Source organism: Ambystoma mexicanum, chromosome 1q, assembly GCF_040938575.1.
Source record: "Ambystoma mexicanum isolate Mex_15411 chromosome 1q, UKY_AmexF1_1, whole genome shotgun sequence".
Taxonomy (NCBI): Eukaryota; Metazoa; Chordata; class Amphibia; order Caudata; family Ambystomatidae; genus Ambystoma; species Ambystoma mexicanum.
In genome coordinates, this window is record NC_090922.1 from 755,738,760 (window position 1) to 755,810,848 (window position 72,089).

Below are 72,089 nucleotides of genomic sequence, written 5' to 3' on the forward strand. Positions count from 1 at the left end.
GGACAAAACCTGGTGCAAAAATATACAAAAGGCTCTTATGGATAAAATATCATCTCTCCAACACAAAATCAAACTAAAAAAACTCAAACTCTCCACTCCAGCACCAAATACGGCAGAACATAGCCCGCCTAGAGTGTTCCCCAAGTTTGAATTCTCAACCATTACCGTAGAGGAGACCATAACAACTATAAAAGGCCTTAAGCCTTCTCGTTGCCAAGGTGACCTATGTCCTGCCACATTTGTCAAGGATTGTGCAGAAAACTTAGCACCATTTATCACCTCACTCATAAATAACTAATTCAATATAAATAAAGTACCAGATAATTTAAAGGAAGCCTGGGTACTTCCCCTATTGAAAAACCTTCCTTAAACCCAAATGGACCAACAAATTACTGACCTATCACAACTGTGCCGTTCCTTCTAAAGATACTAGACAGGGTTGCATAGGTATAAATTCAAAAATACATAGAAACACACAACTTGCTAGGCCTTCAACAATCAGGCTTGCCCCCAGGCCACGGCACGGAAACGACCCTGGTTAACCTAAAAACCCAAATCCATCAGATAGGAGACAGAGGCGACCTGGCCATCCTTATCCTCTTGGACCTATCGGCGGCATTCGATCTTGTAAATCACAACATCTTATGCCGCCACCTAGCTAACGATGCCCACTTCTCTAACGATGCTATAACATGGGTTAAATCATTCCTTGCAACCCCACTATATGAGAGCCTTCTCATCCAAATCGGCGGCTCGCCCTATGCCAGTCACATGTGGAGTGCCTCAGGGATCATGCATATTCCCTACTATGTACAATGCATTCACAAAACCTCTCTTCGATACACTCGACAATTTGGGTGTCTCTTACACTAACTATGCTAATGACACCCAAATACAAATCCCCATCATAGGTGATTATGACACTGACACTAAAGCATTAAATGCAATTTACCTCATCATTCAAGCTTGGATGGCCCAAAACGAGCTATGTCTTAATGATGAAAGAGCGAGATCCTCATCATAGGTAGCCCAGCACATCTCAAGAGCCTCCCACCCTCCTATCAAACATTTGACATAGATGAAAATGGTATCAAGAAAGCTAAAGAAGTCAAGACACTAGGAGTCTACTTTGACTCTTCACTTACTCTCTCCCACCAAGTCAACGCCATCACTTTGGCCCTATCTTACATAGCCAAGGTTGTTACTGCGTGCAGATCTTATCTTACAGTGGAGAATTGTATTACCTTCACTAGAGCTCTTATCCTCTCTAGGATAGACAACTGTAACACCATCTTCACAGGTTCATCTACTAAAAACATTAAGAAATGCCATATCTTGCAGAAAAACGCTATCAGAATGGCACTTAATATCCCCAAGTCTGAGCACATAACCACTGCCAGACAAAACATCCATTTGCTACCAGTCAGGGACCGCATTAAATTTAAAGTACTCTTGCTCACCCAAATGACAGTCCAACACTGCCCCCAGCTACCTGTCAAGCCTGATTTTGAAAACCCAACCAGCAAGACATACCTGCTCAGCCCACGCAGGCCTACTCACCACTCAGAGATTCAAGAGACAAAAAGATGGAGCTTCCCCATCCTAGCGGCTAACTACTGGAACGACATGTCCATGGAATTAAGGACGGATTCCTCTTTTCTATCCTTTCACAAAAAACTAAAAACTTGGCTTTTCACTCACAATATCAAGCATCAGCCCACCTACTGTTAGGAATCCTGGTTCTGCCCCCGGTCTGATAACCTGCTTTCCCGTATGCAGACCTTATTCTGTACTTATATTATGCCATCCACTGCTTGACTAATGTATGAATTGACATTTAAAACTAATGAACTGACATGTAAAATCTAAGTTGTTTTATGCCTGCTACTATATGCTTCACCAGCATTGTGATCTTGTACTCTATGACCAATCAACTGACTTGTAAAACTAAGCATCACCTGTAACCATATTCTTAAATTCAAGCACCCATGCCTGGGGGTTCAGTGTGCTTTATAAATGTAATAAATAAATACGTAAATAAATAAATATATTTTATGAATAGTTCATGTATTCATAAAATGCGTTGACCGGTGTTTGAAGGGCATGCTTCGTCCTTGCATCAGGGCTGCATCGTCTGCATACAGTAGCGCACATACTTTTTCCCAGTCCTCCTTAGTTATGTCACTCATAAAGTTAGAAAGTACAAGCTGTAGTGAGTTTATATAAAGATTAAAAAGTATAGGGGCTACAACTCACACTTACCTCACACCTTGGGATACTTGAAATGCCTGAGTTGTCTTACCTCGAGTCCCCATCCTCACTCTTAACGATATATTTTAGTGGAATGCAACAAGAGCTTTTAAGATTGCCCCTGGCATTCCCAATGCACATAAAACTTTCCAAAGCTTGTCACAGCTAATGCGGTCAAATTAATCTTCATTCCTGCCACCGCCAAGAGTCAGTGGAGAGATTTCAGGGCAGGAGAGATGCAGTCTCTTGGCTTGAGGCCAAGGATAAGTCTTGCAGTCCTGTTTTCGATTAGTTGCAGGGGGCGAATAGTAGAGTTAGGAAGATTGAGAAGGAGTCTGTTGCAGTAGTCCAGCCTGGAAAGTACCAGGGCTCTGGACACTGTGAGCTCTTGGGGGAAGGTGAGAAAAGGTAGAAAACCTCTGAGGAGTTGAAGCTGGAAGTGGGCCATCTTGGCAAGGCCCATGATGTGAGGAGAGAAGGAGAGAGTGGAGTCAAAGATGCCACCAATGTTTTTTGCCTCACAGGAAGGCAGGGGAAGGGGACCCAATAAGGGTGGCCAGAGTGAGAGAGGAAAAGCGGGAAAAGGAGTCCCAATGGGAAGGATCTCAGTCTTACTGGCTTTAAAACAGAGATCATTGGAGGCGTACCAACCCTGAATCATGGTAGATAATCAGGAATGAGTGAGGAAGGAGAGGGGGCTGAGGGATGCTAGTAAGAGATCTGAGTGTCGTCTGCATAACACTGAAGGTTAGAAGAGAAGGTGGAGATCAGGTGGGCCAAAGCAGCCAGATAGACATTGAAGAACCAGAGTGAGAGGATAGAGGCCTGGGGGACACAACATGAGAGGTGGTGGAGTGAAAGGATCCAAGTTGGACCTGAGAGGGTTGGTCCAGGAGGAAGGAGGTCAGCCACACCAGAGCCTGATCTGTGATTCACAGGTTCTCATGGAGTCGATTGATCAGGAAATATTGATTGACTGTATCGAAAGCAGGGTTAAGGTCAAGGAGTTTGAGTCCAGAGGGAGAGCTGGATTCAGGATTAAAGAGCAGATCTTCAGCGATGTTCAGGGGAGCTTTTTCCATACCTCTGTCTGCTTTGAAGTCAGACTGATGGTCATAGAGACTACCAACAGATTCAGTGTGTAGTGTAAGCTGGGAGATGGTTAGCTTTTTCCAGGAGTTTGCCTCGGAAAGGAGTGAAAGTATTTGGGTGATAGTTGGCTATACGTGAATGATCAGCACAAGGTTTTATTTTAGGAGGGGTTGCAATAGGGAGTGCTTCAGGAGAGAGGGGAAAGGTCCAGTGGTGAAAGAATGAATGCAGAAATCAGCCAAGACTGGTACGAGGGTGGAAACTTGGTCCTTAATAGTTCTGGTGGAGCAGGAGAGCACCTGTTTGGATGACACTTTCATAGATCTGACTTGTCTGTAACATTGTCATGTATTTTCAGAGAGAAGGAGAAAGGAAGAGGAGAAGGAGAAAGGCCAAATGGCCTGGGAGAGGTAGATGGAGAGAGAGGGGGGAGTATAGCAAGGACAGGGTATCCTGAATTTTAGTGGTGGAATGAGATGCTAATGACCTACAGAGGTCCTGGGAGGGTACAGGAGAGGTGGAGACTGCAGTAGGAATGGCTCTTTGCAGATTTATAAGATAGATTTCAGCCATGTTGTTAGAGGCCCAAGAGACACTGGCACAAATATGGACCCTCTTCTTGGAGAAAACAAAGAAGATGTCAGAAGGAAATCTCAAACTTTCTGCCCTAAACACCAGCTCAACCAAGGTATCAGTGTATTTCTTGCCCATACAGTCAGAGCTGACCTCTATTAAATTAGGTGGGCAATTACCAAATTGGTATCCTCTTCTTCAGAACTATCCATGGTGCCAATGTAGGTACCCATGTTTAGATTAAAATCTCCACCTATTCAAGGTTTATGTTAATTAAGAGATCTGCAGACTCTCTTGTGGTGTGCATTATATTTACTAACTCTGGTAAGGGAATACCATCAACTTTTAATGAATTATACAAGTATGCATATGCAACTGAGTGCCCTTTTCTAGCATAACATCTATAATCAATAGCGTAGGCGAACTAGTAAATACTTGCATATGCTTGAATTTTAAATCACTCAATACATAGGTTACCAATCCACCACGTTTCCTACCCCTTATGCTCTTTAGCACTTTTACACTAAGGCTTGAAAATTATCCAGATAAATCTTGTCCAAGGACCCTGTTCCCAGAAATAACAACATGTCTGACTGATTCAGGAATGCTATACCTTATGGGTCCTTAGCGTTGCTAACAAGCCCTGCAATGTTCCATGAAACAATTCTTATGAACCTTTAACATTTGTTGTTTATATTAGGGCTTAGATGGGGGATGTGTGCTATGCAACCATAGACCACATCCCTTGCCCAGGTAATTACTAGAGGGGGAATAGGTCTAGCCAATGCGTCTTCTAGAGCAGCTTTATTTAGTTCCATCACATTCGTTAGAGATTGAGGACCATTAACACTTGAATTCTTCGCCTGCACAGATCTGCCTGGTTGCACACACGAGGTAATGTCATACAATGGTATGTGCCAGGTATCATGTAAGTGACAGATATTATGCTGCGTGTCCTGGTACACTTTTATACCTTTGCATGCCACTGTGTCTTCACAGTTCAACACATCTGCTCGCAAATACTGGTTGATCATCCCAAACCTAAGATTACAGTCACCTCAGGACAGGCATTCAGAAAGAATTTGTATGACAGAAAGAGATAAATCCGTGATCTGCAAAACATTTGATTACTGAGGTCATTGTTCAACAGAAATCATGCCTTTTTTTTATTCCTTGTGGCTAAGAAATTGTCTTTCACACAATCCATGTATATCTGTGTATCCAAATGGTAGCTTTCTAGATTTTGATGGGTCTGGGTTGGGTTCTCTGTTCCCAAATGCTTTCAGAGCATTTCATGCTCAGTGAACCAAGGGAATGGATGTACTTCTAGGCGATCATGCAGAGGGAAATAGCTCACCTGGGTATCTATTGGTAGCCACAAAGGAGATTGTATATTTTTATTTACCTCAACCCATGTTTCCCTGTGTATAAGAACAACTGTGTTGTGATTGTGAAGTGCTTCCAACCTAATGCTACGCTTCTTCCTGGACCAGAGATATTAGAGAGGATCCTATTAATCTGGCTATAGAAATTGTGTGGGAATGCATTAGGCAGAGTGGCCAGGATGTGCAAGACACATATCACTAGGATAGACTCCATGCATCCTCACCAAGATGCAAATTGTGGGGATAACTTGCTGGTCTTTGACTGTATGACATTGGAAATATCGGCAGTTAAACGTTATAGCAGCTACATATGTGGAGGCAAATCACAGTCATGACTAGGTAATGTAATTGCACTTCTGCGGGACTTGAAAGTGTGAACGCATGGTAGGAGACCAGAATATGATCAAAGCCAGGGTCTTTAATTTCTACAACTGGCCTTTTATCCGAAAACCTGTCAATATTTGTCAATTAGAATAATGAGACCAGGAAAGGGAACTGTCACATAAACCATGATATCATCGATACTGGCTGTTAATTTGACCAGGTGATTTTTGATATTGGTGCCTTTTATGTTGGGATCTGCTTTTAGGCCTATAAAGATGAAGATCCATGTCCAATCCATTTAACCACACCCCTCAAATCACCAAGTCAAAGACATTCTTGGCCTATATCCCACAGCTTCCAATAGTCTTTCAACATTATGGAAAGTTGGATCAGGTTTCAGACCATCCCTGTGCTATTTATGATCAAACATCATATCACAAACCACATTTGGTCAGTAGATACCAGGAGGAGCAGCGCAACACTCATTATGGAGGCAAGAGTTTTAGCATATACGTTGCTATCATAATTCCTCAGCAAAAATGTTTTTTACATTTTTCATGTGCCAGGCTTCTTAGCATTCATGTCTCACCTTCCATCTAAGTTCCAGTCTCAAGTGCGGTGTGACTTAGGGTTGGGGAATTAAGTGGTGATCACTCTGGATCTGGCCAGATCCCACTGTATGCACTAGCCAAACTTGCCAATGGCGCTTGCCACATGCAGTGCTTCGACCTTGAGCCAGCAAGCTAGCTTGCATCATTGTCCACCCCCACTGCTGTTCAGCTTTGTGAGGCACAAATATCTTTCGTGCTGCATTGGTACCGATAAACGTTCAGGTGATGGTGCATGGTCCAATTTAAAAAGTAAATAGGTCTAGTTCATGTTTTGTGGTGCACTTAATATCAAACAATACATTTAGTAGTCCTGCTTGCATTTCGAAGGCGGCAAGACCACTATACCCAGCCTCAGCCCCATTCTACAAACTGCTGGTACCATGTGCTGCAATACACAACAGAGCTCAGACTAACTTTACACTAAATCATTAAATATGTTTTTGTTATAGTCACTTTGGACCCAACATGTATTATAGGCTGTGTCAATATGTACGTCTTCACTCCGCCCAACCCTATTAGAGACCATTAAAATAGATATTTATTTTCCTTTTCCTGATTTTATTCTGAAATTACAGAGCTTCCTGAGGGTTGACACACCTTTCTGGGCCCTAGAGATGGCGTATCTTGAGGGAGGTTGGTTTTGTTTGCATTTACCATGCTTGTCTTCTCACATCTTTGAATAGTTTCCTTTTGAACAATGTTTCCGCTGTGTGGTCTTGAAATGTTGAAACCATTATACCTTTCCAATCAATGCTTTTCAGCTTTAGGGGCATTCCTAGAATCGTGTACCTAGTTGAGAATCATAGATTATCCTATATGACATATATTGGAGGAAAACTCTCCTCTTTCAGTTTCCCGGAGAGCCCTACAACATCTCCCTCAAAGATGGTTTTCTGATTTTCCCGCTGAAAAGGTTGTATACTAATTGATCTTTTCACAATTGACCTCGGGAGAATTGACCTCGCGAAAATTGACCTAATTTAGAAGGTCAATTAGGACATATATGTGGGTGGAACCCCCCGCAACTCCCCACCCAATCCAAACCCCCCTGCAACCTCCCACCCAAACCCCTTATATTATTTATAATCCAAAACCAACCCAATACATATGTAAAATAACTAAAATAATGTGAGGTCAATTGTGCAGAAGGTCAATTAGGACCACTATAATTAGGTCAATTGTGCAAAAGGCCAATTGTAAAAGGTCAATTTGGGTAATACCACTGAGGAATCAGATATACCACTGAGGAATAGGTTATTGGCTCTGATCTTGCACTCCAAGGTCATATTATTTTGCAATGTCTTAGTGGAGTAATCTTCATGTCTGTGAATGAGTTCCACTATACAGCTACCCTAGATAAAAATGAAAATGGACAGGGCTCACATGTTTATATTTGCTTGCAAATATGCCTCTTACTTTCAATACTATTCTCACCTCCTGTCTCTTCATTTAGAAATAGACAACCTGTAGAGGTAGACATGTCAGTTGGAGGCCTCATCACGAGTCTGGCAGTAACCCTTAAATGTGGCGGAAGCGCTATTACCACCACATTTAAGGGTCCGCCAGATCATGGCTTTGGCGGATTTCCTCCCAGCTCTGAGCTGGTGGGAAATCTGCTGCAAAATTACCGATTTTTGGCACAATTACCACCGGCCGGACATCCGCCGGCAGTAATAGCGCAAATTTTCCCCATTGGGCCCAATGGGCAATGAGGAATTCCTGAATGGGCCCAATGGGGAATGGGCAATAACCCTTCCGCCAAACCCGTGATCCGGCGCTAATAGCGCCGGGGGTTTGGCGGTAGGGCTATTAGCGCCGGCGCTAACAGCGCCGGTATTACCGCCCAACTCGTGATGAGGCCCAATATCTGTTAGTGGGACACAATTCCTGTTTTTTATATGTTTTTTATTTGTCTTTTATCATGTTTATCATGTTGATGTACAAAGTATGTATATATTGTATTTTTTCACTGTACCTTGTATCTCTGTCCAAATACAGATCTCTATACTGTAGATAACAGTGTCCTTGATGTGTGATGCAGCTGTATAGTGTAACTCGTTCACTGATTATATATACTGGCCCTCACCCACACAGCCCCCTATAAAAGAAAAGAGGAGCACCCTGATCTTCTACAGTATATCGCGCAACCTTCATGTTACATTTGCTAAAGCTTGATTACTCTCCTTCAAGCCTTTTCTTTAGTTTATTAATCCCCTATTTTAGTTTCCGTTAGTGTCATACTATTCTCAGAACCATTCATGGATGATCTTTCCTCATAATTTTCCTGGAGAATAAGCTTTTGGTTAATGAAAAGAAACTGATGGTAGGTTCGGGAAGAGGAATCAGAGTGCCATTGTGGAGTGTGCTGACTTTGGTGTATTCTTTGCCTTTTCCTGAGTCCGGGGATGGATAATCAGGCTTCTTTGTGGTTCTGTTGGACATAATTGGTTTATTTTAAGGCTTGGACGGTGGAGCCGGAAAGGAGCAGTTAGTTCAGGAAGTCATCTCTTTCCCTCCAACTTCTACAGTTAATATCAATCTTAATGAGGTATACATCATTTGTAGAGGTGGGTCATGGAAATCAGTAAGCAGAGCTATAGGCACTGTGCATGCACGGAGCAACCCACTGATACTGGGCCACTTGATACTGGGTCAGATGCTGCGTGATTCTGTCTTGCTGTCTGAAGCAACCAGTATTTATACAAGCGTGGTCATTCTTCCTGTGGCACTTATAAGATTCTGGGGCCCCATGATGGCTGTATGCAAAGGAGCAGTCGACCTTGCTTTGACAATTGCCAGTTGAGGACATATTTCAACATGAAACATACATATTTTGCCCATTAGATACCTGGATCACGTAGACATTCCTCATATTGTAGTTAGTAAGTGTGATTGAACTAAGGCAACAAACATAAATGCGTGTATGTGTGTTTTGTCTTCAACCATCGTTCAGAATTAGGGTTATCCAGGGTTATCATTCCCATGGAGCTCAGACAGTGATATCCCTGCGGTGTACATTGGTTCTTGTCACCTTCCCACAGGCCTCCAACATTACAGTGAGTTGATAGAGCCCACTCATGTCAGAGGAGTGCATGAACAAGTAATTCCCGCGTCACAGCTGTAGCTTGTGTTCCACGACCAGAAGTCACTAGCATTATACCTCTTTGTTGCCAATTACTGTGAGGGACGTCACCTTGATCAGTACCTCTATGGCAGTGACAGATCTTCAGAAATGGGTTCCGCACAACAACCTCTACTGACACTCACCTGGGCACGGAAGTCTTCCTGCAGAGTTCAACATTGCCCATTAGGGATTATTCGTTGTCGTGAGGAGGATCGTGGTGCTCCCTGGAAGACAGCATATTGAAGCACTGCCCCTGGTAGTCACCCGAAGTGGAAGTATTTTCAACAGAGAATGTTAGACAAGCAGCCATTTTGGCACTGCGTACCTTAGCGTTTATCTGTACAGATTTCTTGTTTAGAGCTTGGCATCCCCGACAGAGACAAACGCTCCACGGACATTACATTTCCAATGCAGCAGTGGAGACCTGGAGAGCTTGCAAGCAGTACAGAAGTGTCAATCACTCTCATCAACACCTCCAGTGTGGGGTTTGGGCAGCATGTAGCTCAGCACGATGATCATTAATGTTTCATCACCATTCTCTTACCAGCTGCCCTCTACATCTAAAGTGTGCACTAATTAAGTAGATAGCCTCCCTGTAAAGTTCCTGACATGCTGCTGTCTCATTGTAACAATTAGTAGAGCAGCAAGTTCCAGAACTGCCAGCCACTTACCATGCATGAAGCTACAATAGTACATGACTCCAGTTATGGGGGCCTACTACGATGGGAGGAAAGGAAAGGAACATATTCCCCGGAGCAAATTGTAAAAGGAAGGTATGGATTCATAGTGCAAAATATAATTAAAGATGTTGACAGCTGCCGCTCCATCTTCAGTGGAGGAGTTGGGCAGCACCCCTCCCTATTAGACAGGCTTACATTGGAACCATCTTTGACAGTAGAGGGAGGAGGCAGAACTAGATGAAGTTTCTTGCAAAGGTTCAGATCAAACTTTCTTTTTATAACTTAACATGTCTTCGCCACAGACGTCAATATATATATTTTTATTCGCATAGAGAGGTTCGCTTAATATTGCAACAGGTTATTCATAACGTGCTTAATACCCAGAGGACCCGGAGAACGAACCTGTGTTGCTAGGCGTCGTCATGTTTCCGAGACGAGTGCATTGCCCCCGAGCTATCCTCCCGAGACAATAGATTGCGTTTTCTTGTTGTGCGCTGTAACTTATAGATCACTGTATGAGTACATTTTATTACTAATTTGTAGAAATATTGAAACAAAACCCAGTAAGAAATAGTGATTAAAAAATGAGTATTAAATAAAGATGCCCTTGCGTTAAGCTCTTGAACGTGTTACTCGTGGCAAATTAGGTGTGTCCAACAGCACACGTCCAATCGAAATGTGCAATTGTGAAAAGGTTATGAACTAAACAACTTTGTTTAAAACATTTCACATATTGGACACGGCTGGGGTATAGCGTAGACATTAACAACATACATCAAACAGTCCTAATTCATGTTAGACTAATGATTAGATATGTCGGTAGAAAATACAGACTGCAGTGCATGTATAGAAACATCACAACACCAAACGTTAATTTTCACAAAAGTGCTTTTAGTAAGTCTTTCTCTGTCTCCTCTAAATGTGGGCACATCTCACAAATGGACTTACCAAATTAGATGCCACCCAGATTTTGCAATGATATCTCGGGTAGAAAACAAATGTGTTATAATCATTCAGATAGTCTGAATGGCATTGAATACGTTTAGAAGCTGCCTGGTTAAAATGGATAGATGATGTTGACTTTAAAACACTAAACGTTCATAAAAATAAAAATCCAAGTGCATAGTGATCTGGGAACTGCTAGGCACAGTGTTTATGTGTGTTTCCCTGATGCTAATGGGGATGTTTATATTTGAATTATTGTGCCGTTAGGCTAAAAGTGTAGTTTACCATATAAAAACCAACCTTATTCGAGGATCTTAAGCAGAGACGTCATTAGTGGTCGCAACTGCGACCCCTGTGGTCTCCCTTGCTGCCCCTATGGTCTCCCTTGCCACCCCTGTGGTCTCCCTTGTTACCTCTAAAAAAAGGAAAACAAACGTTTTTTTATTTTTTTTTTTTTTTATGCAAACTCCTGGGCTGTGGCCATCGCCATGTGGCTCTTTGCTTCTGGAATGGCTGGCGTTCTTGTCAGGCCTCTTAATTTTTTCTTTTTTAAAAATACACGGAAATAACATGGGTCCACAAGTCTAACACGTTTAGCAGTGACCCTAAATAAGAAAGAATAGGAATAACAAATAATGTGTCTTTCTGGAATTTTATACAATAATTGCTATACTCATTAAAGGTTTATTTCCGGCACACTTCCAAGGGTGAGTCACTGATTTAGTCTTTTGTTAAACAGCTCAACTCAGCCTTTCATCCTTCTCCAGTCGATAAATGAGTACCAACACAGGTTGGGTGATATTGTATGTATTCTATTTAAAGCACTTAAGCGTAAGTGCTATATAACAAACATCATTATCATTTGGCAATGGACGCCTGCTGCCATTCAAAGTAATTTGGTAATATGGGCCTATACACACTGATCTTAATGATACATATGGCGATCCATTGTTGTATGAAATGTATATCACATTATAGTGATATCGTAACCATATGTTTCGTACTGTACTTAGGAACTATGCTATATGATACCACTTCCTGTTTTGTCCAAGGGTGAAAGGTTGTGTTCCATCGCTTCCCATGATATCACTTCAGCGTGGGGTAAAATGATATCACTTCCTCTGATGTCATCAGAGGTCAAGGGTCATTTAATGTAACTACCCTGGCATTTTGGTGAAATGGCGTCCCTGATCTTAAGCATTAATTGGTGAAGTAATTACCTGGGTTTATCCTTCACTTTGAAAATTATAGAGATAGGAAATCTGAATATTCTAATGCTGATAACTTTGGACTTGCATGATGGATTTGGAAGACATTTTTCAAACAAAAAGTTTGTCTCAGGCACAATCCACACTGATTATTTTGAGAAAGGTTTATTAAAAACATAAAATGTTATTACTAAAGCAAAAAAAAAAAAAAAAGCTGTTTTCGTCCTGCTGCCAATCATTTTCCCACAGATGACAAAGTCCAAATTTGGTAAAGCCGAAGCACAAAGTTAAGATGCACTCGCTTCAAATATGAGTGCTGCATTTCAAGTGTTCTGTGGCTTTAAATATGGTCACCATAACTCTCGCTTAACATTTTCTTTCACTGAATTTCAAAGGTTTTGTTGCTGCTTTTTTTCACGTTAAATTTGATCACCTTAACTCTCGTTTAACTAAAGTTATTTTCACAGCATATGCAGTTAATTCAAAGCAACAAAGATGTATCATTTTGTTAACACTTTTTTTTCGGTGTAAAACCGTTACTTGTTGAGGCTGCTGTCATGTAAGGACATAGGAAATTAACGGCATTCAAATAATTACAGTTGCTCATATATTACTTTCAAGGACCTTACATTTCTCAATACTGATCAATATTTCCATATAGAGTGAGCGGGGGGCTTGTTTAAATTGCCCACAGGACAAGCCAAACAGCATCTATTGCTAACTACCATCATGTCTTAGTCGCTGGCTCTCAGCCAATCAGGATACTTAGATCACTGGCGTAATCATCTGGTGCATGGCCACATTTCAAGCATTGCAACTGGCTGCTTCGGCCATTGCCCACTCCCCTGTCATCCCTGTGCCTCTCGCCATTCCTCCCACCTGACTGCCCTTCTGGGACCAATTAATCAATTACCTGCCCCGCGGACCGGTCCCCAAGCCTCTGTCCTTTCTCCTTCCCTATCTTGTGCAACCTTATAAATGGAATTCAGCTTCCCAGTGATTGCCCATGTGGCATTTCTAAAATGGGCAGCTTTGCTTTATGTTATTTTTTTCTCTTAGTTTTAATCCCTGTGTGTCAGATTTGATTTCACAAAATGAATGCACTTAGTTCTTCGCATGTCTTGCTCATGTTGCTAATAACAATAACGATGAATTTGGGAGCTGTGCTACGTCATAACCGCCCACCACCATCATTACAGGCCATATCTGTGTTGGCCCTTTTAACATGGGTGGTTGGCCATTACTACCTGGTATGGTCAGTCCAACTCATCATTATTGTTTAATAACAGAAAGAATACCTATGTTCGTAAATGCAATCATATGACTAGTACCAGGCATTTCTCAAAAAGAATTACCGAATGAAAACACAGCTCATTGTATTTACCTGTCAAGACTAAATGTACCTTTGCTATGTGATCCATAGATACGGATTAGCACGCTCAGAATGGGGCGGATGTCGCTTGATTACAAGAGATGGAATGGGTAAGCGAGTGTTGCCGTACTTCCTGTGCATACCATGTAATTATGGCCGTATTCCCACGTAATGGGCTTGCCAAAGTTGCAGATGCTTTAGGTGGCAGACTCCAGGTGCACTCCCGAAAGCGTCTTGTCACACAAGTCATCAGTTCTGAATTTAGACATATAGTAAACAGACTCTTGGAGCTTTACTTTTCTGTACAGCAAACAGATGTGCTTCTTCCAATTTGCCCACGTTTCATACTAGATAAACGGGGTTATCACAAGACTAGCGTTAACCCTTAAATGTAGTGGTAATGCTATTACTGTAACATTTAAGGGTCCGCCAAATCACGGATTTGGCAGGATTTACCCCGAGCTCAGAGCTGTGTGGAAGCATATTTGCTGATTTTTGGTGCTATTACCGCACACTAATACCGCCGACGGTAATAGCACTGAAAATTCCCCATTGGGTTCAATGGGGAATTCCCAAATGGGACAAATGGGGAATGGGGAATTACTGTTCCCGCCAAACCTGTGACCCGGCGCTAATAGCGCAGTGATGGTTTGGCAGTAATGCTATAACGCTAATTACTGCCAAACTCGTGATGAGGCCCAACATTCCTTAATAAAGACGTCATTGGGGAGCCTTTTGGTGGTCCTAGGAGCGCATCCTAATTGGACTTTTCACTTTGATAAGTGATTATGGGGAAACATTATCTAAAAAGAACTTCTGGGCAGGCAATAGGCTACTGGCGGCCAGTACAGTTTCTCGTTGGCTGAAAAAGTCAAAAGCTGTGCTAATGCAAGACACCAAAATAAAATACAACAATTGTATCCTCAAATGCCCAGGATTGACACTTAAATCATATCAAGAAAGTCCTAAAGGAATGCACAGCAGATAATTCTGAAATGCACACAGGCGTCCAGTCAAAGTGCCTTGCACCACTCTCTGCCAATCTCTGAGCAGGAAGTAGTACAAATGGTAGTTGGCAGATCTCTACTTGTTTACTGTTAGAAAGTACATTGCTGCCAAACTTCTGTTGTCATTTGGAAATATCAGGAACATTCATGACTGTGAGCAAGTAGGCATCCAATCCTTTCGCGATCTGCCTTTCACTCACAGTCTGGAGACCAAACCGTATGAGCCCTCTGTCTTTTCGAGGATGCAGGAATTATCGAGGAGTAAGGAATTGTTCCTTGCTGTGGCTGACCACCAATGAGTGTCAGAGACACATGCGCCCTCTTGCCTTGCAGAGGCCATGAATTGCCACCATGTGTTTAACCCCAAACAGCAGGGTGGAAGCACAAAGCTCAGTGGCAGTAAGTGTGTTTGAACTCATCCATCAAGCTGACGGAAGCAGATGTAATAGCAAACCCACGTCACACTTTACCAATGACACAGAATAAACTACAGACTGTGCAAGGGGGTATTTTGATCCACAAGATGAAAAGTATGTGCAATTAAGCCACAATTGTTATTTGAAAGGATTTTTGAAAGCACTAATACATTTTTCAGTATCATTTTATGATGCCAACATATGGCACAGAGCATTACAGATAATGGGCCTCATTACGACTCAGGCGGTAAGGGGTTTACGGCAGCGTAAACAGCGCCGACCCTTACCGCCTGATTCCGAGGTCCCTTAGCACCATGGCGGATTTAACACCTGCTTTTAGCAGGTGTTAAAATCCATGGCGCTAAGGGACCATGTTGTTAATTACGCCACCGTAATTTACGGTGGCGTAATTAACGCCTTCCCCACTCCCATTATGCCCTATGGGGCAAGAATGGGAATGGGGAAGGGTAAATGGGGATTGGGGACTTACCGCCCCGCCGACCTCGGAAGGCGGCGGTAAGTCCGCCAACCACCATGGCGTAAACGTAGTTTACGCCATGGTGGTAAAGGTACGACCAAGGCGGTAACTTACCGCCTGGGTCGTAATGAGGCCCAATCAGTGTTAAAATGTTAAAAGTTCAGAAACTAGGATGTAGTGTGCAACATGAGTAGGAAACATATTCTTCAGTTCAAACTCATTCTAATCTGACTTGCCACAAAATGGGCCTCATTACGAGGTTGGAGGTAGCCATGGTGCTAATAGCCATGGTGCTAATAGCTAATAGCACCATGGCTACCCCCTTACCACATTCTGGGTGCGGGTTCTCGAAATAGGGACTTACCGGGTCATTCCAACCTTGGAGGACCAAGTAAATCCACATTCCGAGAACCATTCCCCATTCCCATTCGAGCCCCCATAGCGCTCAATGGGAATGGGGATAGAGCAAATAACGGGCCTGTTATTAGCATGCTGGTCCTTTCGCGGCTACCACTAAGGGTGCCTGGAAAAACCAGCCACCCTTAGCGGGTCCCGCTAAAGGACCTCGTAATGCGTTAGTGAGGGGTTAACGGCACGGGCACCATTACCGGCACTGTTAACCCCTTACCGCCAACCTCTGAATGAGGCCCTATGAGTGTCCTGCTCGTTAAAATGCTGAGAAACGAAGAAGTTGGAAGTACTTGAGTCTGCTTTGTGTCTATTTTCGAATAGGACTTCTGATGATCAAAATGCGCTGCAGCAGTAACTGCAGCAAAAGCAGTTTGCATCTGTGTGTCGGTTTCAGTGCCAATAACTATATTTCTGTCATCAGATGAAATAACGCTGCCGAGTTAAGTGAGCCCCCAGCAGTGGCCCCGTAATTTGTGTTTGGGTTGCATTATCTTTTGTTGAACACTAGGGGAGTGGGGGGGGTATCCCCTTGTTCAGTTTCCAAGGGCTCCAAGATTTCAAAAGCAAGTCCCACCTCAGTTGGCCTGCCCACATTTTGGTCCAATGCTGATGTACTCAAAATAGTCTCAATGTTTTTTTGCTTTAAGTTTCCGGCAACGATTCGATCTTGTGCCTTTGATCTTCAGTCATGTGTACAATTCTAAGGAATTTTCTTGAACTGCTGTTTATCTTTCATTTCTTAAGGTTTTTAGACTTTTTAGAAGCTTTGCGAGGCTCATCTGTAGATTACTGAATAGGAACAACCAGAGGAGGTTCTGGGGTGGTACACTTGAAGGGGGATAGTATAGAAGTGGTCTGGGTGCCTTTTGACATAGAGCTGACTTCCCTGTTGGTGCCCACAATACCAGAGGTTCCGCCACCACGGGCATCCATCGGCTCTAATTGAACTTTAATGTCACTCAGTATTAAGATATGAGACTGAAGTTCCATTTTCGGGCATCACACTTATATCCAGATTTGTGCCCTCATTAGCCTATTAAAAAGTGAGTGAAACGTTCTGGGAGACCTTCTTTGAAACTGTGACCAGCAATAATGGTTACTTCGTCATAAGAGATGAGCTAGTGGAAGCAAATGATGATCTGTTGCACAGGCGCTACAGGGGTCTTGGAAGGCAGTTTAGAGGAAACACAAATAGCTGTATTGGGAACATTTAATATCAGTGGTTTTGGTAACCACATCTTTGATTCCTCGAGATGTCTGTAGCAGGTTTTGCAACCTACAACTGTAAGCAATAGTTTACACGTTCTCATGCATGGGAGGGGAGAGCAACACTTGAGAACCATGACTCATAGCAGAAAGAGTCGCATTGCTTCAATATCAAGATAATAAAATTAATTCAAAAGAGGTGTCATCTCCTAGGTCACCATCCTGGCCGGCTTCTGGATATCTGTCTTGGGGTCAACCAGCTTGATCGAAAGAGGGATCATAAAACAGATTTGTTGTGTGAGGAGGTACTTAGGAGTATATTAATCGAACAACAAGTTCTATTTGAGGAGATGGTCGTCCTTTATAAGGTCCTTGGGGTGCTCATGGATATCAATGGAAGCAAGACAAGGCATACGTGTTATAAAAGAACAATTATAATTAATGGGTCTACATCACCTACTAGATGGAACATTATACTAATGGCCAACAGAACCATCCCGAGGGTGGTACAGTGTGCAGGATGAACTGAGGATTTAATAGATGTCCTAAAAATAGAGCAGAATTATACGGTGTCACTGATCTTGCCAGAACCTTCATTTCTAATTCTACCTATTAATACCTCCCTGCCCGGGTTCACGTGCAGCAACAAACCTATTCATTGACATGTGCAGTTTTCAAAAGGAAGCTAAGTAGGGCTCAAACACTGATAGCCACACATCTTAAAAGTGAAGAAAAAAAACGGATCTAGTCTCATGTGCCTTAAAAGAAGGCAAGTGAATTGCCTAAAACAGGGGTATATAACCTAACCCTTTTCAGATGTTTTGGATTACAAAGCACATTTGTTATTGCCAGAAAATGCATTGTGACAGGTGACGACAGTCACAGTGGAAACATACAGGGCCTCATTACATGTTAGGCGGTAAACCATTGTGCTATTAGCACCATGGTTGCCGCCGGTACCATACCGGTATCATCATGGAGGAAAGGGGAATTACCACCCCATTCCAAGGTTGGCGGGGCGGTAATTCCCCCTTTCTACATGGCCCTTCCCCATTCCCATTTTTGCCCCATAGGGCATAATGGGAATGGGGAAGGAGCTAATTATGGTACCGCAAATTGCGGTACCGTAATTAGCACCCAGGTCCTTTGCGGGTCCCAACTTTAACAGCTGTTCTACACCAGCCGTTAAGGTCGGGTCCCGCAAAGGGACCTGTAGTAAGGCGGTAAGGGTTAACGGTCACCGGTACCCTTACCGGTGACCGTTAACCCTTACTGCCTTCCATGTAATGAGGCCCACAGAGAGACAGAGGTTCCAGACTCCTGGCCTTTGAGTATTCAAAGGAGGAACACAAGAAGAGGTTTCAAGACCTGTTTTGTGGCTAGCCAGGTCTCAAGAATGACAGAGGCTTCCAAGACAATGGGCCTTATTAGAAATGTGCCAGTCCCAAACAAATGCTGGTAGAAAATGCCAGTAATTCCGGTTTTGGCATTTTTTCTCGACCAACATTTCAAGATTGCCAGTGGGGGCCATGGATCTCCTGGCAGGCCTGACCTGCCGGTAGATCAGGCACCTCCCAGCAAAGAAATGCCTGAATCACCGGCACTGGTGATGCCTAGTTCCGGTGATTCAGGCAATCCCATCCAATGGAGTCCATTTGGGCACCATAGGAATGGGACTTACTGGCGCTCCACTGCTGGTAATGTCCCAGTTACACCAGGCGGTGGAGAGGGTAAGGGCAGTTTACCGGTATCCCACCGGTAACACAGGCAGGAGAACAGCAAATCTTAATAAGGGCCAATGTGCCTTTAGCCTTGTTTGGATTGAGCTTAGCTAAAGGTGCATACATATTTTGAACATGTATGCACCAGTTGGTGGTGCTGTACTGTTCTGTTCTCTATAAATAAATCAATTGGCCAATTTATGTTTCCTGAGCCTTGTGTGACTTATTGTGGCTGTTATGCAAATGCCTTCCTGGTTACAATGTGTGTCCCCCTTAGGTTTATGTAACAATTCAGAACTGATCTGGACTCAGTGGGCATCTTGGAGCATGGTCTCTGAGAGTAAGAATCGGACGGAACCTTGGATGGAGGTATTGGAGGGTCCTTGGTTGGAATTAGGAGTGGGCCATTCAGCAGAGACATTAACCACCTGTGTGCACTGTTGCAGAATATTCTGGTTGTTTGTAATGCAGGCAAACCAACAGGTGAGTCTGCAGGCTGTCTTTATATACCAGTAATCAACGAGAAATCCTATGTAGCAGAGGGTATAAACTGGACAATGAATGTTTTACAATGAATTTCGTTACTTAAGTGAAATGTTGAGGCATGGTCATTTGAAACCAAGCAATGAAATGTTTTTGTTTTATTACACATAAGTACTTGTTTCTTCCAAGTGGGGAATTGTACTCACCTGCATAATGTAACATGGTAGCTCCATGTACAAGTGACTTATGTTCTGTTCTACATCTCATCCACATATAAACCATACTTCTGTATGCGTTCCACATATGTTTGAATATTTCTGCATATTGCTTCCACGTCATTGTCATTAGGTCCTGAAAGGTAATCCACACTTGGTGGATGCTTGCTTCTCTATAAAAAAAAGACACATGGACAACATGACTCCTTGCTGTAGGTTTTCGACAAGGGAAAGCCACGTGTCTGGGGTTGCTGGCCGTGATATTTGTCAGATGTGAATTTCTATCATTTCAGTGCTGGACTGGAGCGATAGGCAAATAGATATTTCTCAATTGGAAAGTCATGTTTAGCTCAACTGTGTTTGCACGTTCTTTGGGGGGCTCCATCCAACAGGTTATTTGACCTTGTGTATTCACAGTAGTAGTTCTCACATGTTTGGGAAATGTTGGAATGCTTGCTATTTCACACTAATCTAATAAAGGTAATTCAGATGTGAGCCGCTTGCTTTCTGGCAATGAAGCCCCACCTCACCGGCCATGTCCTACTAGGCAGTGATCCATATGTGACGCTTCTGGTGGTGCTCTTGTTCTGAGGGAAAGTGACTAGGCATTTGGTCCATGTCCTATATTTATCAACAGGACAAGACAGATATGCCATATGATTGCATCTCCCTGGGTTTTCTCCCTTCCATTGAACCGATGATTTGCCAATCTCCCCCTGGGTAGATGGGATCTCGCATATATTGTAAAGGGCTTTGATGCATGGAGTTGTTTCTGCATATTGGAAGTCGTAATCCACGGAAGTGATGTCATGGCACAGGAATGTGTTGTGTGTCATGCTTCCCCTGAGGTTACTCATAACGGAGAGAAGCAGAGGAGAGCATCTACCAAATTCAAAACATTCCCGTGCCTCAGCCGTAGGCCTCTAAAGCTGGAATAGGACCTGCAGAACGTGCTATCTCTCTAGTTTATAGAGCAGGATCTGCTTGCTAACAGGCACATTGTCTCCCATGTCAGAGAGCAGGTCCATGCCAGGCAGTAGTTTCCTCTGTATCAAAAGCCTACTGCTGGGTGACTTTGCTTTGTGATACCGCTGGTGCCTTAAGTCTGTTAAAGCAACAGGCCAGCAACTACAGAGCTGCCAGAAAGTATGTTTGCTACATAAATGGGGAAAGGGGGCATAAGGGTTTCAGGGACAGTGAAAGGGTGCATTGTAATTCTGTGTGGGAGGGGTTGAGGCAGGGAAGGGTGGTGCCAGTCCAAAGATGTGAGTTAGGGTGGACGGACTCTCAGTATGGTTGTCCTTTTTTGGATGGATGAGAGAAGGTCGCAACCAAGGGAGATGAACGAGTTGATTCTACAATCCGTTTTGCCTTTGGCACCTTAATTCTTCATATCCTGCTCTTGGTACCTATGAGCAATTTTACCAATTAAATTGTATTGCACACAACTCAAGCTTTATTGTCTGTCAGAGAAACCTATTGGTGATACATAAGTCTGTTGATCACAGCTTGACCCATGACATAGTTGTTTGGCTTTTCATCTTGTTATGTCCATATTCCATAAAGTTCCATAAAGTTTGATCCCTGACATATGTGTTTGTTTTTCATGTTGAATGATGGCATGTGTTGGATGTGTGGTTGTATTTTGCACATAAAAGTTGTTTACATCATCAGGGAAACTTGATTATTCCTTGTTTTAGCACTTGGGTGTGTGCATATATGTTTTTATGACACAATTTACATTTTTTGCACTGATTTAAAAAATGCATTTGAAGTGTATGTATGTGATTCCCTCTGTGTTATCCACTGCATGTTGTATTTGTTCTACCCTGTCGATGATCACATTGAATTACACTATATTATTACACAGCATGCAGTAACTGCCGTGCAGTTATGGTTAAGTTGCTCAACCCATAGGAATAGCACTTTTTGGATGTCTTATAACTTTGCCCCACCGGACGGATCCTCACTGAACCTTAGACAAAATGTATAGGGCCCCCTTGGATTGATTCTGCAAAGTTTAGCGACGTTTCATCCAGTCGGGTCAAAGTTACAGGCGGTCCTACAATGTGTGGTTTTCCTAATAGAAGTAGTGGAAAAAAATGTGCTCACCCCTACAGCCCAAACTACTGGACAGATTGTCACCAAATTTGTGCCAGGATCAGCACATGGTCACGAAAGTAGTAGGGCCATGTAATACAGTTCTCTATGTTGCAGAGATTTTGATATGATTAATTAGGCTTGGTTTGGTAAGTTTTTCTGGGCTTCCTTCACAAGTTGAGACTGAATATTTGCCAGCTGTCTCATTTGGTGTGACATTGTTTTTGTAGGAGTAGTTTTGGGCTATGTCATAAAAGCACATGTTTTCCAAAGCATTTCCTCAGTTTGGGTAATATGCATCAATTAAAATGCTTTTTTAAAATGTCCTGGTGGTTGCGCTCATTTGTGGCTATCGTTTCTGTCTCTTGGTAGGATTTCAGTACTCTTTTCCGGAAAGAAGCTGGATAAAGGTTTAGTCAGACAATTGCTGAGATATTGCAACTGCAGTGGAATGGAATTGTCTGCAATGTATTGTATGTCTATGTTTGCATTCCACAAGAGGGCAATGATTGCATTGTAATCATTGAAGTACTTGGATGCTTCGTCCGTTTTAATGTTTTATGTGTTTTTAGGGGATTTGACTTTTACGCTGTGTCTAAAAGACATTAAGCTATTTGCTTGTTTTTTTTTTCAAGCTGGTCTAGGGAAACCAGAGCGACATTTGATATAGTGTTTAGCTTTGTTTGTATATCTACGCCAGCAGTATTTGCCACACTTATGTTTTTGGAAGTGCAAGATTTGTGTATGTAGGTCACTATGTGTGATTTCTGAAGGGATGTCATAGGTAATGTATTTTTCTATACACTGTAAAACAGTGGTGTTACTGTCATGGGCAAATTTGGGAGCATCTTTAATCCATAAAAGCATTTGGATGTGTGGTGCTCGTCTCGATTGATATTCGTTTCAGCAAAAGAAGTGTTGCATTCTCCGAGTGGAGGGGCATTTTTATTGCAGAAAAAGTACAGCATAGTAATGAAGCAATGGTGAAAGTACCTTGATACAATGACAGAGTCATGAGAACAGAGTTGTCCTGGTGTGTGTATATCTATTCCCTTTTAATTTTGGTTTGCAATGCGTAAGAAGTCGTGCAAATCATCCCATGTGTACTCTGCACGACTTAAAGTAACAAACAATGTGGGTGAACCTAGGTTCCTTAGCATACAACAATATGAGCGTGATGTCGGAACCTGTTTTCTTTTGTACCACACATGTTTGCCAAGAGATGTGTTATACTTGAATGCAACACTTCATCTTTGTCTTTTATCAATTGAAGCAGTTGGGTAGCGGACTTGTTTAACAATCTAGAGCCTGATTTTAATTTGTGAGCAACTCCATAACATAGAGTTGCTAGTTCACTTTCGAACAGGAAGTGAAAAATGTATTCTGCATTTAGCTGAATCTGGGGTCTTCAGAATACATTTGTAAAGAGCGGTATTCTGGTTCACTAATTTGTGTAGACCTTTCATCATATCTTTGCTTCTACACTTCTTTCCCATATGCTCATTGGGAATCCTTTGGCTTGACGCATTTGATATGTTTCTAATGCATCCTCATTGGTGTCTTTGGAGTGCAGCGGGTGAATGGTATACTGGTCTAAAATGTTGGCTGCAGTAACAGGATCTACACGTTCAAATTTGCCATTTGCTTGTGAATCTTGAATTATTTGGGTGGTTTCTCTTAGGTTTTCCCCTATGTTTATATATTTGTAGTTTTCATTTTTTTCCCTTTTACATATTGTAGGGCTTGTCTAACTTTGTTTAAGCTGACTAGTTGTTGCCAAATTGTTTTGTCTTTTTTTGGCACACCATTTACTATTACAATCAAAGATTGATCTATTAATCATTGTACTCCTAGAGTTTAAGATCTAATGGCAATGTATACTACTTTGCTAGGGATGCCTTTTAGTAACTCAGATTGAGGTCATTTGGAGGATTTTGGTTGAAGGCGTATTATAGCTTGAAATGGGTCTACTGTTTGAATTATAATGCAATTTTGCAAACAACATCATGATTTCATTATGTATAGTTGGGGGTTGGGCTTCCCTTTGTGGGTCTTCAGCATGTGCATAGTTAAATTCAGGTGTTGCTATTAGAGGTTTTATCATGACGCATTTATTATTTTGGGAAGTTTTCTTCCAACCAATCAAGTATGTTTTCCAGTTCTGTGAACAAAAATAATAGTGCTTTTTTTCTTATAAGGAATGTTAGTGAGAACTTTTTTTTCCATAAGCACCCTGCGTTTGTGAATATGGATGCAGAGTTCTACTGAGGTGTTGATATAAGGTGTACAGTTATGGTTTCTGATTGGTGAATTCCGTTATGTTGTGTGCTAAATGAAAACATTATTTGTAACTTTTGAAATAATCATTTTTATGAAAAAGTATATTTGAGTGTCGTACATATAAGTAATGATCATATGTATATCTGCTTGTTGGTTGGTAGGTAGAACCTTTTCTGCTCTCCCCTGTGATTCTGGGCTTTATGAATGCTGCCTGATGTTTGTGGACTACTGCATGGTCCACAGACTCCATATCTGCCACATTGGCGGGGGGTATACTATAAGGAACTTGTAGGTGATTAGGGGCGCTGTGGTAAAAACCTATGAAATTCACAGAAAAAAAAAAACTTTGTTAAAAGGAGGTTATGGTTAAATTGCACTAATATAAACCTATGAAATTCAGTTAAAAAACTTTGTTAAAGTGATGTTATGTTTATCTTTGATGTCCTGGGTGTTAGTTATAGCAGTGCATAGTGGTGATGCGAATTATGGTTGCTTAGCTTATCATATCTGGTAAAATATCAGTGGTTTTTCGCATTACTTGTAACCATAACGTCCCTTTAACAAAGTTTTTTCACTGAATATAATTATAAATAATTCCTATACTGGTTGTTCTTCATGAGGCAACATTGTGTTGTGTTGATCACAGCTAGCCATCTACAATTCTAAATCACAGGGTTGTTGTTGTTTTTTAATACTTTGGACCACTATCTGATGTCCAATCAACTGTAGGATAACTATTTATGTGCAGTACTTTACATTAACAATCCAGACATGGTGACCTTTTATTTCACTTACCTATTCTAACTTATCCAAGTGAAATATTAGAAAATATATATGTACATATGGTTTTACCCTGTACAGCGATACAGAAGCCATTTCCATTGCATGTTGTGCTTTATTACACACAGCACTAAATCTCTGTGTTTTCTTGGCATTGGGTTACCATATTTCATTCAGCAATTAAGGCAAGGGCATACCCTGTTCCAGTGAAAGGTGAAGCACTTTGCAGAGGACACTAATAGTAGCAGGTGCATTTAAACATGAGACTCTACATGTTAGAAGTGGATGAGCCAGGTGCGACTCGGGCAGCTCATGCCAAGTCGCTGGTTCAAGTTTGACTCAAGCTTCAATCTACTTGCTAAATAAAACATGGGCAGGGATACACTTGCTTGCATTAACATACATTTCAGGCAGAAAATATCTTGCTTAGAGCGCTGCTGCCATAGCTTAAATGAAGTGCTGATCCTTCTAAACAGCATGGTGATGCTGGTAGAATCACCTGTAACTCAACGTGATCCATGAGCATCCTGGAAGGTTCAGCCTTTAAGGTAGACATTGATGGGATAGGCCTGGTTCATTCTGATTGTTTTACATTAGTACCAGTGAAGATGCTGCCAGCCAAACAAGCTTTTGATACAATAATTAAAAGTGTATTTTATTAATGAGTGAAAGAAACAGCCGGGTACTTTCAGCGTAAAAGCAAAGTGAACCCTCAAAACACTGAATGCCAAAGAATCAAGGCTGACATTAGAAAATGCAATATGTGAGTTTCTTTCAGCCAAGGACAAATGGTGATTCTCAGAGCAAATTTCACAAAGGACTCCCACACGTATAGCCTGGCTGGCATCTCAGATGTTTATAGTGTGACCTGAAGGGTGTCGAAAACCATGTTTCCCCACACCTGCTGTCTCTGAGGGCAATTTTGAGCAGGGATATGTTTTAGCCAGGGCATGACAGGAAAATGGGGATGAGGATATCTGGGTTCTCAAGGCCCCAGGTTTTACGACCAGCAGGCACAACTTCAAACAACCAACTTCAAACAACAGAAGAGACCAATAGGACTATGTTCACAGACTGGCCGAGTGAGACAAATGCCCTGCAGGAAAGGAAACTCATCTTTGCACATATGAAGATTCCCTTTGTTTAAATGGACTGTCTCAATTGTTGCATTTTCCCATAAACTGTAATGTAATTGTAATGTGAGCTAAAAGGTGTTCCTAGCAGTTCTCAACATGTCCCGGATTTTAGGATTTGGTAGACTGGTTGGGAGTAAAATAGGGAATGTGGGTGATAAATTACATGCTCCTAACTATCATGCTTTTTTATAAACATGCAATTTCCCATGATTATCTGAACCGTAAAAATATATATATTATAGCCGTTACAAGAACATTCTGAAGTTTTGAAACAAAACTATTTTTTTTGCCAAAAAGTTGACTTGAACAAAAAAGGGGATTTCATATGGAAGTTGCCATATGTCTGTTTCAGACTTTTAAAGCATTCCTTAGAGAGGGGCTGTAGTTGGGAGGAGAGAGAAGTGTAACTGTACAATCCCATGTGCGAGAACTCTTGCAGAGAACTGCTCTAGATCATAAACTTGAATGTGTCATCACTAGTATATTAAGTGGATGCACTATGAGGAAGGGACAGAGCTGCTTAAATGTACCATCTGACAGCCACAAGGAAAAATCAAAAGGAGATTATGCTGTAATTGCCTCTCGGTGGAGCTGTCTATTGCTGCTGTCTCTTGCTGGGGAGGCCTACAATCTGATTAGATTCTTTGGTGAAGAGCTGGGGATCATCCGTAAGAGTGGAGTAACCAGACCTCTACCCTTTCCTCCAAGAGAGTCCTGAAATGCAGCTGGCTTTCCTGAACTTTAAACAGAGGATTTCTATTTAAGGAGAACTGAGCCCTGGGAGACCAAATGGTGGGCGAATATGCGTGCCTTAAATCCTTTGCTTTTATAGTGTTGGGGGGTGCAAAGCTGTGCAGATCCTTAGCTAATTGTATGAAAATATTGGTTTAATGAATTCCCCTTGGCAGAACAAAACAGGTTTCTTTTTGTTCAAATTCTAAATTAATAATTCTCATTCCTGGTGTGCATTGAAAACTATAGTCTGTAATTTAATTGGATTATCCTGTTTGTCCTGTTGACCCTAACTTCTTTAAGAAAAGGTGTGTCTTTGTCCCTAAACTAAAAAATATATTTTTTGTACAATCCAGCTTCCCCAACACAGGCCTTGAAGTGGAGGGGGTCTGAAACCGCCAAGTTCCTTAAATCAACCCAATTATTCTGTCTGACTTCCCCAACGCAGGCTGAAAGTGTTGGGGAAGGGGGGCGGTTATGAAAAAAACACTGCTAAAGCATCCTGTGTTTATTTAGTGCTAGCCTTTTAATGTGCCGAAAATCGAAATTGCACAGCACTACACCTGTAATTGATTTTGTTCACTGAACAGCCCTAATTATTTCTTGAAGTGAAATTGAGATAACATACTGTTATTTGTGTTTTTCCTAATTAATTTGTGTGATTTATTTGTGCAACAAGAAGTTAATTGTGAGACACAAAGAAGGTGGTGTGTAGTTTAGTGTGATTTGTATTACTTCCAATTTAAATAAATACATATATTTTTCCTGTACACCGGCCTGGTTCTTGGCTCATTGGTAACTCAGAGGGAGGGATCCAAGGAGCATGATGTGAGGCTGAGATAGTGCTTAATAAAAGAACCGACATTAACCATTTATTGTGTGACACTTAGCTTGGGGAGGAAAGGAACTTGCTGTGTTAAAGGGGTGCCTCTCAATAAACCATCACAAATGTCAACTGCTAAATTAGCAGAATGGGATCACATTCCGGTTTCACAACATAACAAAAGTGTGTGATCCTGGTCAAATATTGTAATGTTACTGTGCCTTTTCTGAAAAAAATGGAAGTCCCTAAAAGCGACTTAGTTCACAGTCTCTGCGAGAGCTCATTTAAATAAATGGACGTGTAGGAGAATAGATGGGTGAAGGCATTCATTCCAAGGCAGGTGACGCCCGCCGAAAATCTGTGAGTTTTGAGTTATGCGTTCCAAAACTGAGATTATAACCAGGGGCTCTAATTCCAAGGTCAGCCATTTAGACACTCAATTAAATCAAGTCGCATATGAATTTACATGACTCTGGTGGGAACCCTGCCAAAGTTATCGTGCAATGGTAAAGACACATTGGTGAGGGCTTACCCTGAAAGGTTTTCAATTTTATTCTGACAATGCCTTCCTAAAGTTGACAAAAAGACCAAAGCATGTCTCTTTCAAAGCATTTTCTAAGGCCTGTAGTTTGACTCTTTTCCCCAAAAACAACCCTAGAGACAAGCTCTAGAACTCAAAGCTAAAGGTCTTTGTGCAGGAGTTCATGGGTGACTTGGCCAATAATAGCCGTAACCGCCCTGAGCCACAGTGCCCTGCACCAGGTTTCCACAAATACGTGTATAACTGAGAGAACCCGGAGAAGCAGCATTTTCAGACAACCTCCTCCAGTGCAGTGATCTGAGTTACATTTCCCAGTCACAACATGATTTTCCAGCCATAAATCAACACTGCTACATTTCAATTAAGCATTGACCTCGCACAGCATTATGCAGTGAATGAGGAAACACAGAGCACCCGGGTTTCCAGGCACAGGTCTATTTGTTGCTAGCAACAGTGGTGAGCAACGCCGGGCCCCTGACAGAAGTTCCATCAGAGCTGCCCACTGCAGTGCGCATCACCTACGAAGCAAGGCTGGTTTACATATTCAGGGCGCATCACTTGAATTGCTTGCTTTTTACTGTAGCTCATTGCGCTGTCTTGCCAATGACCTGCCTGGGAAAATAACAAACACGTCTTGGACATTGGCTAACGTCCGGAGTTTCTGATCTGGCGACGCTGTTACAACAGGCTGCACAATTGGTCCGTAGAATACGTCGGATCAAACGGTGCATGCCTACCTCCTGTGGGGGTGGACCTAACTCTTGGGAAAGCAGACAACGAGATCTTCAGCCAGTAATGTTCCGGATTTGGTTCAATGTTCGTCTGTGTACCTCATAAAAAAGCCTTTCTTCGTATAAAACATTCGGATTCTTGGAATTCTCGAAATGTTTGCATGAACTTCTGCTCAGCTTCTATGACAAAGGGGCAAGTACGTTACAGGATAGCCAACGCGAGCACGGTGGGAAGGGCAGGTTGGCACAACAACCATTGGGCAGATTAGGCCTTAGCGCCCCCACTGCCCACCCCTCCGAAATGTTGCCTTATGTTGACTTGACCTGGCTGACCTACAGAGCCCTGGAAGGACAGGACAGAACAGAACACAGAGGATATATTTATTTTATTTTATGAAAAATGTTTATGTGGCCCGAACATGGCTAACAAGAGGATCAGAAAGCAGAAGATCAGAAAGCAGAAGATACACTGTGTCAGCCCTGTTCTCAAAGACCGGCAATTCCTAATGTAAAGCATTTCATTGTTAGAAACTGGATGCATTTTTATATTTAGGTAGTTGAAATCCTGATTGGGTGTTGTAGGAGAGGGCAGGAGACAGCTCATTGTCACAGCCGTCCTTAAGATTGTGGTTTCCAACGTGAAGGAGAGAGTTAATTGCTTCTACCATTGAATCCTTACCAGAATTGTATCACTATAATATGTGAAGAAGTTAGTCGCCCCCATAAGTACATTTGCCCCTACCCCACTGTCTCTGAAATTATCCCCGCCCAACCTTGAAGGGTTAGGCTCCTCCCACACCCGAAATGTTGGTCTAGTTGCACCTCTGTGTTCCACCCAGGGCATGTTTAAAGTGAATTTGCACTGGCAACCTCCTTATTACACCACTGTCCGTGTACACACTTGATCGGAACTGAAAGCACCCAGAGCTATAAGGCCTATCCAGTAATGAAACCATCATGAACACGGAAGCGCGAGGCAGTAGAGGGGTTATGACTCTGCAGATCATCTTTCCACAGAAGTGGCTCTGCCTTCACGCTTCCGACTGCCGCTTGCTCTCTGCTTCTTCACCCCGCTCCCTGCTGCCTGCTCACATCCTACCATGCACAGTAACCAGCAGCTCGTTTTCCCTTGAGGTCGCCTGTCGCCGCCTCTGCTCGGACCTTCCAGTGACATGTTCATTATTTGTTCCTGTTTTTCTTAGGCTTCCTTGGTTCCACTCCCAGGATGCACTTGTCACAGCCATCCCCATTCCCAGGTGGGCGGGAACTTGTGTTCCTGTCTCTTTGAGTTCACCCTTTCATGGGCTAGGCATTTGTGAGACCTGGCTTTAAAAAAGAAAAACAAATCCCTGAGGGCCCCCCCTTTTTTTACTTTACTCCCTGATCACTAGCCAGGCCTGCTCACTGTTTTTCTCCCTGTTCCCACAACAAAACCTCTCTTCAGTATCCATGTTCTTCATGCAATTCTTTGAAACCGTGACCTGGTCATGGAAAAACACATGTCTGTCTTCAGGTGGTCAAGTATATGAGACAGGCACAATCATTAACGCATTGTATGGAATAAACTTCTAGGAACAAAATACCAGTTAAGGATAGAACTTGTTTTCCATCAGGTCTATACCACCACAACTGACAAGGATCTTGTCAGTTGTTAAATGTAGAACACAGTCGAGGGTTGTCCATAGGGTGGTGAATGTTGCCCCATTAGGGCTATTCAGACCTAAATTGCTGAGGAAATGGAGCAGGGGGAAGGAAGGATAAGGACCAAGAGATGGGTGAGCGGGCGCGCAGGTGGGCGGGGGGTGGTGGGGGTGCAGGTATGACAAACAAGTAAGGCTAAAGAAGTTTCTGGGTTTTGCGATAGCTTCAGTGCATGTAAATCCAGCTATCAAGGACCTACAATGATGACGGCAGAACATACAACGCTATATTCCAATCTGATTTAGTTACTGAACTGCTTACATGAGGCAGCTTGCATAGAGCAGAGTGGTAATTCATAGACGGTACCATGGCTGTACCATGGACCGACACTTGAGGTTTGATGTTACTATTTCTTTGTTTTTTTTTCCTGGGTTTCCCACTGGACAAACACTGGAATAATAATTATGGGGCTGCCAAGTCTAGAGGCCAAGAGTGGCACAGCCAAACATAGGCAGGGTGCATGTAAGTTGACAACACCCCTGAGGGAAGTGCCACTCTGGGGATGGATGACTGAAATTCTAGTTTCTGGTGAAATATTGCCGTTCTTTAGTGTAGAACATTCTGGTGAATTAATTGACCATACAATCATAATTATTTATTTTACTTCATTATGAGTCAGTGATTTAATGATTTAAATAATACAACATTATAAGAAAAACATATGTTAATACAAATACATATCACCCACTGTCCTGGAATGTACATATTATGTTAGCCGTCAAGATATTATACTTGCAGGACCTAATCTCCTCAGTCCAGCGTGGTCCAGTGACGCCTCCTCTGGTGAAAATGCAGAACTTTTCTATCAGCAAAAACGCTTAAACTCTTATGTACAGACATGTCTCTGAGACACAAGAAGACACGTTTTAGTAGATGGCTGCTCCCTTGACTTGCATATTATCCACGGGGCCAAGGATCATCAGTGAGGGAAAAGTCCAGCAATGTACCACACTAACATATCTATGCCATGATTGCGGAGAACGCCTTGTCAGCAGTCCTCGCTAAGAAGTGCAGTGGAAGAAATTAAAGATTGAAGTACAGTAGCCAAAGTTGAATTCGTTTTTATCAATGGGTGACCAGATGCTTGAACTACACCCAACTTCCTGAACAAGACACTGTACAACAAAAATGATGTCCATGCTCATTAACAAGTCTGCAGCGTTATCCTTGTATTGATGCAATTTAGGATTATTTACTCCTCTCTCAAAACATTGCTAAAACACCTATCTTCCACTGACTACAAGTGGGCCTCGGATTCTATGAATATTGATAGCGTCGCTTTTAGTGTTATTCTAATGTTAGCTAAGGCCTTCTTAGCATATCTTCGATGTGATTCCCATTATTAAAAATGTATCTTCTACCAATTGTTGCCACAGTGCTCAGGAAAGTTTAAAGAGCAATGGACAATGTTTACCCGATGCACAACAGTGCACCAGGTCCCATAGAGAGGACTTCATGTACTCGCATGTACACTTGGAGAGTCCCAGGATCATGACTACTTGCGTTTGTATTTGTATTGCTTCAAAAAATATGAGAGGTAATTTTCTAAACCCATGTAAATTGCGCTTAACGTGGAAACATGTCCCCGGTGTGCAATTTCAGTGGTAACCAGCAGTGTCAAATTCAGAGGCTTGCAGTAATGCATGCAGATTTGCATGGTGGAGTGGATCTGGTGGCAGGAGAGGCAATTCCACGTTGTGCCTCTCTTCTGCCATACACATCAATGAACATCTAGTGGAATATAAAAAAAAAACACGTGCACACATTGTATTCATGCCTTGCACACATGTATTTACATTATGGCAGAGGGAAAATGAGCCCCACAGTTTTTCGATCAAACACCTTTATACCGGTCACAAAAATGGTCAGAGCATTCCCATGATCTGGTATTTTATAAGAGACAGGGGATAGCCGACTCTGCTCCAGTTAGTGATGGGGGTCATAAGGTACGTGTAATGGCCACAATACAGATAATCCAATGTATACAGAGGATGGCCATTGAATATTTTAGTAGCATTACAAAGTGATCAGGATCCTTGTCGAGGGATGGTGAGATGGGTAAGAATATGTGAACTATCAAGAGGTGATGATTTTTAAGAACAAATTTAAAGTGGAATGTGTATTTGTTCTTGATGTTGAGAGGTAGGGAATTCCAGAGGTTGGGGAATAAGGGCGAACGGGTAGAAGTGAAAGGCAGGAAAGGGTTGATGATGGTGATTGAGATCAAGTAGGCCATTAGAGAACAACGTTCAATGTAATGTTTTTTTTTTTAACACAATACATTGTGTATGATTTATGATGTTGTTTTTGTATACTATTTTTAGGTTGTATGGAATAATCCTGTTTTTTTCAATAAAATTATATGTTTATATATGCATTACAAATAACTTTTACTCAGCACCTATTTGGTACATGGACTGAGTAGTCCAAATGCAGGAAGGGAGTCTGGAACCCCCCACCAACCTGGATGACTCTGTGCCATCTTCCCCCGTTGGGGTCCCAGCTGCCCCTTCTGCTGCCGAGGAGTCCAACTCCAACCTCCGCCTCTTGGACCTCCCCCCGGCAGCTGCGGCCTGGGACGCGGCAACGGACTCCTCACTCCCCGACGAGATCACAACATAGGAGGGGAGCCGGGCCTTGCGTCTCCGGCTGGCGGTGGGATCCCCGCCGCTGTGCTCCACAGCACCTTCTTTGCCCTCTTCATCAGTTGACGCTGCAGACAGGGAGAAATAAAACACAGGCATCAGGGCACTGTACAATGGACACATACACACATGACAGTTGTACATGAGTGGCATTGGCAAACCTCAGACATGCCATCACAATCCCCAACACACATGTCATTTCAACTCGCACACATGAGCCATAACACAGCCATATCGCAACTGCCAGCACCATCCATATACATACAACAGCATGAGCAGGCAAAGCTGAGCCAGACATCACATGCAACACAGGAAGTGCACTACACATGTACGCACACCACCACACTTGCATGCATGTGTACACCTCTGCCAAGTGTCGCAGTGTTCAGATGGGCATCCATGTCACATCTGCCAATCAGGCTTCCACATCCCGCTGTCACATGCATCCATGTTGCATCACTGTTGCACCCTTGTCAAATACACACAAATGCACATGTACACAGTGCTGATACATGCAGGCGAAAACAACATACAAGCGTGACATCACGAACATGTCTACTTACATACACATTCATCCAAACATGTGTGCCCACACAACTGCATTTGGCATGCAAGCCTACACACACAAGCACCATCCATGTCTCACACATTACAGCCCTCGCATGTGTTAGCCTCACGGCCCTGTCACCCCCACCCATACTCGACCCCATACAAACAGATGTGCAACCTGCACACTACTGAAACATCACCACACGCACAGCTCACAATCATGATGCATGTACACTTACCGCTCGACTCCAGACGGGTCTGCCTCTCAAGGACCTGGACGTGGAGCGCTGGGTATATGCATTCCAGGACCCTCATCTGATCTTCCGACAAGTGGCCCCGGCGCCCCTTAGCATCCGCTGCCTTCAAGAGGCGCCGGGCCTTGTTCAGGGTCCTGGACCTGAAGTCCTCCCAGCGCTTCTTGACATGTTGTAATTCGCGGACTGCCACCCCCTCCGCGTTGATGGCAGTCACGATGTCAGTCCAGATCCGAGTCCGTCCTTCCTTGTCGGCACGGGAACTACCGAAGAGGGCATTATACTGCCCCAGGACTTGCTCCACCAGGACACCAACTTCCCTGGAACTGAAGCTGGTGCCCCTCTGCCTCTCTGGCCGGGGGTTGTCAGTGGTGCCAGATGTTGCAGTGCCTGACATGACAACCCCAGAGGCAGGAGTGGGTGGGCAACCGGGTCCTGGGGCTGGGCTGTGGAGCGATGGAATCCCAGTCGGGAGTCTTCGGTTCCAGCAGGGGTGGTTACAGCAACAGCACCCCTGGCTGATGTGCAGGCAGCAAATGGCAGGGCACGTGGGCAGCAGGCAGTCAGGCAGCAGCAGATGGCAGGTGGGAGCGTGCTCGGGGCTCTGGGGGGCAGTAATTCGGCCTTCTGGGCAGGAGCGTGGTCTTCCGTGTGCTTATGCGTGGCCAGCTTGATACGGAGTGAATTGGCCCGTGAAAATTCTGCACTGCCACCCAGGCTCAGGGTCTGCCAGCGCAGGCTGCGTTGGCACTTGAGGAGCCCTTGGTAGATCTCCAACAGGCCAGGAGGGAAACCATAGAGTGCAAAAAGCGTTGGAATGACATAACGCAGCACTAAGGCTAAGCGTGCCTCTAATTACAACTTGACTCTGGTGACTGGCGGTGGGCCTGCACCAGAGGAGGAAGAGCTCACTCTGCATGAGGCACTCGTTGCGGAGTTCATACCACCTGAATTGGTCGAAGGAGTCGGAGAGATGCTGGACTTTGATGCCCTGTCCAGTGAGTGTTGATGCGTGTTTGTTGAGGACGTGTGTGTTTCACTTGTGGGATGTGTTGTGCATGATTGCCACTACATGTGGCGTGTACATGGTTCTGATGTGTAAATAATGCAGTGCTTCGGTCATGCATGTCTCCTCTGCCTGCATGCAGGGACTCCATGTAGGCATGCTCCCTTGCCCCTCCTCCGCTACTCTGCACCCCAGTTCCACCTTTGCATTGGTGTTCTTCAATCTTGCCAATGTGTACTTTCTTGTTCATGCGTCCTGTGTAGATGCTAACTTCCATCGTGGAATCTGCCAGACATATGCCGTGTGGTACAGCCTTAGTACTTGATGCAGGGTATCTCACTTGTACTGTGCATAGGTCAGATGTCCTGCAGGGACATGAGTGCCCATTCATGCTCCATGTGCATTGCACGCATGCCCCTATGTGTCCTTGACTGGATGATCACTGTAACACAAGTCCTTGGTTACATACATTGCCTGCCATCTCTTCAGCCTTCCCATGTCAACTGTGGCTCAGTCCTGCGTTGCACACATGTTTAGGGTCTGACAATCTGTGTGGCTCACAGGCCTCAGCCTGTTCAATGGCCAATGACTCTGTCCAACTGTTGTTGTGTCTTCTTCACACATGGGCGGAATCCAGAGTTTTCATCATGTGTCCTGCTTACTGTCCCAGCATCATTTGCAGTGTTGTCACTTGAATCACATTAAGCTGTTGATGCCAGTCAACACTGCCTGTCAATACACAGGTGTATGGTCAGCCTTTTGATACCATGCTAGGCATCCCTGCTTTGGTACTGGGGTGGAGGGGTGCTTGGCTTCTGGATATGGTACACATTGAATGCATAATGCACGTGATGTCTGAATTTGACATTGCACTGCCTTCACATTTCCTGGCACACACCATGGAGTCCTTGTACATGTAGGTAGTGAGTGGCGTACACATTTTCTGCACTGCATAGACCCACTTCCATGTAAACTGCCACCTTTCAACAGGTCTGATCACAGAAGCAATTCAAAGTTGACCCAGCATGCATGCCAGGTTATATGTTGTGTGTCACATGTCTGCCTGATGCATTTGCTGTCGTTGTGTGTGTGTGTTGTGTGCTTCTGACATGTCTAGTGACCTTTTTTCTATCTATTTTTCAGGTGATGACGCAATGGAGGCGGAGGATGGTGTTGTCATGCCAGACACAGGGTTGTTACCACTACATCAACCCGGCACTAGTGGGGGTCGTGGGGTGGTAGTTCACGAAAACCCCCCAAGTGCTACAGTCCATCTTGTCTCTGGCTGCCTATGAGTCCAGCCTTGATGACGACTCAGACGTCCATGTTGAGTTGGATGACCATCAAGTCCATGTGTCAGGGGTGAGTGATTCTGATGTGGACACTCCTCTGTCTGCGACACCTGCACTGAGGGATCAGACAGTCTTGGTTCCTCCGCCCGTGGTGGATCGGGACGCAGGGTCACCCTCCACACCAGTCACTGATGTGCCTGGGACATCACGTCGACGGGGGCATGAAGTTGTGCAGCCGCGGGCGGTGCCAACACAGCAAGGACCCCCGGTCCTTGGGTCCCGCAGGGGTCAAGCCCGGCAATGCGGTCGCTGCGCGCAACCTCAGTATACTGAGTGGGAGCAAGACATGACTGCCAATTCAGAACGGCAGGGGGCAGCAATGGAGAACATCAATGAGAGCATGGAGCGTGTGGCCCGATCTGTGCTCCCCCCTACTAGGCAGGTGCTTCTCCAGCAGCAGGCGGCACGGTCCATGGCCCGCTCGCTCAGGCTGGGCATGGCGGCCTCAGACAGGGCACGCCAGGCTGAAATGTCATCTCTGCATCAAGCAATTGCTGCTCACGCAGAGGCGCACATGGATGCCCTGAGGGAGGAGTATGCTTCCCTCAGATCCACTCTGGGTGTCCTTATGATGTTCCAGAGGCAGCAGGCAGAGGAGAGGTTTGCACATCTTGAGCGTACCATCTCGGCTGAGCTACAGGCTTGCTGGGAGGTGCAGCGGTTGTCCAGCCAGGCCCTGCAGGAGGAACTCTGTGTTACACATGCTACCTTGCAAGAGGAAGCACGTGTATCACGTGAGGTTCTGCATGCAGACCTACGTCACATCGCCACACAGAACCAGGCTCACCCGTCCGGCAGACTTGCTGCCGACGAGGGGCAGGCTGCGGCTAGGCGTGGCCAGGCTACTGTGCCACGTCCTCCTTTACAGGAGCCAGACTCGGACGACCATCTATCTCCCACATAGGTCGGGCTGTGCAGGCGTTGAGCCCATGGAGGTTTTTTTTTTGGCTCAGCATCATCGCATGTGGATGTTGAGCAGCACCCTGTACCTCCCCCTTCCTGGATGACTCCCCTCCCCCCCGGGTCGTATGTGGCCATTTTTGATTTTTCTTTTAGTTTAGTTAGTTAAGTTTCTGTTTGATAGTTAGTTTAATTAGGTAATGTAGGTTTTCCATAGTTAGTGTAATTAATGTAAATATAGTTTAAAATTGCTTGTCTATTGTGCTTTCATGATTAATGAGTACATTCATTGCTATGCATTGTGTAGTATGTTTCTTATCTTTACTGTACACGTGCTTGTTGCAATTCATGCTGTAGATAGTGTTCCACACTTTGGATGTGAAAGACGGACTGATGGTGTGATTTATGATGTGACTCTATGACATGGTCAAGTAATGAGATGCCTGAAGAGACACACACAGATGACTTTGAAGCATTAATCATGTGTTTCATGCCCTTTCTCCAGGGGGATGAGCCTCCAGAGCACCTTTGCCAGCAGACATGGCCCATTGGACGACAGAATTCTGGACACGTTTGTTGGTGCCCACATGCACATGTGTGCACAAGCAGAGACACAGGGATTGCAGACCTACTTCCTAGAACTGCTGACGTGTTCCAAGGAACTCCAGGCAAGGTGAGCAGCACAGGGGGGCCACAACACAGCAAAGCTTGCACCAGGCGAGTTGCACATGCAGGCTTAGTCACAGCACTGAGGGTGAGCTTGGATGAATATTGGTGTTGAAGCACACAGTGCAGCTCACATGTGTTGGTCGACTGATGGCTGTTGATTGTAAGGTTGTCTGGGACACCTGCAGGGGCAGTGGCACATACCCTCCGGTACACCAAGGTCCATCGAGGCACTTGTATCAACCATGTAGCCTTCCGAGACATGGAAAGGGGCAGCTCACAGGGACTTACAGCAAGGGACATACTCGGGTGCAGTGCATTTCATTTCCATGTACATTATGATAAATGCACTGCCAACTTTGTTTCGGTCATGGTGGTACACAACTTGCTCTGAAGTCATGGCTTGCTATATGGGTATGTCTGCTTACCCAGGGAACATTCCATGTTGTGTGAATTGTGACACATTGGTGTTCCATTTGCCACGCACCCACCGGCGGCTGACTTACTGCATTGACTGTGTATGACCCATGACAGGGGTAATGTTATATATGGTTACATAGCAACTACACCAGATTGTCTGTTTGTAGAGTAGTTTGTTGCTATGGGGCATGTTTGGTGGTGTGTTTTTGTGTGATTGGCACGTACAGGTTGTTGACTGTGGCTCTCTTTGGAGCATTGCAGTGCTCCTGTAACTTGTAATGCTCACCTGGCTCCCACGGAGGCGCTGGTCTGGTCTGGGTTGCTGTGGCCTCTTCAAGCGTGATGCGCAGAATTCGGACCACCGATTGAACAGGACCTCCAAATCTTGCTTGTCGGGCCCGTAGGAATATCCTTCTGCAGATGAGAAAGGGGATTAACTGTCTGCTGAATAGTGTGCTTGCTCCCCCCTTCCCCCCTTTGTTCTTCTCTGATTCCTCCAAAACCCCCGGTTTAAGCTCACCTTATGGTTTGGAAGGATGAACTCTCTATCCTGCTTCTGGTGCAGGGGCGCGCGTTCGTCCAGTTACATCACTGGTTTTCAGAATGGCGCTGGCACATCCACTTGACTTTTCTGAGCGATACGCCGTAAGTATGAAGATGCAAAAGTTCAAGTGTGAGCCTGCTTTTATGTTGTCTTTTCTGTCCTTTATTTCAGGTGCAGAACAAAGGCGATGCGTTGAGGGGTTAAATTGCCGGTGGTAAAATCAGGTGAGTTAGCGATGAGGGCGACCCCTCTAAATGTCTTTATAATTCCCCAGTAATGTCTTTTCCCCATAGGGGTCAGGGTGCGGTACCTGTCAAAGATGCGGCACCGACCCGAGATGTGGAATGGTTCACCAAGAAAAGCCGGTAAGTAATATGGCTGAAAATTCGGCTTTCCTCTTGTGTTCCCTTGCTCACCTTTTGTCTCTTCTTCTCTCCCCTAGGTGCAGAGATGTGGCGACCGGTGCTGAGAGCCGCGATGGAGCCGGGCGGCATCTCGGGAACAGGTGAGTGAAGCGCGGCGCTGCAGCGAGCAACGCGGTGCTTTTAAATGGAAGTCTTCCTTCAGGAATGCTGGCGTGAAGATTCCGGATGCAGGTAAGAAGGTTGAATAAGTTCTTGGTTTTCACCTTTCTCTTCTCTTATTCCCTTACAGGTGTTCCAGGTTCGAGGCGGGCGTGGCTGGAGTCCAGGTGCAGGAGCAGATACGGTGAGCGTTCAGCTGCTGGGATGCAGAACAACGCAAAGCACGTGTGGCTGTCCGGGCGTGGCTTAAATAGCTTTGGAAGAAGTTCCAGGTGAGTATTCTTCCACAGCCCCACCCCAGTAACAAAATAGTTCCTTCAGAAAAATAGTCCCTCCTAAGCCTCATTTGGCTTGGTTCTTCATGCAGCATGGTCTGCATCAGGTGAGTGTGCAGCATGGTCTGCTTCAGGTAAGTTCACCAAACACTTCCCCTTATGAGCCTGGCACCTATGGCGCCAGGACTGATGTCCAACATGATCCTGGCACCAACGGCGCCAGGACAGAGTCCAAAGAGCCCCTGTAAAGGGCCGCTGGGCTTTTACCCGGGGGCGTGATGCCTGATCCCGGGGGTGCTGGGCCTGGCCTGGTGCTCCAGGGGTAGGCATCATGACAGCACTCCCCCCCAAGGCCCCTCCCAAGGTCTTTTTCCCAGGAGGTTTCGGTTTGTTCGGGAAATTCCGATGGAACCTTTTTACTAGCCGAGGTGCATGTACGTGGTCGCTGGGTTCCCAAGATCTTTCCTGAGGCCCGTACCCCTTCCAATCAATTAGATAGAAAAGTTTTTATTTTGAGATCTTAGAGTCCAAAATGTTCTTCACCACAAATTCAGGCTCCCCATCTATCTGGATTGGTTCTGGTGGCTTTATTAATCTGGTTCCTGGTTGCACTGGTTTCAAAAGCGACACATGAAAAACATGGTGAATCCGCATGTTAGCTGGTAGATCTAGCTTGACTGCCACTGGGTTAATTATAGCTTTGATCAAGTAAGGGCCTAAATACCTTGGATTAAAAGTCCAAGGTCCCTTGAGCGATAAGTGTTTGGTAGCCAACCATACTTGATCCCCTATTTGGTATGGAGGCGCCTCCTTTCGATGCAGATCCGCATTCTTTTTGTATTTCCCTTTCGCATGTTGTAAGTGTGCAGTAGCATCCTTGAAGGCTTGAGTAATCGTAGAATGCAAATGGTCCACTGCGGGCATTTCGAGGCTCAAAGGTGAGTCCAAGTCTGAAGTACGAGGGTGATGTCCATATAGGGTATAAAAGGGGCTCTGACCAGTTCCAGAGTGTATCGAGTTATTGTATGCATATTCACCCACCCATAAATATCCTTCCAATTACCCCCCGATTGGTGCAACATACATCGTAGATATTGTTCAAGGGTCTGGTTCGTTCTCTCAGTTTGACCATCGGTCTGTGGGTGGTGGTTGGTTGAGAGTCTTACGTCGATTTGTGCCAGTTGACAACACTTTTTCCAAAAATGAGACATAAACTGGCTTCCCCGATCGGAGATTAGTATGGACGGGAATCCATGCAGACAGATGATATTTTCGAGGAATTCCTTGGCAAGAACAAAAGCTGAAGGTAATCCTTTCAATGGAATAAAATGGGCCATCTTGGAAAATAAATCCACCACAACCAGAATAGTATTGTATCCATTATAAGAGGGCAGGTCCGTGATAAAATCTAGTGACAAGGTGTGCCAAGGTGCTGGTGGAATGTCTAAGGGTTGAAGAAGACCGGCGGGTTTTGTTTTTTGACCTTTGTTTTGGGCGCAAACTCCACAGGACATCACGAAAGATTTAATATCCTTTCGCCAGGACGGCCACCAGAATTGTCGTTTAATTTTTTCCTCTGTTTTGGCAATGCCAGGATGTCCTTCCATCAGAGTATCGTGATGACGGGAAATAACCAGTTCTTGCAATTCCTTTTCCTACAAAAATAAACGTCCTTGGAAGTAAGGTAAGCCATCGTTGATTGAAAAGGCAGATCCCCTTTTGATGCAATCCTGCAAGGTTGAAGAGTCCAGGAATAGTTTTAACCATGCTTGAATGTCTTCAAGGGTTTGTAAAGTGGTTATCCCCGAGATTCTTTGTTCGGGAATTATCGGCACAGGTTCTGAGTTTGTGTCCATTTCTCCCATTCCAATTTGAGATAGCGCATCCGCTTTGCCATTCTTACAGCCGGGACGGTAGGTGATTACAAAATCGAACTCAGCAAAGAATAAAGCCCATCGGAGCTGTTGTGAAGACTGAGCCTTGGCAGTTTTTAAATATTGTAAATTTCGGTGATCAGTGATCACGGTGATGGTATGCCTGGCGCCAAGAAGATAATGCCGCCAAGCCTTAAAGGCGGACTTAATGGCTAATAATTCCTTATCGGTGATTGCATAATTTATCTCCGGCGGCGAGAACTTTCTGGACCAAAATGCTACGGGGTGCAGTTGGTTGGTTTCGGGGTCTCTCTGAGACAGGACAGCTCCCATGGCTAAGCTGGATGCGTCGGTTTTGACTATATATGGGAGATCAGGACGCGGGTGTTTCAAAATAGGTGCGGACGTAAATTTAGCTTTTAATTCCTGAAAGGCCTGTTCAGCTTCCATTCAGTCCATTCAAAATGTTTATTCTTCCGCAAGAGTGCAGTGATGGGTTGCACCACCCATGAAAATTCTGGGATAAACCTGGGATAAAAATTGGCAAAACCAAGCATGCTTTGGACACCTTTCACCGAACTAGGTGATGGCCATTTGAGGATGGCATCCACTTTCCGTGAGTCCATTGGGACCCCTTTAGGTGTCAGGATGAATCCAAGAAACTCAACCTCGGTGGTATGGAAAACGCATTTTTCCAGCTTTGCAAAATGTTTGTGCGGGCGCAATTTCTCAAGGACGGCCCTGACATGTTTTCTGTGATCAGATTCCGAAGAGGAGTACACCAGAATGTCATCGATATACACGACAACACAGACATCAATGAGTTCCCGAAGGACATCATTCATGAAGAATTGGAAGGCAGCAGGCGCGTTGCACAACCCGAAAGGCATCACCTGGTATTCGAATAGTCCATATTTTGTACGGAAGGCCGTTTTCCATTCGTCGCCTTCTTTTACTCGTACCAGATGATAAGCCCCCCGGAGATCTAACTTGGTGTATATGCAAGTGTCGTTCACCTGGTCAAGGAGTTCAGGGATCAAAGGCAGAGGGTAACGATTTTTAACAGTTATCTGGTTCAATGCACGGTAATCGATACAAGTTCTAAGCTCGCCTTCTTTTTTTGGCACGAAGAACAAAGCCGAGGATGCCGGAGACTTGACGGGCGAATGAAACCATTGGCTAGGTATTGGTCTAAATATTGTCTCAAATGCAGATTCTCCAGCTCAGTAAGGGCATAAATCCTGCTACAAGGGGTTTGTGCACTGGGCACCAGATCGATTTGGCAATCGTACGATCTGTGGGGAGGTAACGTGTTGGCCTGTTCCTTTTGGAAGACGTCCTGAAAGTCTTGGTATTCCGGAGGTAGTTGCATGGAGACAGAGGTTACTGATGCTAGACTGATCTTCAGATTTTCTGGGTAGCAGGTTCGTGCACACTCCGGAAAGGTTATTCTCTTCGCTCGCCAATCAATTCGAGGATTATGTGTCTCTAACCAAGGGATTCCGAGAATAACCTGAAACTGTGGAGCCTTGATTACATCAAACACAACTGCCTCCCGATGGCCGTCCGGACCTACAAGTGTCACCTCAGCTGTGGAATGTGTTACCGGTCCCGAGGCAATTTCGGTTCCATCAACTGTGGTGATGACATCTTTGCTGGTTTTAAGACGCAGGGGAAGGTTAATCCTGGAGACCAATTCACGATCCACGTAGTTTCCTATAGCCCCACTATCGATGTATGCCTTTATTGCATGCAACCGCTTAGGCTGTTCCGGATCTACGAGGACCATTGGCACGGTGAAATGCGAAGTATGAGAGTTAGTTTTCAAGCTCGGCAAGCGGACCCCTACGCTTGTCGGGCGGGGTCGTTTCCCGATAGAGAGGTTTCATGGATTTTATCAGCGGCTCCTACCACCTTCCTGGGCGGCCTTGCCGGGCAATCTCATAGAAAGTGTCCAGAGGATCCACAATAAAGACATAAGTGCATCTGCCGTCTTCTTTCACGTTCCTTTTGCGTTAAAGGTCCTTTAACTCCTCCGATTTGCATTGGCTCAGAGGCTTCAGCCCCCTTGAGGTTAGCGTGGGTCTTGACTAACACCCGGGTCTCAAAATTGGACCGATCAGCTTTTCTGTTTTGCAGTCTGTGATCCAATTGGACCACTAAGTCTATATATTCTGAGCATTCTTGGGGCGGATTTACAACTTGGGCCAGGACATCTTTAAGTTCTCCACGTAGACCTCGATAAAATAACGTGATTCTTTTATTCTCTGGCCACCCAGTTTCCACAATTAGTCTATTAAAGGTTGCAATGTAGGAAAGGAGGTCTTGATTGCCCTGTCGCAGAGATAGAAGTTCGTCATCTAGAGCCTGCCCCTGGGAGTGACGAGCAAATAACCTTTCCATGCTTGCTTGAAATCCTTGAAAATCACGAAGAATCGGGTCATCTTGAGTTACCAGTGGAACTGACCAATCGGCAGCACTGCCGCTGAGATATGACAATACAAAGGCTACCTTGGTCTGGTCATTAGGGAAGGCCCCAGGTCTGCACAGGAAATGCAAACGACACTGATTAATGAATACGGCGAATCGTTCGGGGTCCCCAGCAAAGCGTTCGGGTGGGGCCAGCGGCATGCTTCCAGGTAGATTAATCTGCACCGGGTTACTGGAAAGCACAGGAGCGGGGTTCCCTCCGGAACCGGGTAAAGGGGTTTGTCCAGCTTGACCTTGCAAAAGCTGTCTAGCCAGGTCATCAGCTCTTTCCTTTGTTACAATCACTTCCCTCCTGAGAGCATTAGTCTCCTGACGAGCGGCGTGCACTTCGGCCCGTAATTCCCCCAGTAGTTGGGCCAACTGGTCAGTCTCTGAAGTTTCCATAGCGCCTGGGTGGGAATTTGTAGGAGGGCTTCGCGTTCTGTAACGCTCACCTGGCTCCCACGGAGGCGCTGGTCTGGGCTGGGTTGCTGTGGCCTCTTCAAGCGTGATGCGCAGAATTCGGACCACCGATTGAACAGGACCTCCAAATCTTGCTTGTCGGGCCCGTAGGAATATCCTTCTGCAGATGAGAAAGGGGATTAACTGTCTGCTGACTAGTGTGCTTGCTCCCCCCTGCCCCCCTTCGTTCTTCTCTGATTCCTCCAAAACCCCCGGTTTAAGCTCACCTTATGGTTTGGAAGGATGAACTCTCCATCCTGCTTCTGGTGCAGGGGCGCGCGTTCGTCCAGTTACTTCACTGGTTTTCAGAATGGCGCTGGCACATCCACTTGACTTTTCTGAGCGATACGCCGTAAGTATGAAGATGCAAAAGTTCAAGTGTTAGCCTCCTTTTATGTTGTCTTTTCTGTCCTTTATTTCAGGTGCAGAACAAAGGCGATGCGTTGAGGGGTTAAATTGCCGGTGGTAAAATCAGGTGAGTTAGCGATGAGGGCGACCCCTCTAAATGTCTTTATAATTCCCCAGTAATGTCTTTTGTCCTTTCCCCATAGGGGACGGGGTGCGGTACCTGCCAAAGATGGGGCGCCGACCCGAGATGTGGAATGGTTCATCAAGAAAAGCCGGTAAGTAATATGGCTGAAAATTCGGCTTTCCTCTTGTGTTCCCTTGCTCACCTTTTGTCTCTTCTTCTCTCCCCTAGGTGCAGAGATGTGGCGACCGGTGCTGAGAGCCGCGATGGAGCCGGGCAGCGTCTCGGGAACAGGTGAGTGAAGCGCGGCGCTGCAGCGAGCAACGCGGTGCTTTTAAATGGAAGTCTTCCTTCAGGCATGCTGGCGTGAAGATTCCGGATGCAGGTAAGAAGGTTGAATAAGTTCTTGGTTTTCACCTTTCTCTTCTCTTATTCCCTTACAGGTGTTCCAGGTTCGAGGCGGGCGTGGCTGGAGTCCAGGTGCAGGAGCAGACACGGTGAGCGTTCAGCTGCTGGGATGCAGAACAAAGCAAAGCCCGTGTGGCTGTCTGGGCGTGGCTTAAATAGCTTTGGAAGAAGTTCTAGGTGAGTATTCTTCCACAGCCCCATCCCAGTAACAAAATAGTTCCTTGAGAAAAATAGTCCCTCCTAAGCCTCATTTGGCTTGGTTCTTCATGCAGCATGGTCTGCTTCAGGTAAGTGCACCAAACACTTCCCCTTATGAGCCTGGAGCCTATGGCACCAGGACTGATGTCCAACATGAGCCTGGCGCTAACGGTGCCAGGACAGAGTCCAAAGAGCCCCTATAAAGGGCCGCTGGGCTTTTACCCGGGGGCGTGATGCCTGGTCCCGGGGGTGCTGGGCCTGGCCTGGTGCTCTGGGGGTAGGCATCATGACATAACCGGACCTGAGAGTGCGCAGGTAGGAGGCCAGCACTCAAAACCAGAGCTAAGTGTCTTGTTGTTTTTCTTTCAAACTGCTCTGCATAGGCTTGCTGGGGGGTGCACTAATGCATGGATGTATGTGTAATTCAATTTTGTATGTTTTCTTCCCCCTAATCACCCGGAATCCTATGCAATTTTGAACCCTGTACACTCTACCCGGTGTTCCTGCTTCCCGTACCTATCCAAGCAACGTTCCCTAACCCTCTTTCCCCGCTGGGGTTGCGGATGCCTGTGTAAGCCCCAAACTTGCAGGCGCCAAAACCCTAGAGGGGGTGGTTGGTTTGTGCCACTCTTAAGCCTGGACTACAGAAGGCCATGACAATGATGTCCAAGTTTGTTTGGATTGTGTATGTGTTCATGCAGGTAGTACATTTTCGTGCATTCCCTACTTTCATGTGTCATTCCTCCTCCCCTGTCCTGCCACTCATTCCAGTTATCCAGTGTGCCAACACCTGTCCCAACTGCATATCCCTGAACCTCCTTCCCCACCAGGGTCTCAGGGGCCTGTGTGAGTTTGACCTTGCAGGCACCCGGGACACAGTGGGGGTGGTTGTTTCGTGACATTCCCGCGCCTGTACACGGGACCTGTGACGGTACACATCCGTTCATGGTGCATCATTCTATGTTATGTATTCTATGTTATGTACCACACATGGTTCACATCCTGTTGTGACATTGTTTTACTGTGCTACCTTGGTTGTTGCATCATTGTGGTAGTACTTGGCCTTTGTGAGGTACTGCTACGGCAAGTCATCTACTGGAGGGTGTTCTGGTTCGTTTTTATGCCTTGGATTTTGTGATTTTGGAAATGAGTGTGGATTCTGAGGGTGCAGGCACCTTTTTACACACAAGGTGGGAGATGGTGACGAAGGGTAAAGGTGATCCTGTGGCCAGGTGGAATTGAGGGTTGAAGGCTCCATTACCCAGGTGCAGTTGTTCAGTGGGTCATGGCCATTTGTGAGGGGGGGGTTGTTGTTGATAGTTGCCTTGCCCTGCAGTGTGATGGGAACCCTGACATTGTAATGGAGGTAGCCTATGTACATGTTGTGTTCTGCTAATCAATGCCTGTTCATGTGTTGTGTTTACCTTTCAGGTGCGAGGGGATAGTTGTGGTTTGACATGCTGGGGTTTACACATGGTGAATGTTCACATGTGATGTGTAGAGAACTCTGATGGTCACTTGATTGCACATGCATATGTTGAGTGCATGTCCTTGCTGACCCACACACTTGCACTCTGATGCACTACATGTACTACCACCCTTGCATATCCACGTGTACACTGTTTGCCTTCTGGTGCCCACTGTGTCCTTGCAGCACATGTTCTGTGACCAATTATGGATCCTGTACATGCCTAATTTGCTTTTTGATGTGGCCTGTCGCTTAGATGTGATGCTCAGGGTGTGCATCACACACAATGGCTGTTCACTGTGCTGTGCGCTGAGCAGTGTGTTGCAGGAGTAGGACACAGCACACAGAATCTGCAGTGTTGATTTTGCAATGCACAATGTGCATGTAGACAGGCATTCATTGTTATGTTACGTCTACAACTCTAGTAATGCATTTGGAAAGGACTTATTTTTGGTGGGAGGTTGTTGGTCAGTCATTTCATCTGATTCCAGGTCAGGCATCATTGTCTGATGCCACTGTATATTTTGGACATGGCAATGTATACCTTATTGTTACTGTGTTGGTGTATGGGTATTGCTTGCCATGTCATGTTGTGGTTTGGGAGGGTTTGAGTGACATAACAGTGATGGCCATGGCCTGTTTTGCAGGTGTGTGTGATTCACACCTTACATGTCAGGGTCATCCGCTTCTCAAAGCAACTAGCTGGGGGTAGATCTCTCTCCACGGCAGGGCCCTCCCTCTGGAACAGCCTTCCTGCCTCACTGGAACTTGAGGAGAACCATCTCCGGTTCGGGAAGCATCTCAAGACCTTCCTCTTTGCTTCTGCTTTCTCTCTGCCTCTCCCTTGCAGAATTCTTCACTGGAACTGCACTGGATCTGCAACTGGGCCACTCTCACCGACCTCTGTCCCTGGCCCAGCCACTCTCCACTTGCACTGCCTCCCTGGCAACCCCTGCACTGCGGTACTGTCTCTCTATCCCTACAGCCCCCCCTTCCCAGCACCTGTCTGCACTTACCTTTGCAGTTGCCACCAGCTGGCCTATGTATTTGTTTTTGGGTCTACCTACCCTGTACTGCACTCCCCCCCTCCCCTTCCCCTTGCACTTTTCCCTTCCCCCTACCCCTGCACTTGCACAATCTAAATGACACCTGGGCTAGTAGTACCATTGTCTGTCTTCCCTTGTTCCCCCCTCCCTGCCTCATTGCACCTTGAAATACTTGTGTATAGGCCATATCATGTCATGTCATGTGTGTGCCTTTTGGTCACACAGGATAGCTTGTGTTTAAGTAGCTAGGGATGCAGACAATGTGGCACTTCCATGGCAACTATCTCAGGGTGGTAGGGTTGTGACAGTTGATTGTCTCTTTGTCATCATCGATTGTCACCTGGTATGTGCCAGGCCTGTGTGCACTCCGCAGGGGTGGGAGTTTAGGTGAAAAATGTGGCCACAAGCTGGGTCCGGGCTTCCTCACCACGTGCCCTGTCCCCTCCCATGGGCAGCGTCTGTGCCTGTGGTTGGGGATGTGGGGGCACCACCATGTCAACCGGGACGCCCTGCCGTGTTGCAACATTGTGCAGGACACATGCTGCCACAATGTTCCTGCACACTTCTGTTGGTGCATAGAGTAGCTGCCCGCCAGAGCGGTCAAGGGAGCGGAAACGTGACTTGAGAACTCCGAATGTGCGCTCCACTATGGCCCTGGTTGCAATATGGAGTTGTGTCTTACCTGGGGTGGTGGGGATCCGGATTGGCGTCATCATGTGGTTGCTCACAGGTTAGGCACTGTCCTCTGGGGAGGTGTAAATGGTTGTGATTATTCGGGTTTGTTTATTTGTGTGTGCGTGTGTGTGTGTGTCATGCATGCATGTGCAAGGGCATTTGTACTCACCTAGGGGCCATGTGTCGCCATGCTGCCCAGCTTCCAGGGCCCAGCTCAGGGTGGACATTCTGTATATGAAACTGTCATGGGTGGAGCCAGGGTAATTTGCATAGACAGAGGTGATGATTCCCTTTGCATCGCATACCACCTGTACACTGATGGAATGCCAGTGCTTGTGGTTTCGGTAGATGTGCTCAGTGGCCCTAGGTGGACGTAGGGCCACATGGGTGCAATCTATGGCACCGAGCACTTTGGGGAAGTGTGCCACCCTGAAAAAATGCAGGACAACGGCCTGCCTTTCTGCGGGTGTTCTGGGCATGTATATGTGCCTGCGGACTGAGAGGCACGCTGTCATGATTGCCAGTACCTGGTATAGGCAGCGTGACTGCGTGGCCTGTGAGACCCCCCACACTATGGCAGTAGTCCGCTGAAATGACCCAGTGGCCAAAAAATGCAGGACATTGAGCAGCTTCTCCAAGGGGCTCAATGCTTGGGAGCAAAGGGTGGGGGATGTAAGGTCATCTTCCCACTCCCTGACCAGGTCTAGGATGATGTGGGGTGGAAACCTATACCTGCCATAGACCTGGTCATCAGGCATCCCAAAAAGGCTTGTCCGTGGTGCGAAAATGCGTGCCCTGGCTATTCTCCTCCTCCTGCGGTGTCCCACGATCAGTGCTGCGACAAATGGGGCATTCATCATAGCTGTATATACGTGTGTGTTGTTTGCGTGTACTTTTATACTGTGCGCGGGGACGCTTCCGCCTGCCTTCGTGTGGCGGACACGTTGACGCCTGTGTGCATCTTTTGCCGTGCGTGGGTTTCCCGTATTCGGATCCATGAATACGGGTTGTTCGTGTGCGTGTGGGCATTCTGTGTAGTTCTCTGCAGTACTTCCCCAGTTACGCCTTCTTTTTCACACCTTATTCTCCATTCCGCGTGTTACGCCCACTGTTCCGCCCACTTTGTTTGTGTGCGCCGCGCTATGTGCGCTTTTGCTGTACGCATAGCGCACGCCGTGTATGCCTGCGTGTGCCATGGCTGGATTGGGCGCACGGACAGCGGGAAACACGCGCAGCGTCTTCCTTGAATCGCACACGTGCACGTGCGCTGCGTTTCTCGCGCTTGCGCTACCTTGCGGCTGCTTGCGCATGGATTTTCGGCACACGTTTGTTCCATGAATCGGCCCCTAAGAGTGTTCTTAGAACACTTTCAACTTGCCAGCGAACAATACGGACAGCGTTTTCAGGACACCCCATACGAATATTTCAAAACAACGCAATAGTTCTTAGAACACTTTCAACTTGACAACGAACAATACGGACAGTGTCCTCAGGACACCCCCATTTTGTTTATTTGTGAACATTTCAGGACACTGCGAGTGTTCTTAGAACACATTCAACTTGCCAGCGAACAATACGGACTACGCCTTCAGGACACCCCCTACGAACATTCCAGGACATTGCGAGTGTTCTCAGAAATGTCTTCAGAACACCCCCATTTTGTTTATTTGCAAACATTTCAGGACACCGCGAGTGTTCTTAGAACACATTCAACTTGACAGAGAACAATATGGACAGCGTCCTCAGGACACCCCCATTTTGTTTATTTGCGAACATTTCAGGACACTGCGAGTGTTCTTAGAACACATTCAACTTGCCAGCGAACAATACGGACTACGCCTTCAGGACACCCCCTACGAACATTCCAGGACACCGGGAGTGTTCTTAGAAACGTCTTCAGAACACCCCCATTTTGTTTATTTGCGAACATTTCAGGACACTGCGAGTGTTCTTAGAACACATTCAACTTGACAGAGAACAATACGGACAGTGTCCTCAGGACACCCCCATTTTGTTTATTTGCGAACATTTCAGGACACCGCGAGTGTTCTTAGAACAGTTTCAGTTTGCTTGCGAACAAAACAGACACATATTGAGTCCTCAGAACACCCCCCATTCAGTTTATTTAGAACATTTCAGAACACCCGTGATGTCCGCAGACAAATCGAACACAAAAAGAACATCTAACACATAAAAAACACAACTTTCATCCTATCTCATACACTCCCACCCTCCCCAAACACTCCTACACACCAACACACTACTAAATACAAATTTTGAACAAAGTTTCACTGCACTGTCCGCGGACGACCGCAAATCCAAGATGGCGGGCGCTACTGAAAATCTGACACGCTTCACGCTCCATGCCGTCCAATCAGCGAACATGTTGCATGTCCGCGAACATCACGCAAGCCGATTGGCCAATCAGGACACTGTCCGCGGAGCGAACAGGGAAGTGTGTCCGCGGACCGAACACAGATATCACTAATTTCTTTTACCTACTTTTTGGTCATTTTAAAAAAAACTACTGGATGGATTTTCACCGAATTTGCAAAAACACACTTTTGGGACCAAGCCACTGCTCCTGGTCCAAATTTGGTGAAAATCCGTCCAGCGGTTTGGGCTGTAGACGTGAGCAAAAAATGTTTCCCATTCAGTCTATGGGAAAAAAAAAGGTTTTGGGACCCCCCCTATAACTTTGCCCCCCCTGGACGAATCCTCACCAAACTTTGCAAGAGTGACCCAAATACTTTTCTTGCAAAGTTTGGTGAGGATCCGTCCAGGGAGAGCGAAGTTATAAGCCGCCCAAAAAGTGCTCTTCCTATGGAAACAGCAACTTAACCATAACTACATGGCCACTACCGTGGCCATGTAATATCTATATATATATATATATATATATATATATATATATATATATATATATATATATATATATATATATATATATGTTGAAAAAAAGGAGAGGGGCGCACTCCAGTTCCCTGCACAGTAAACCTTCTCAGCTACAGGTGTTCTCCTCCGACCGGTTTCTGTGCCAATACACGTCATCAGGGAGGCTGTCTTAACTTGCAGCTCACAGCAAGTGCAGGTGTTAACACTTAGTGATGATTCTGCTGCAAGGACATCTGGTAGCTGTAGTCATCAGGTTTGCAAGGAACAGACTCACACCCAATCCCATAAATGGGGAAAAGGGGGATAAGCCTACAGTGAGGCACTCCAAAGTTGGGCATATATTACCCCGGTGCAGCACCCTATAAGATTTCTGAAGATTCCACCCTTCAGAAAACTTGCAAATGTGTTGAAAAAAAGGAGAGGGGCGCACTCCAGTTCCCTGCACAGTAAACCTTCTCAGCTACAGGTGTTCTCCTCCGACCGGTTTCTGTGCCAATACACGTCATCAGGGAGGCTGTCTTAACTTGCAGCTCACAGCAAGTGCAGGTGTTAACACTTAGTGATGATTCTGCTGCAAGGACTTCTGGTAGCTGTAGTCATCAGGTTTGCAAGGAACAGACTCACACCCAATCCCATAAATGGGGAAAGGGGGGGAGTAGCCTACAGTGAGGCACTCCAAAGTTGGGCATATATTACCCCGGTGCAGCACCCTATAAGATTTCTGAAGATTCCACCCTTCAGAAAACTTGCAAATGTGTTGAAAAAAAGGAGAGGGGCGCACTCCAGTTCCCTGCACAGTAAACCTTCTCAGCTACAGGTGTTCTCCTCCGACCGGTTTCTGTGCCAATACACGTCATCAGGGAGGCTGTCTTAACTTGCAGCTCACAGCAAGTGCAGGTGTTAACACTTAGTGATGATTCTGCTGCAAGGACTTCTGGTAGCTGTAGTCATCAGGTTTGCAAGGAACAGACTCACACCCAATCTCATAAATGGGGAAAGGGGGGGAGTAGCCTACAGTGAGGCACTCCAAAGTTGGGCATATATTTCCCCGGTGCAGCACCCTATAAGATTTCTGAAGATTCCACCCTTCAGAAAACTTGCAAATGTGTTGAAAAAAAGGAGAGGGGCGCACTCCAGTTCCCTGCACAGTAAACCTTCTCAGCTACAGGTGTTCTCCTCCGACCGGTTTCTGTGCCAATACACGTCATCAGGGAGGCTGTCTTAACTTGCAGCTCACAGCAAGTGCAGGTGTTAACACTTAGTGATGATTCTGCTGCAAGGACTTCTGGTAGCTGTAGTCATCAGGTTTGCAAGGAACAGACTCACACCCAATCCCATAAATGGGGAAAGGGGGGGAGTAGCCTACAGTGAGGCACTCCAAAGTTGGGCATATATTACCCCGGTGCAGCACCCTATAAGATTTCTGAAGATTCCACCCTTCAGAAAACTTGCAAATGTGTTGAAAAAAAGGAGAGGGGCGCACTCCAGTTCCCTGCACAGTAAACCTTCTCAGCTACAGGTGTTCTCCTCCGACCGGTTTCTGTGCCAATACACGTCATCAGGGAGGCTGTCTTAACTTGCAGCTCACAGCAAGTGCAGGTGTTAACACTTAGTGATGATTCTGCTGCAAGGACTTCTGGTAGCTGTAGTCATCAGGTTTGCAAGGAACAGACTCACACCCAATCCCATAAATGGGGAAAGGGGGGGAGTAGCCTACAGTGAGGCACTCCAAAGTTGGGCATATATTACCCCGGTGCAGCACCCTATAAGATTTCTGAAGATTCCACCCTTCAGAAAACTTGCAAATGTGTTGAAAAAAAGGAGAGGGGCGCACTCCAGTTCGCTGCACAGTAAACCTTCTCAGCTACAGGTGTTCTCCTCCGACCGGTTTCTGTGCCAATACACGTCATCAGGGAGGCTGTCTTAACTTGCAGCTCACAGCAAGTGCAGGTGTTAACACTTAGTGATGATTCTGCTGCAAGGACTTCTGGTAGCTGTAGTCATCAGGTTTGCAAGGAACAGACTCACACCCAATCCCATAAATGGGGAAAGGGGGGGAGTAGCCTACAGTGAGGCACTCCAAAGTTGGGCATATATTACCCCGGCGCAGCACCCTATAAGATTTCTGAAGATTCCACCCTTCAGAAAACTTGCAAATGTGTTGAAAAAAAGGAGAGGGGCGCACTCCAGTTCCCTGCACAGTAAACCTTCTCAGCTACAGGTGTTCTCCTCCGACCGGTTTCTGTGCCAATACACGTCATCAGGGAGGCTGTCTTAACTTGCAGCTCACAGCAAGTGCAGGTGTTAACACTTAGTGATGATTCTGCTGCAAGGACTTCTGGTAGCTGTAGTCATCAGGTTTGCAAGGAACAGACTCACACCCAATCCCATAAATGGGGAAAGTGGGGGAGTAGCCTACAGTGAGGCACTCCAAAGTTGGGCATATATTACCCCGGTGCAGCACCCTATAAGATTTCTGAAGATTCCACCCTTCAGAAAACTTGCAAATGTGTTGAAAAAAAGGAGAGGGGCGCACTCCAGTTCCCTGCACAGTAAACCTTCTCAGCTACAGGTGTTCTCCTCCGACCGGTTTCTGTGCCAATACACGTCATCAGGGAGGCTGTCTTAACTTGCAGCTCACAGCAAGTGCAGGTGTTAACACTTAGTGATGATTCTGCTGCAAGGACTTCTGGTAGCTGTAGTCATCAGGTTTGCAAGGAACAGACTCACACCCAATCACATAAATGGGGAAAGGGGGGGAGTAGCCTACAGTGAGGCACTCCAAAGTTGGGCATATATTACCCCGGTGCAGCACCCTATAAGATTTCTGAAGATTCCACCCTTCAGAAAACTTGCAAATGTGTTGAAAAAAAGGAGAGGGGCGCACTCCAGTTCCCTGCACAGTAAACCTTCTAAGCTACAGGTGATCTCCTCCGACCGGTTTCTGTGCCAATACACGTCATCAGGGAGGCTGTCTTAACTTGCAGCTCACAGCAAGTGCAGGTGTTAACACTTAGTGATGATTCTGCTGCAAGGACTTCTGGTAGCTGTAGTCATCAGGTTTGCAAGGAACAGACTCACACCCAATCCCATAAATGGGGAAAGGGGGGGAGTAGCCTACAGTGAGGCACTCCAAAGTTGGGCATATATTACCCCGGTGCAGCACCCTATAAGATTTCTGAAGATTCCACCCTTCAGAAAACTTGCAAATGTGTTGAAAAAAAGGAGAGGGGCGCACTCCAGTTCCCTGCACAGTAAACCTTCTCAGCTACAGGTGTTCTCCTCCGACCGGTTTCTGTGCCAATACACGTCATCAGGGAGGCTGTCTTAACTTGCAGCTCACAGCAAGTGCAGGTGTTAACACTTAGTGATGATTCTGCTGCAAGGACTTCTGGTAGCTGTAGTCATCAGGTTTGCAAGGAACAGACTCACACCCAATCTCATAAATGGGGAAAGGGGGGGAGTAGCCTACAGTGAGGCACTCCAAAGTTGGGCATATATTTCCCCGGTGCAGCACCCTATAAGATTTCTGAAGATTCCACCCTTCAGAAAACTTGCAAATGTGTTGAAAAAAAGGAGAGGGGCGCACTCCAGTTCCCTGCACAGTAAACCTTCTCAGCTACAGGTGTTCTCCTCCGACCGGTTTCTGTGCCAATACACGTCATCAGGGAGGCTGTCTTAACTTGCAGCTCACAGCAAGTGCAGGTGTTAACACTTAGTGATGATTCTGCTGCAAGGACTTCTGGTAGCTGTAGTCATCAGGTTTGCAAGGAACAGACTCACACCCAATCCCATAAATGGGGAAAGGGGGGGAGTAGCCTACAGTGAGGCACTCCAAAGTTGGGCATATATTACCCCGGTGCAGCACCCATAAGATTTCTGAAGATTCCACCCTTCAGAAAACTTGCAAATGTGTTGAAAAAAAGGAGAGGGGCGCACTCCAGTTCCCTGCACAGTAAACCTTCTCAGCTACAGGTGTTCTCCTCCGACCGGTTTCTGTGCCAATACACGTCATCAGGGAGGCTGTCTTAACTTGCAGCTCACAGCAAGTGCAGGTGTTAACACTTAGTGATGATTCTGCTGCAAGGACTTCTGGTAGCTGTAGTCATCAGGTTTGCAAGGAACAGACTCACACCCAATCCCATAAATGGGGAAAGGGGGGGAGTAGCCTACAGTGAGGCACTCCAAAGTTGGGCATATATTACCCCGGTGCAGCACCCTATAAGATTTCTGAAGATTCCACCCTTCAGAAAACTTGCAAATGTGTTGAAAAAAAGGAGAGGGGCGCACTCCAGTTCGCTGCACAGTAAACCTTCTCAGCTACAGGTGTTCTCCTCCGACCGGTTTCTGTGCCAATACACGTCATCAGGGAGGCTGTCTTAACTTGCAGCTCACAGCAAGTGCAGGTGTTAACACTTAGTGATGATTCTGCTGCAAGGACTTCTGGTAGCTGTAGTCATCAGGTTTGCAAGGAACAGACTCACACCCAATCCCATAAATGGGGAAAGGGGGGGAGTAGCCTACAGTGAGGCACTCCAAAGTTGGGCATATATTACCCCGGCGCAGCACCCTATAAGATTTCTGAAGATTCCACCCTTCAGAAAACTTGCAAATGTGTTGAAAAAAAGGAGAGGGGCGCACTCCAGTTCCCTGCACAGTAAACCTTCTCAGCTACAGGTGTTCTCCTCCGACCGGTTTCTGTGCCAATACACGTCATCAGGGAGGCTGTCTTAACTTGCAGCTCACAGCAAGTGCAGGTGTTAACACTTAGTGATGATTCTGCTGCAAGGACTTCTGGTAGCTGTAGTCATCAGGTTTGCAAGGAACAGACTCACACCCAATCCCATAAATGGGGAAAGTGGGGGAGTAGCCTACAGTGAGGCACTCCAAAGTTGGGCATATATTACCCCGGTGCAGCACCCTATAAGATTTCTAAAGATTCCACCCTTCAGAAAACTTGCAAATGTGTTGAAAAAAAGGAGAGGGGCGCACTCCAGTTCCCTGCACAGTAAACCTTCTCAGCTACAGGTGTTCTCCTCCGACCGGTTTCTGTGCCAATACACGTCATCAGGGAGGCTGTCTTAACTTGCAGCTCACAGCAAGTGCAGGTGTTAACACTTAGTGATGATTCTGCTGCAAGGACTTCTGGTAGCTGTAGTCATCAGGTTTGCAAGGAACAGACTCACACCCAATCACATAAATGGGGAAAGGGGGGGAGTAGCCTACAGTGAGGCACTCCAAAGTTGGGCATATATTACCCCGGTGCAGCACCCTATAAGATTTCTGAAGATTCCACCCTTCAGAAAACTTGCAAATGTGTTGAAAAAAAGGAGAGGGGCGCACTCCAGTTCCCTGCACAGTAAACCTTCTAAGCTACAGGTGATCTCCTCCGACCGGTTTCTGTGCCAATACACGTCATCAGGGAGGCTGTCTTAACTTGCAGCTCACAGCAAGTGCAGGTGTTAACACTTAGTGATGATTCTGCTGCAAGGACTTCTGGTAGCTGTAGTCATCAGGTTTGCAAGGAACAGACTCACACCCAATCCCATAAATGGGGAAAGGGGGGGAGTAGCCTACAGTGAGGCACTCCAAAGTTGGGCATATATTACCCCGGTGCAGCACCCTATAAGATTTCTGAAGATTCCACCCTTCAGAAAACTTGCAAATGTGTTGAAAAAAAGGAGAGGGGCGCACTCCAGTTCCCTGCATAGTAAACCTTCTCAGCTACAGGTGTTCTTCTCCGACCGGTTTCTGTGCCAATACACGTCATCAGGGAGGCTGTCTTAACTTGCAGCTCACAGCAAGTGCAGGTGTTAACACTTAGTGATGATTCTGCTGCAAGGACTTCTGGTAGCTGTAGTCATCAGGTTTGCAAGGAACAGACTCACACCCAATCCCATAAATGGGGAAAGGGGGGGAGTAGCCTACAGTGAGGCACTCCAAAGTTGGGCATATATTACCCCGGTGCAGCACCCTATAAGATTTCTGAAGATTCCACCCTTCAGAAAACTTGCAAATGTGTTGAAAAAAAGGAGAGGGGCGCACTCCAGTTCCCTGCACAGTAAACCTTCTCAGCTACAGGTGTTCTCCTCCGACCGGTTTCTGTGCCAATACACGTCATCAGGCAGGCTGTCTTAACTTGCAGCTCACAGCAAGTGCAGGTGTTAACACTTAGTGATGATTCTGCTGCAAGGACTTCTGGTAGCTGTAGTCATCAGGTTTGCAAGGAACAGACTCACACCCAATCCCATAAATGGGGAAAGGGGGGGGAGTAGCCTACAGTGAGGCACTCCAAAGTTGGGCATATATTACCCCGGTGCAGCACCCTATAAGATTTCTGAAGATTCCACCCTTCAGAAAACTTGCAAATGTGTTGAAAAAAAGGAGAGGGGCGCACTCCAGTTCCCTGCACAGTAAACCTTCTCAGCTACAGGTGTTCTCCTCCGACCGGTTTCTGTGCCAATACACGTCATCAGGGAGGCTGTCTTAACTTGCAGCTCACAGCAAGTGCAGGTGTTAACACTTAGTGATGATTCTGCTGCAAGGACTTCTGGTAGCTGTAGTCATCAGGTTTGCAAGGAACAGACTCACACCCAATCCCATAAATGGGGAAAGGGGGGGAGTAGCCTACAGTGAGGCACTCCAAAGTTGGGCATATATTACCCCGGTGCAGCACCCTATAAGATTTCTGAAGATTCCACCCTTCAGAAAACTTGCAAATGTGTTGAAAAAAAGGAGAGGGGAGCACTCCAGTTCCCTGCACAGTAAACCTTCTCAGCTACAGGTGTTCTCCTCCGACCGGTTTCTGTGCCAATACACGTCATCAGGGAGGCTGTCTTAACTTGCAGCTCACAGCAAGTGCAGGTGTTAACACTTAGTGATGATTCTGCTGCAAGGACTTCTGGTAGCTGTAGTCATCAGGTTTGCAAGGAACAGACTCACACCCAATCCCATAAATGGGGAAAGGGGGGGAGTAGCCTACAGTGAGGCACTCCAAAGTTGGGCATATATTACCCCGGTGCAGCACCCTATAAGATTTCTGAAGATTCCACCCTTCAGAAAACTTGCAAATGTGTTGAAAAAAAGGAGAGGGGCGCACTCCAGTTCCCTGCACAGTAAACCTTCTCAGCTACAGGTGTTCTCCTCCGACCGGTTTCTGTGCCAATACACGTCATCAGGGAGGCTGTCTTAACTTGCAGCTCACAGCAAGTGCAGGTGTTAACACTTAGTGATGATTCTGCTGCAAGGACTTCTGGTAGCTGTAGTCATCAGGTTTGCAAGGAACAGACTCACACCCAATCCCATAAATGGGGAAAGGGGGGGAGTAGCCTACAGTGAGGCACTCCAAAGTTGGGCATATATTACCCCGGTGCAGCACCCTATAAGATTTCTGAAGATTCCACCCTTCAGAAAACTTGCAAATGTGTTGAAAAACAGGAGAGGGGCGCACTCCAGTTCCCTGCACAGTAAACCTTCTCAGCTACAGGTGTTCTCCTCCGACCGGTTTCTGTGCCAATACACGTCATCAGGGAGGCTGTCTTAACTTGCAGCTCACAGCAAGTGCAGGTGTTAACACTTAGTGATGATTCTGCTGCAAGGACCTCTGGTAGCTGTAGTCATCAGGTTTGCAAGGAACAGACTCACACCCAATCCCATAAATGGGGAAAGTGGGGGAGTAGCCTACAGTGAGGCACTCCAAAGTTGGGCATATATTACCCCGGTGCAGCACCCTATAAGATTTCTGAAGATTCCACCCTTCAGAAAACTTGCAAATGTGTTGAAAAAAAGGAGAGGGGCGCACTCCAGTTCCCTGCACAGTAAACCTTCTCAGCTACAGGTGTTCTCCTCCGACCGGTTTCTGTGCCAATACACGTCATCAGGGAGGCTGTCTTAACTTGCAGCTCACAGCAAGTGCAGGTGTTATATATATATATATATATATTATGGCATTTACTAGTAAATCACAATGTTTCTGATACATAACTAGTTATTTTGCCAACATTGTAACATAAGAACTAATGGCATTTACACATGGGAATTGCCATATGTCTGCTTCAGTCTCCTAAACCAATCCTTGAAGATGGCTGCATTTGGGGGGAGAGAGAAGGGTAACTGTCCAATCCTATTTGCAAGAACTTTTGCAGGGTACGCCCAAGGATTGTAAACTTGATGGTGTCATTGCTGCTATATTAAGGGTATGCACTAGGAGGAAGGGACAGGGCTGCTGAAAAATTACCATCAAATGGGAGCTGTTAAAATGACCATCAAGAGAAACTTATCATCTGACAGCTGCAAGGAAACACCAGAGGAGATTCGGAGAGTGCATCTGGGTGGAGCTGTCTATTAAAAGCTGAATGGGTCCTATGTTGGAGTGCTGGGGGCCATCCTTCAGCACAGGCCTTTCAGTGAGGGGGGTCTGAAAACCAAAATTCTTCAATCATTCAAATTTTTCTGTCAGACTTCCCCATCCCAAACCAAAGTAAAAAACAAACCGCTAAATCACCCTGTGCTTATTTTAAAGGACAATTGTGGTTGAAAAAATAGTTGCCATGTGCATTTGCCCAAATTTGGAAAACTAAACTGCTAGCATTTTAGGTGTGCAAGGAAATCGAAATTGCACAGCACCACATTTGTAATTGTTTGTGTTCACTGACCAGCACTAATTATTTCTTGAATTTAAATTGAGAAAACATACTGTGATGTGTGTGTTTCCCAAATTAATTTGTGTGATGTATTTGTGTAACAAAAAGTTGATTTTGAGCCACAAAGAAGGTGGGGGTGTAGTTTGTGTGATTTGTTCTTCACATCTAATTCAAATAAATTAAAATATATTTCCTGTACACCAGCCTGGTTCTTGGCTCATTGGTATCTCAGTTTGTTGTGTGACACCTTGAGTGGGGAGGGAAGAAACAAGCCATTGCAGATAGCACCCCAGGAGGAAAAAGAGCTGTGGGTACAGAGGGGGATGTTCTCTTTCCCCCACTGACTTGGTGTGGAGACAGGATAGCACAGGGAATCCAGTAATACCCAGGAAATTTCTTAACATAGCATTAGAGCAACTCCATTACCCGGTCTATTTGTCAAAAGGACACACGGCCACAGAAATAAGTGAAAGATGGTTTTTGCAGAAGTTTCATGAATTAGTGGCTGAATTCCTGGGGAATTGCATCATGTGGCCGCAGTATTTAGCGAGGCCCACATTAAAGACTGTCAGGTCAATACTGCCATGACCAGAAGGACTCTTCTGACACTTGCATTTTGACTATGTCTATATGCAAGTCAGATGTGCCTCTAACAGCTACATGGTTGTTGTTGCATGTCCTTTTTCAGGTTGGCTTGAGGCGAGACCCTGTGCCCACAATGATGCAAAATCAGTGGCTACATTTCCAAGGTGGGGCACGTGTGATGAATTGAAGTCAAGCAATGGGCAACACTTTGCCAATGATCTCTTCAAGGAGGTTACATTCCACCTGGGTATAAAGCACCACCTTTGCTTATGCTCACAAGTGAATAGTTTAGTAGAGGGACTAAATGGTTTGCTTAAAAGAATGCTCAGCAAAGCTCTCAGTGAAGCTGGGCAACAATGGTCTCCACTGTCTACAGCTTGCATTGTTCATCTTACGCAACTCACCTGGCATGGATCATCATTTGACTCTGCATATGATTGTTACTAGCAGGGGAATGTGTGCACCCTTTACTCCTGTACATACAATTTTGGACACTATTAACTCGGCCCAGCTTCTGGGTGAATAATTCCACAAATACTTGACAGAACCTACAAGTGCCATTGCCTATAAATCTCATCTGGTGCAGCCATTTCCCAGCCAGCCGTTCACGCAGACATCACGGACAGATAAGCAAGGATAAGAACATCTTCCACCAGCTGCACCTCTCTACCCAAGATAAAGTGTACATGCAGAATTTCATCAGGAAGTGGAAGGACCCTCAGTTTACTGTCCTGCCCGTCATCATTAATGCGATTACCACAGCTGTCAAGGTCACTGACAAGAAACAATGGATCCATATAAAAGGCATCTGTCAAGAGAACAGCACCAGATCCTTCAGAGAAGAGGTGAGGAGCACAGCAACTTGATGGAAAATATACACAAATTTTCATGGACTTTACTTTTTTCTCTGCTATCAGATCCTACAGGAGGCCCGTGGAGAGGGATGACAAAGTGCCCTGGAGTAGTAGTAGTAGTAATAAAAAGCAGACAAATACTGTGTTATGGTTTGCATTGGCATTTCCTGTGTTTTTCTCTCTCTCTTTCTTCTTTGGGTTCTAATAGGCAAAGGGTCAGACAACCCTATAAAAATACTGACAAACATATGAGAACAAAAAAGAGTGTATTTAATGCAGATGTTTTCCATAGTGTAACAGGGAGGGGGAAGGACACGGTATCTGGCTAGGCATGCTATGGTGATATGCGACATGCGGGGCGAGAGAAGTCTAATGACACTGGTTATGTGTGCTCTCTCATTCCACATGTCACAGGGCCATCCGTGCTATCCCTATTGCAGGAGGTACTAGAGGGGGAGGAAGGATGCATAATGTAAAACGCAAGGGCAGTTTCAGGAACACAGTGTGGCCTTTTGCTGGATAGATGCAGGTGAAAACGTATATGAAGACAACTATATACATCTAGAGAGAAAGGCCAGCAAAGAGACTACAAGCACATACTAGTAGAATATATAAAAGATGGTGCAAGGAAGGGAGAGCAATTGTACACAACTCACAGCAGAGTGCACTGCAAAAATACATCATGGCATGATATTCATTGGTGTCTCGCAAAGTCTTTGATGAGGATAAAGGGACCAGTGTTTAACAATGGCAAATGGAAGGGGGGAATGGTTCAGTGTCACGAAGGAGGATTAGTAGGATTTTTGAGGAGGAAGTGGTAGCCAAAATAAATGAAAAGGCAGTGTGGAATAAATAAGTGAACGCTTAACATGGATGGATGAGAGACATCAACCAGTCCATGTAAACCTTCTAACATGATTTCCCTTATATTTCAGGGCCACAGGGGCAAAATATCTGGGGGTTATTGCCAGCTGCCCAAAAGTGATGCCTTCCCCAGTGCTGCAGAGCTGGTCTGTGGTGGTTATGGACGATTGGTGTGCATGAGAGACCCAGGCATATGCCTTCACTACCCAGCCCTGCACTGGTATTGCACAGAGCAGACCTGATGCCTTTCAATGACCACCCGGCAATGTTAAAGAGAAGAATGATGACGGAACATGAAACACTATAAACCCTGAGGAGGACCCGATAGCAGGTCGAAACACATGTTGGCATTACTCATGATTGTCTTTGGTATGAGACACTCATATGATAATTGGGTATCTTCCATGATTGCTTTGGTATAATCCATCAGATAATGTTGCATCTTTGTTTTTGGCAACACATTACGTGTATGAAAATTGGGCCTTTTCTAGGATCACTTTGGTATTATACATCAATATCAGAATTTGAGGAAGCTACTGTCTAGAATGTGAAAAATCAATTGGAAAGGAACATTGTGGTGTTCTTGGTATATTGTGCCAATATAAGAGCAGGGGAGTATCACTTTTAAGTCAGTGTGGAACAAAGTGCCAAATGGTGATTATTGTATTATATGTTTAACATCTCCACTCAGTACAATAAATGTTGATACTGTTCTTCACCAAATCTTTTCTGTTTCCACAAAATGTGTTCACAAATGTATGTGAGTGGTTTTTCAGCATGGGTTGGGGAATCCTTTTATCAAGTACCCTCCAGCAAGTGGGCAGGGGGACCCACTTTTCCCTATAAACCGCTGCTAAAATCCTCATCCAATACAGGTACAATATTATCTCTAGGACCCTAGCGCATAACCAAATAAGTAACCCACTTCGTCTTTCTCATGTATTATTTATGCTCTCAAGAATTACGGGATTCACAGTGCTCTGAGTGGCCGTACTCCACCATCATCCTCACCTGAATAGATGGTCTGCAATTGGCAGTTCTGTGGTATGTAAACCGGGCTTTGCTATTAAAGGTTGATTGTCTGACTAAGATGAATGCTAAGATACAGTTATTTTACATTTTAAAAAAAGTGTTAGACTTGTATCTTTATGGTTGTTACATTTGTCAGTCCTGATTATGAACTTTGGACATGCCAACTTTAAGGTACAAAAACTCAGTCCGCCCAAACCATTTTATGAATACAAACAAAGCCTACTCCACTACAATTAGTTCACACTACACAACTACTTTACAACTCGTGTTGCATATTGGGTAGTCTACATCAATGATATGGCAGAAATTGTGAAGTTGTGCTATGTTGAAAGTAATTAGTAACCTCAACCATTTTTAAAAAAATAAAATCCCACTGTAGTTACCAGTTTGTTCTAATAAAACACCTGGTTACAAGTACACACATAATGTATAGATTTTCTAAGAGCATGCAATACCCAGTTATACCAAGTTAATGCAATTGATCCATAGCTCAATTTTAGCATTTCATTGCATACAAAGAATTCGTTATCTGTCATTACAATAAGTATAGGGGCTTCAACTGGGCTGAGAGCAACATCAAGCTTAGGACAAAATGCAACCAGTGGCACTCCTTCCGGCTGCCTGAAGATGCCTGCAGAGGTCATGGGACCTACAAAAGCCATCCAGTGATGATCTATTGGCTGATCAGATGACCCCCTGACTGCAAATTCAAAACAACATCTTTGAAATGCTCTTTCCATCCTCAGAAAGGGCTTCATCTGGGCTGAAAGCAACATTGAGCTCAGCACAACACCACCAGATATCCTCCTTACAGCTGCCTGAGGCTGCCTGCAGAGCTCAAGGGACCTAAAAGAACCATCCAATGCAGATCTACAGGTGACCTCTGACCCCAAAAGTACCATCTTTGACTCACTTTTCCATCCTCAGATGGGATTCAGCTGGGATGAGAGCAATATCAAGCTCAGCCCTGACCCTGATCTGCTGTTTGTTATTCTTGCCTTCCTCCTTGCACCATTGGATGTTCCTTGCCACCCCTCCTACTTTACTTCTTGTTATTGGGGGTACTTAGCCAGAAGCAACCCAAGCTAAATTCAAACAGCTAAGGGAACTCTATCACCCTTTACTCTCAGCCTCTTTGCCTCTTTGCATGTGAGCATGTATACCACCTCCGCTCCTGATCCACCTTGTGATACCTAAAATACCTGAAATCCGCCTATTACATTGTCATTAACCACTGACTGCTACTGAGCTCAAATGGATTCCCTCTTCATCCTCCTCACCGACTCATCCTGCTATTCTCTCTGTATTATCAATCCAATCATGCTACACCCCCCCACCTTTTTCTAATTTTGTATTATTGCCATAATCTTTGACATACAAAACTAACAAAAACAACAACGAAAAAAGAAGAAAAAAACAATCTTAAAAGCCAATGGAATACAACCATATAAACAAAATTCTAAACATTAGACCAAATTTAGACAATTCATAAAATCAACACAGTCAGAACAATTGAATTAGAGGCCCCCCATAAACACAAATTCCCAATAACTCACAATCTGTTGAGTCACCAGAATACACAAACTTCTTAAGTGATACTGAGGAGAGGGTCCCTGGAATTCCCCTCCTCATCCCCCTGAACATGATTGCCTAAAGAGTCAAAAATGCACAAAGCCACTCACTATTCGGCCAGCTCACAGGAGGACCAGTGACTGACATGTATGCATAAGGATATTCCCTCAGACAGCTATGCAAACCTTATCCACTCAATGTCTTCATAGATACAGGTGCTTGAATAGTTGTCATGGACCCAAATGCCTTGATGGATGACGCTGACTAATGCTGAGAAACCACTGTGCTAACATCATTAATGACACCACGACATAGCCACGTTAGTCACGAAGTACACTCGCAGCCATGCTCAATGTTACATGAAAACACACATGGATACACAAAGAACATGCTTACACAGTTCGATAGATAGAAAACAGATACATATACATACTGTCAAAAGCTTTTATTATTTTATCATTAGCTAAGTGTAGAAACGCTGAATGCAAGGCAACACAGATATACAGAGAAAGCTTGAATATGCTGATGGCCACTAACCTTATGGGACTACAGGATCACATTAGGAAACTGGAAGTACCAAATACGAGCAACCTACGGATTACATAGCACGGTATAGATGTGCCAAAATCATAGTATAAGTATAACGAGCATTACATGAGGCCACAAGCCGCAGGACATGAGATGAGGGGAAACAGAACCAGGCTGCACAGAACAGGAAGGCCAAGTCCCACAGCCAAGGTCAGAAACAAGCAACACATTCCAAGTCTAAAACGACATGGGGCCTACTGCAGAAAAAATGAAGAAATCATCATAAATTGCAGACCTAAACAGCTTGATTGTGTGGTCCTCAACCACATGATGCAGCAGATCAAGACAATGGTCATTCACCCAGAGTGGGAAAACAAGCGGTTCTCAGCAACCCAGACATGTAGAGAAATATGGATGAGTTAACAACATTGCAACATTGAGGACACTCTCACAGGCAAATGTAGTACTACTAACAGATACATTGGGGACACATAGTCATTCTCATCACCATGAAGATGTGCACAGAGCGTTGTGAACAGAGCTGGGTCCCAGGCCGTGGGAGATCAATTCCACCCACTCAGGGGACAGAAATCCACGGGTGGATGGCAGAAGGCAAGGGCCTATGGTAATCCTCCAACCCTGCAACAATGTAATAGATAATTTCTTGGGGAAGGGGCAGGCCAGCCACCTGACATGTGAGGGCCAATCCACCAGGATCCATAGGGATTATCCATAAGAGATACCACTCCAATCACCCAACAAAAACGAGTGATAGTTTTTTTATGTGGAAAGGCCTATGTTGTGACACAAGAGGACCACAAAACGGTCCAACACGGGCTTGTGAGGTGTGATTCTTTGAATGCTCGAATGTCCTGTATGATCCCTTTTGGTTTATCTAATAAACAACAGTTCTAACTTGCCCTTGGCTGAGTTCTCCATTTGTTACTGGGGGAGGGTTGTTGGGCCCTGAGAGATGAACGGGTAAACTTGTAGTAACCCCCAGACCTTTGGCATACCTAAGCCAACAGGTTGGTAGCAGAGGATGGTTTTGATCCATTGACCACTGGGTTATGGGTCCATTTTGGAGAAGGACCCTATCTTCACATATTTCTGTGGCGCCACCAGTGCTGGCATATTGATGTGTACCAAGGAGAAAACTCCTCCCCAGTTGGGTGGCAGCTTCTCGTATGCCTTGGATCTGCATTCCCAGTAGTGATCCATTAATACTGCCATGCAAACCTTCACTGCTGGATGCTTTTCTGTCTAGTCTAGAAAACTCTGTGCTTCCTCCAACCTTTACTGCACTGTCATTCTGGTAACATAATGCTTGTTTCTTCAGTGGTGTTATGGGCATTGGTCCAGCTTCATTGTCCACCCAGGTTATTAACTTAGTGCTTGCATCCCATTCTTTCAGGGATTTCTCATTTTCTCCTTGCACTATGTTTACCGGTGCTTGTACTAGGGTGCGTACTTTGCTTCCTACTACTCCCTCTTTCCATCCTTATGCTGTGTATACTTGGCCATACACAAGCATTTGTGGTCTTTCCCAACATTCTGGTTCTCCTCCTATTTCCTTGACGCTCCTCTTCAGGCAGAGTAATTCCTTCAGTCTTATTGTTTTCATCTCCCTTTTTTGCAGGTCATCAGTTATGTATTGGATAGCTTGGTCTAATTGCCAATAAATGTTCATCATGTGTGGAGTCTTTCTATAACTGTCTTCATAGGGAAATGTTGCCTTGGACATTCATCTCAATATTGTTGTTTTCCCTTGGAATCTTGCCTGGGTTGTAAACCTGGATAGGTACATACGGCATTGTGCTCTTGCTGCTGGTATTTCAGTTGCTATAAACGCTCTGATGGCACTCATGGTGTAGGAGATTAGTGAGCAGACACAGCAGCTCTCCCCAGTGCTTTCTTTACCTATGTTGGTTATATGCTTGTACCACATACTGTTAGATAATCGAGCCGTCTCAGTGAGATGTAGGTCCACCCCTCTCATGTCTGTATCAGCACTGTGCTTACCTCTACTTATTGTGCTTACAGTGCTCCGCTGTAAACCTGACTTGGTCTTTTCACCTGCTGAAGATGGGGTGATGTTAGTAGAGGATGCAGTGGTAACACTATCTACAAGAGATATTCGCCAGAAAATGAAAGCAATGAACTACTTGGAAATAAGAGACAAGATGAGATAAACACTTTTTTAATAACTATCTCCGTTACCTAGCTGCTTGGATCCTGGTGCAGCTTTGAAGATATCAGTTGCCAACCTGGAATGTGCAAAAATGAGCATTAATGGATTAGTATTATGGAAACTAAAGCCCTTCGGACCATGTAGTCAGCCATGGCAAAAATGAATAGTTGTTCACACACAGCTTTAATTGTAGGGTTTCGGAGGACTGCAAGGACGGATGGATTTCCTCTTTCTAGTTGTGGGTCAACTTGGGCCAGATATGCTATGAAGACACAAAGATACCCATTAGGGTGACGTCTTTGAGTTCTGTAAGACCTCCTAACAATTTGGACAAATTGGCCTTGGAATGTTTCAGGATGGAGATCAGTGGGAAGCATGAAAGAAATGCAATAAAAACAGTTGCACCTTCACGTTGAATGTGTGCGAAAAGAAAAATAACAGTGTACCCTCACTCTGGATGTGTAGGAAGTTCCTGCCCTAACTCCGCTGCCTGTGAGCGAGTAATCTTCGGGTGCCCTCTGCTCGGCAGTGTTGATTTCGAAGTGTTTGTTTGCTCTTCAAAACAATATGCTTCAAATAGAGGGCTAGACAGTACACAAAAGATGGTTAAAGGTTTCTCTCTCATTAGAGTTGTTGCAGAACATACACATTTCCCTACCCCCCTCCAATAGACCATATTTGATCAATACTTGTTTGGTTTGAAATAGATTTAGCCTGAATTTTAAGAATATACCCCATATCACTCGATTTGGGTAAAGTGAAAGTTACAGGGCCAAGAGTCCACTCTTTTTAGGGTCCTAATGTACATCTTTCAATGAACCATGAACATGAAGCAGCTTAAGTGTTACTGTCCAGTCCTGCCCATAGTGCTTACCCTTATTATTTTCTGGGTTTCTCTTCAAGTCAGTCTGAGTACAGTCCAGCTGCCTGAATAGTTTACTACACAACTCATGGAGTAATGCTAACAACTGCACCTTATTCTTGCTCCTGATGATGTTCAAATCCTCGAATAATGAGCCAGCCTGTGGTGCAATAAGTTTGTAAAAGAATGTCAAGATTTTCCAGTGTGCCATGCACACTAAGGAATTAACCTCCAGCTCATATCTTATTGCAGTGACAGGCACATAATTTAGTAGCCTTAGCGCTTTGTGTGAAATTAGACCTTCTAACCATGGAAGAATATTTTAAAACCCTGAGGGCTTGTACTTCAATGCCATAAAGAATCCTTGGAATGATTTTGCCCACGTAGAATCTCACTGAAGAGATTAATGAAAATGTCCCATATTTAGAGTCCAATCTACATAATTGAATTGGTTAGTGAAAGACAGAGGGTCTCATTATGTGTTTGCCGGTCCGGATAGAAGGGTTACGTTCACTGGCACCCTTGTTTCCAGACTGGCAAACTACAAGTTTGCCTGCCGGGCCGCTGCCCCTGCCGGGGGACACCAATTCTATGGGACTCCACGGAAATGGGGACTAATATTTTACTGCCATCTGACTTCCCGGGCTGACATACTTGTAATGTCCTGGTGGCACCGGGAACGCAGGCGTGGGTAAAATGTTACTAGTCCGGAGACAACCCGCCGGAAGCACTGGCAGGTTTACCACCAGACTTGTAGTGAGGCCCAGAGTCTTACTTAGGATCCATTCTTTATACCCCAAGGCCGCCTGCCCATGGCATCAAAGGCTGCTGATAGATCCACAGCCACAATAAAAACCGATTTATATTGTTTGGACCATGCCAAATTAGCATACACTTTAGCATGAATCCATTAAGTGATGTGCCTCGGTTCTTTTTAAATCCTGTTTGCCATGTTATAATATGCCCTACATCACTCTGCCAGCTTTCCAGATGTTCAAGACTCAATGAGGCAAAATTGTTGCTGTCTTCGTCCAGTAGGGAGATGCGCCGATTGATTTTCGGATCTGTACGTGAGTCCTTCTTAAAGACTGGGACCACCTACTCTATTCTCCCTGTGACAGGAAAGTTTAAAATCTCTGCAACCTGCCCCAACACAATCATCAAAATCATGGCCCAAATGCCATGGTTGCTCTTAAACATCAAGTTGGACAGTCCATTGGGGACTGGCGCATGTGAGTTACTTATTCTGCCAATTATACTAACTATTGAGTCATAATTGATCACAAGTTTCCAATTGTCTCTGACTCCCTCCTCATGCCCTACTACACTAGAGCCTCCAACAGCCTCCAAAAGCCCTGATGGAGAGCAAAGGTTTACTATTATTATCGAATACCTCCACATGCTCAGCTAGCTAAGAGCTTTCCGGGACCCCAGCAGAATAACATTTTTCTAAATGACTGCTCCATTCTTTTTCAGATACAGCATTATGTTGTATTCTGCCTGTGAGGAGCCCACATTCCAAAATGCTGACACTTTTTTTTGGTATTTAATTTAGCCAGCATTCCCTCTGCATCTACCTGGGATCTCCGGGAACTATTACACAATAGCCAGTGTGTATATTGTTGTTTTACTTTGTAATACTTTTGGCGACTGCCAACAGATCGGATCCCAACAGTGCCCTGATAGTTCTGATGTCCATTCTCATCAATCAGCTAGTAGGGGATCATTCACATGAGTGTGTTTCGCCAGCCACAACCGAGCACTCGTCCACCCACTATGAAAGATAGAGATGAACGCAGAGCTAAGGAAACCAGTAAAATTGCCAGGTCTAAAAGTAAGACTTTTCCAATCCTTGGTGGTAATTCTAAAACACGTTTCCGTGGATTAATTTACCAAAGACATTTTGTTTCAGGAAATTCTATTTTTGGATGAACTAATATTCAATCTACTTAGACCACACATTTTCCTAGATAAAAATTCAATACCAAAAGTGCAGACACGGGGCAATAGTCACTGAAATCTAACTCCTCAACTTTCAAGCATCTACATCGGCTAAAAAGTCAGCTATCAGCAAAGATGTAATCCAAGGTTGAAGATGAGTTACCTCTGTGCCATGTTGTCTTGCTCAGTATGTCCCCCTGGACTGATCCATTGAGCACTGTTGAGCCCTTTCCAGTTAAAAAGTTCACCCAGCTCTAAATGTGACAAACCCTCTGTAATTCTTCCATTTAGAAAAGGCTTAACATCACCGGACTGATCAACCTCAAAACATGAAACATTTAAATCCCTGGCTAGTATTATATGCATGTTTTGAACTCTTTCCAATCATTTACACTCCCTCTTCCGAAATATCTTCCTTCTCGGGCTCTTCGCTCATCTGCCTCCCACTTCCTCAGGGTCAGTGGCTTCTCCAGGCAACGAGTGGTGGTAGATCTCTCTCTTCAGCTGGGGCGTCCCTCTGGAACAGCCTCCCTGCCTCACTGAAAGTTGAGGAGAACTATCTCCAGTTCCGGAAGCACCTTAAAACCTTCCTCTTTTCTCCTGCTTTCTCTCCCCCTCTCCCCTGCTGAATTCCTGGCTGAAACTGAAACGGCACTGGTTACCTGGCCAGTGTGGCCACCCTTCTGATCTTGGGCCCATGCCCGCAAGTTACACACCTGCACTGCCTCCCTGGCAACCCCTGCACCCGGGGACTGTTTTCTGTATCCCTACAGTCCCCCTACCAGAACTTATGTCTGCACTTACCTTGCACTTGCCACCAGTTGGCCGCGTTTTCATTTATCTTATTTATTCTATTATCCCATGTACTGCACTTTCCCCTCCCACTCGCCCACTTTTCCCTTTTCCCCTTCCCATGCACTTGCACGATCTGAATGACACCTTGCCTAGTAAGATCTTTGTCTGTCTTCCCTCTGTTCCCCCTCCCTGGCCTTGTCGTGCCTTGAAACACTTGTGTATAGGCACGTTATAAATGCCATATCATATCACATCTTATCATATCATATATCATACACAAGTGGTTCTAAAGTAAAAAAAGAGATCCAAGGGGCACATTCCTAGGTGCCAATAAATGTTAAGAAGAAAAGCCTCTACTCTATCAGTAACTGTGACAATTTGCAGATGGGTAGCCAATGCAACCCTGCACAAACCTTCAGAGCGAACAAGAAGAAGATTTTTAGGTGATTTTTATCGCAGTCATGATGTCACCAGAGGGCCTTCCAGAGTAACATAGACATTAAGTGTAGGACAGTCCATAAGCCATGTTTCTTGTAAGAGAATTATACTGTGATATTGTGAAGTTCCCACGTGATTTTCATTAAATTAGCTTGAAGATTGCGTCAGTCTAAAGATAACATGTCTCCATATTTGTTTTTGGCTGAATTGGGCGAGTAACACGCTAGTCAGCCAAGGCCAATTCCTCTCCACTGGCAAAGCAGAGGGATTCTCAATGTTGGAATTGCAGGGACCCATGTTCACAGAGACAGTAATGTCCCTGCAGGAGGGATACTATTCACATTGATTTAGATGACACCTT